We start from the raw sequence: 72,089 nt of genomic DNA, 5'->3' as shown, positions 1-72,089 counted from the left end.
CAGGTCTATTCATCTGCTTCTTATGATAAATGCAAGGAACGGATCTTCTTTGACATCTTCAATCACAAGACCTCTGTCTCAAAAGCACGATTATGTTCTCTGCTAAAGCTTTCTTTAGATGCCTCTGTCATCTCTCCCGATTTCACCACTACTACCCAGTTGTTCACTATGTTCTATGACATGGGATACACCAATGTCCTTACCACAGTGACAAGGTTCAAGAAATGTTGCTTGCCACCTCAATGGAATGGTCTTTTTACCCTTATCTTCAAGGGATTAACAGAAAGGGTTGTTGGGTCTGATGGTGCCAGCAAAGGCTTCATGACCATTATTTATGGTCTCTATCATGGCATCAATCTAAATCATGGCTCTCTTATTTGGGCTCAGCTGGTGCAGAGCCTCAATTCGTTGTCCAAACACTCTAAAATTTCGTTTGGACGCTTCTGGACAATAGTTACTCGAAGGGCCATTGAGCATTTTCAGATTCCCATCATGGTAGATGCGTTGCATTATTCAATCGCCATTTTCACACAACAAAAATCATTGTTTCTGATCCTACGAAGTTCATGTTCACTGGTTCAATTCCTGAATCGATGTCCAGGTGTGTCTCCAGCGAAAGCAATGTTATGGATGATTACAGAAAGCTGACACCTTTAAGACCAAAGCAACTCCTTCCTGAAATGAAAAGTGCCTTGGAGGTTGTTGATAAACCAGCCAAGAGGGGAAAGAAAACAAAGCAGAAGAAAAAGGAAGCCGAAGGTCAATCCTCCCAGGCAGCCTCTCCCAAAAAGTGAAAGGTAGAAAAAAAAAACCTTCGTCTGCCCACAAGAAGCGAAAGATCAAGAGGATGGCTAAGAAACTGAAAGCTGACTCTTATAGTGATTCAGATTATGTTACGTCTGACCACGATCACCATGAATGCAAAGATGTTCATCATGAAGGCTTCCCGATAGGAAATACGCCTCCTCGGTCCCCATCTCCTGAGGTACATATAACCAAATCTGCTCCCACTCCTCCTCAATATCCACCTCGTTCTACTGTGCCTATTTCGATTGCACCTCTTCCACCACCGGTTGTTTCTCAACCTATTTCCTCACCACCAACTACTTCAACTGTTCCTCTTCCACATCCTGTCATCACCCAAGCAACTATTACAACCACTAAAACTGAACCTCCAGTTATTGTCAACGTATCTGATACGGGGGAAACTACCAAAGGTCTCACCATCCCTGTCACTTCAAAGCCTTCATCTCCGCCTCACTCAACCAAATCTTTCACAGTTATTGGCGTTGCTGAAATGAAATTTGACTCTGTGTATTACAGCTCCTATCGAGTTCTAAGCAAAGAAGATGATGATGCTCCAATCACCCAGCGTTGTTTGAAGGATCTCAATACCAAGCTTGATCAGCTGCTTGCCTGTTCTGCTTCTCCATCCACTTCAGCATATTTTGATGCTGCTATAAAGGCTCTGATTGAAACTTTGATCAACCAGCATGCTTTATCTATTGTAAAGGCAACTCAAGCTATGGATGCCTCCACTTTCTCTTGCAACCAGGCTATAAGAGAAGTTAAATTGCTCATTTCTGAGTCAAATATTTTCATGGAATCATTTCAAACCACTGCAGACGGCAATACCACCAAAGTGAATGAAGCCATTGCCTCTCTTTCTTCTTCTCTTAAGGCTGAGCGAGAAAAGTTTGAGGTGATTCACCAGAGTTTACAGGCTGACAGAACTATTCTTCTTTCTTCTGTTAAAACAGGTCTCACCAAGTTAAAAACCAATCTTGCCATGGATAACAAGGTCAGGGAAGGTCTAGCTCTTTCACAAACCCAAGTTGCCACTCTTTCCTTGGAGCTTTCTCAAGCGAAAAACGAACTTGATTCACTCCAGGCCGAACGCACTCTCATCAAAGTTTGTGTGAACAATGTGCACTCTCTTCTTACGAATCTTTTAGAGGCACATGATTCTGTTCTAACTATCACTACTCGTTGTCACCTGGCTGGGAAATTGAGACCAGCTCTGGATATCCTTAGTCGGATTGTGGGTGTTTCGGAGTCTGGTGTCCATCCAAAACAAAGGGGAGATAAGGTTGTCCAACAGAAAGTCACAGCTGAATCGAAGGTTAATGTAGCTTCGGACAAACAAAAAAACAAAGTTGTTGATGATGTTATTATTAAAGATGTAATTGAAGGTGAAGCCATTGCCACTGAAAAACACAGTAGTCATGAAGACATTGAAAAAGAGAAAAAGGAACGCGATGCGTATGAGGCCCTGGAACGAAAGAAGTCCTTGTTTCCTTTGTGGTAAAAAGAAACTCTTCTGAAAGAAGCTATCGAATCCCCAATCACGCATTGGCTTGAGCCGGTTCAGTCATTCGGTCTTGAAAATTCCAAGGATGCTCAGTTCGACATGCCCATCACCCGAAAAGCATTCGTGTTTCATTGTTTTCATTCGACTGTTCCAATTCCCTCTCCTGATCCAAAGGTTGATCGAGACTTACTCGACTTTTATCTTTCTTTCTCTCAACCGCAATACCTCACTTGGAGCAATCAGACGATCACAACTGTGAAGGTATTGAAACCAACTTCGGCTAGGAAATTTATAAACGTCAAGTTCAAGGTGACACGAGGCTCAAGTAGCTCGGTTCATGAAATCTCCCTTGCTGATATGCCGAACTTAAATCCTTATGATTGGATTCTCTTGAACAACATTCTGCTGACCAATCAACAAGAATATGGGCCTATCATTGATCATATCAAGCTGATGCTGGTCTGCTATATTATTGAAGCGGCGAAAAAGGATCAGGAGGTCGCCTCTGCAATCAGGAAGAAGCCCATTATAAAGCCAATTGGGAAGGCAAGTGATATGACGGTGATGATTAAAGGAAAAAATTGATCCACAATCTTACACCATTTTGTTCACAAGGGGCGAAGGTCAAAGATGCTTGTTCGCTCTGGTTGATAAATATTTGTTCTCCACCGCGTGCTTAGAGCACATTCTTGAAATTATATATCGGTGTGACCAGAACAATGATGCAAATAAGAAGTTATTTACAGACATGCTTCGGTGGTATATTCACTTTCATCAAACTTTGCTTGAAATTATACCAAAGTTGTTCAAGACCGTGAAGTCATCTGCTCCACATCAACCAAAGTGATATCTCGCCTCAATTAGCGCAAAGGGGGAGATTGTTAAGTCTAAGGAGTTGCTTCATTAGGCCTTGATAGTTCGGTCCATTATGTACTCTCGGTTTGGGCCTGTCCAACCGTGTTTGTCTTTCTAGGGTTTAGTAAATAAGGTGCATGCATACATCCTTGTCATTAACACTTTTCATTAATTATCTTATTTATTGTACTATAAACCCTAGCACACCTCTACAGAGGAAGTTCTTAATCGAGCTCTTCTGAGGTGTGACTATATTTTAATCATTCGACATACGAATTGATTCATTGTGTGTTCTTGTTTTTGTCATTCTTATTTATTTACCTGTTAAAAATCTAATCGATCTAAAGAGTTTTTAACTCATCAACTTCCTTCATGGGAAGAATATGTGGGAACATATTCCTTTCTACTCGATTCTTGCTACAACCCACAATGCAATGAAGTCACATATTTTGCATATTGATCCTTTCGATGAGGAGATAGAGGCTTGCGACCCATCTGTTCCACCTGATCCTTCAGCTCATGACACACCCACTTATTCAGAGAGTTCTCAACTCATCCTACTCCTGAGTTTTCCCCTTTGACGATTGAGATTGAAGATCCACCTCCACCACCACCCCTCAAGAGGTCTACTCGTCATATCCAGTCCACCAAGCCTCCAGATTTTTGTTATTCTTCGTACTCAGGATTATTTGCTTCCTTTTATAGCCAACATCCACCATTTGTCTGAACTTGAATCGTATAAATAGGTTGTATTAAATCCTCTTTGGTAGAATGCTACGGCTGAAGAATTCATTCCTCTTCACCAGACTCATATATGGGATTTGGTTTCCCTTCCTCCGAGGAAACATACGATTAGTTGTCGTTGGGTTTACAAGATAAAAACAAAATCCGATGGGCCTGTTGAGCGGTACAATTCCAGACTTGTAGCAAAAGGGTATTCCCAACAATATGTGTTTGACTATGAGGAGACCTTTTCCCCAGTGGCAAAGATGACAACAGTCCGTACCATGATTGCAGTTGCACCCGTTCGACAGTGGAAGATCTTTCAAATGGATGTCAAGAATGCATTTTTGAATGGTGGCCTCCATGAGGAGGTTTATATGTCTCCTCCCCCGAAACTTCAGCATCAGCCGAGTGAGGTTTGTCGGCTTCAGAAATCTTTGTATGGTCTCAAGCAAGCACCTTGTGCTTGGTTTGATAAATTCTCCACAGTTATTACCTCTCTTGTATTTGTCTAGAGTAATCATGATTCGTCTTTGTTTATTAGATGCTCGAGTGCAAGAAAGATTCTTTTATCCTTATATGTGGATGACATGATTATTATTGGTGATGATCATAGCGGTATTGAGCCGTTGAAGCATGATCTAGCTCATCATTTTGCTATAAAGGATTTGGGCTTGCTGCATTATTTCTTGGGTACTGAGCTTGCTCAGTCTAAGAAATGGAATTTTCTTTCTCAGACTATATATATATATATATATATATATATATATATATATATATATATATATATATATATATATATATATATATATATACTCCTTTTGAAACCAATGCACGATACTCTCCTACTGATGGTTTTCCTTTGTCCAATCCAAATCTTTACCGGACTATTGTGGGAAGTTTGGTTTATCTCACAGTTACACATCTGGATATTACTCATGCTATTCATGTTATCAGTCAATATGTTACTACTCCCAACACTGTTTATTGGGGAGTTGTACTCCGTATTCAGAGATTTTTCGTGACACTCAATTTCAGACCCTCTTGTTTACCTTGGCGTCTTCTCCTGAGTTACGTGCCTATAGTAATGTTGATTGGGATAACAATAGTCATGATCGTAAATCCATTATCAGATTTTGTGTGTTTCTTGGAGATTCTCTCATTTCATTAAAGAGCAAGAAACAAGATGTTGTCTCTAAATCTTCCACGGAGACTGAGTATCGTGCTATGGTTGTCACGACATATGAGATTATCTAGTTATAGTGACTTCTTGCGGATATGGGGGTTCACATTTCTTCACCTACTTCCCTGCATTGTGATAACAAAAGTTCGATACAAATTGCAAAGAATTCAGTTTTCCATGAACGGACAAAGAACATTGAGATTGAGTGTCACGTCACACGTCATCACTTACGGCTCAGAACCATATCGTTTTTGTTTGTTTCATCAATCTTGCAACTTGCGGATATTTTTACGAAGGCTCTATCGTCATCTCTGTTTCACTTTTTGTGTGACAAACTTTCAATGCTTAATGTTGCAGTATTGTGAGTTTAAAGTCGGGGGGGGGGGGGGGGAGGGGGGTATTAACTCATATATATCAAGCCTTTAGCCCATTAGGGTTTGGTCTTAGCTAGTATTTATTCTTTTTTTTGTAGCTCTTATGTTTTTCATTGAAAACTTTAGACCAGTGGGTATGGGTCGCCTCCACGACGTTATTGTCTGCGTGGAGGGCCCATAACGCCGTTACAAGTTATAACCCAAAGAACACCGCCCCCTTGCTCCTTATGGGGCTTCTCGTGGTAACGACCACCTACAACAACGATGTCTTCTTCTTCAGCGTCTTCTTCTTCTTCTTCTTTCTTCCTCCATTTCTTCTTCTTTTTTACCACCTTAACAGTCGTATAACATAGAACACCACCCCCTAATCTCGTTGTAGAGAGAAGATGGTGATGTGGCTATGTTATGGGTGGGTATGGGAGTTGTCCATACCCAATGGTCTTATAATTTTTCTCTTTTAATAATTTCAATAATCATATCACACTATTATCACTTGAAATGTCTCTTATGGTTGCTTTTAAAAAAAATTGAGTCAGACTAAAATAGATTTAACTTAATCGACAAACTAGGGAGAACCTCAGAAAAACCTAACATATTTTCATTAAATGCTTAAAATAACCAATATATTATTTTTTTTAGTGCACTAAAACTCTTACATTCTCGAAAATTCTTATTTAAAGTTTTCCGACCTCAGAAAAACCTAATATATTTTCAAAAAAGGATTAAAAAAACTATTATATTATTTTTTAGTGTATTCAAACCCTCATATTTTTTTTAATTTTTTTTTTAATTTAATGAATTGTAACAATCAAAACGTTAAGAATCGATTACCTAACATTGTCGGTTATCTAGGATATACCGAGTTCAATGCTTTAAATGATACATTTAAAAAAAAAAATATAAAAGTTTTAACATACAAATAAATAATATAGTATTTTTTAATACTTTAATGAAAATACGTGGAACTTTTATAAAATTTTGGGAAAAACTATTAAATAATATAATCTCTATTGGTGTAATGTTAACCTCATGTAATAGCCTCGTGGTTGTTTGCCTTTGCTAGCCTCTTGCTAGTGTAGGTGTTTTGATGCAAAGTAATGGATAATAGCCATAAAAGTATTTTAACGTGCAAATAAAGAAACAAATAATTGGACTTCAATAAATTTTTTGAAAATCTAAATCTAAAATAATTTATAAAATACATAAAACATTGCACATTAAGAAAAAAACCGACATTGCCCATTAAGATATCATTTGGTTGGAAGTTTGATCTTATTTTTTATTTTGAAACAAAAGTCTAACTAAAACAAATTTTTGAATTTTTCATATCAAAAAATCCGTGCATATTTTGATTTTTTCTAGTTTTTTTGTTCCCTTTGGTGGTTGTATAAAGCCATGTTCCAAACAGTATAAGATGGTCCTCCATGGCATTTCACATCGTCTTTTTCCCAGACCTCCACCCCTCCTTTGCTAGGGTTTCTTTAATAAGACATCTCTTCTCTTTCAAGATTCATTTATAGAGAGAGATACAGAGAGAGAGAGAGAGAGAGAGAGAGAGAGAGAGAGAGAGATGAGAGCAACGAAGAAACGGCAACTCGTGATAAAAAAGAGTATAGCTCCAAGTGTATCGGTAATTCGAACTGTTCATTACGGGCAGTGCTTGAAGAACCACGCGGCTAATATTGGTCTGTACGCTGTGGACGGCTGCAGAGAGTTCATGGCAAGTGGAGATGACGGTACACGAGGTGCTCTAACGTGCGCCGCCTGTGGCTGCCACCGGAATTTCCACCGGAGAGATGTAGACGAGATTGCTTGTGAGTGCTCCTCCACTTCTGATGATTAATGCGTTGGCTGGAAACGCCAACAAATTCATATAATATCTCTGTGATATTGTGAATATATATTTAATTAAATTGGTATTAGGAAACCATTTCTAGAATTTACGGTATTTATTCTTCATTTCTCTCTATTATTTGATACTGTAGATCATGTCAGGCATTTTTTACGGAAAAAACTTTGTTAAATTTACATTTGGTTTGATTTATATATATTGGGTTTTAAATGCCATAATGGTATTGTGGATCTTGTCAGGCATCTTTTACGGAAAAAACTTTGTTAAATTTACATATAGTTTGATTTATATACTGGGTTTTAGATGCCATAATGGTATATATTTTTATCAATTAATTCTGCACAACGGCTTTTGATTGTAAATTTTACCGGTCACATGTTTCATCGGTTGAAGCATGGTTTCATAGTTTGCTTAAAACATTGTTGAATCAGTTGATAAAAATGAGTAAAATATTGTTATAGAAGTAAATATTTAACTGATGGCACTTAAGAAAACCAATTCTAAGGTAAAATGTTCCAAATTTGGGTTCTAAATACGTAGTTATATATATCTAGAAAAAACCCGCTTTACAGCATTAATTAAAACACGTTGTACAAGTGCGCATGTGAGGTGCAGTTATGTTAGTCGTTAACGTCTCCTGTCAATTTCAAAAACTAAATCATTAATGTTTAGTTAGCTAAACATGAATATCAATACATATTAAAGCCATTATTATGAATATAATCACTACAATATATCTTACTTTCACAAACCGACGTCTCCGCCGTTAATCACTGTTTGAAGTATTTAGCGACAGATTAACAATAGACGGAAGCTTGCTTATCGCCGTTAATCTGATATACTATAAACAACCAAATTACACAAATTTATCACAGATTGGAGATGGAATTTGTCTACGAATTGCGACGGATATTCATCGGAACAATGCAATGACAGATTTGCAACGGGTACGCTAGCTGGTTTTGGGTTTACGACGCATTCCCGCTGGACTTTTTGGCAACACAAACTTTACATAAGTTTTTTCAAAGTTCATTCATAATTATATTTATATTCATAATAATAGCGACATACCTTTTTTTTTAATTCATGATAGCAAAGTATTTAACTGTTTTTACGAATACAGGCAATATAGTCTATTTTTTCTGTACATAATAGCAATATATTTACAATTTTTTTATCCAAAACAACAACGTACTTTTATATATATATATATATATATATATATATATATATATATATATATATATATATATATATATATAATCAATGACTAAAACTACCAATATATTTTATCCATAATATATATAATTACATTTCTATCTATAAGAGCATCTCTAATGATAAATCAATTCTATCATTTAATAGTTTTGTTAGCTCATTATTCCAATACTTTTAACCCCTATTTAAATGAGTCCTTCAATAATTAAATTTTTTTCAATAACTTTTTTAGGAATTTAACTTATAGATCCTCATATACCTAAAATATTCATAAAACTTCTTCATTTGATTAGTCGTCTTTACACATATTATACTTTAATATTAAATATTTAAGTGAAGGTTATCCTCAAGCCTATGTGGGTTTTATCCTCAAGCCTATGTACGATGGATAACCCTATGAACGAAATTCCCTTTATCTTGACAGATTTTTCATCCACCAACCTTCTTTCTAGGGTTCTGGAATATTCTTGATTAATCAACTATTGATTAATTGATATTCAACCCTTCTAGTAATTAAACTTTTAATTAATTCCTAAATTATTTTCTAATTAGTTTCTAATTAATTATTAAACCATAATAATTAATAAACTAATTTTGTAACATCTCAAAAATACAGATAAAATTTTGTTTTTAAATTTCATTCGAAACATATGATAATCATATCAAAACAGTCGAAAGTGTATCATAACAACATTTTATCAGAGTACAAAATTCCCAAAATCACATAATGCGGAAAATCATAGGTGGATGCAATGCAATCAAGTCGAGCCCTTCCCCTTCAAGCTGGAAGTACCTAAAGCATAAACTAAAAACCATAAACACAAAACTTAATGACTTCCTCCAAAATACCCAATACCATATAAACATATAGTCAAGCATATATGGGTGCTTGCAGTCACCTTCGGTCTACTTCAACTGGATAAAGTCAAGCATATATGGGTGCTTGTAATCCCCTTCGGTCTATTTCATCCGGATACAGTCAAGCATATTTGGGTGCTTGCAATCCTCTTCGGTCTATTTTAACCGGATATCAAGTCTATTTCACCTTCTACCACTACCACATAATTTCATAACAAAAGAATCACAGAGACATCAAATAAATACAGCCATAACATACAATTATCACGAAAACAATTATCATACTACAAGCATAAACTAGTGGGTCAACATTGGTACCTTCGACCCAAAGATACAGTGAAGGAAACTCACCTCAGGCTGAAGGTATCAAATCACACTCGAGCAGCTGACTCCCAAAATCCTCCCTCTAAGGCACAAGTATAAAGCCCTAATTAGAAATTAGATCAGTAATCTAACCAGAGAGTCCAAACCCTAATTCTTGACTTAAAGCAAAAAGGGTTTCTTCACCATTGCTTTATTGGACCTCCCCCACCAAGGCCCAAATCCAAACTAGCCCACAACAGCATTCTAAGCCTAACTAGAAGGCCATAAGGCCTAATTTGGCCCAAGAGCTCCTAAAATGGCGTAAAGAACATAAATGTCCTACTACTACACTTAGGCCTGACGCCCAAACCTTAACAAGTCAAAAAGCCCAATAAAACTCAAGCCCAAAAATCTCTTAAGCCCACAGACTGCGTATGCACAACGTACATGGCTCACACACCCGACATAAGCTGATGATCCCGAATCGGGGTATTGGCCCAGTACATGTAGCATACTCAAAAGTAGGCCCGACGTACTGGTCAGTCAGCCCAAAAATGCTCCAATGTCTTAACCCCGTTAAGCTTTAACATCCAAAACATAGATCCAAAATCATAAAAAGTATCTTAAGCCATAAAGTTACAAACTTTATGCTCTTGCATGCCTTAATGGGACTCAAGCCGTGAATTAAGCCTTCTATCTCTCTTAAGTGGTCACCAACTCGTGCATGGTTAAGTCTTATCATTCAATATATGATTTTTATGACTTCATGCACCTCTAAGAGTCAAAAAGGATAGCTTAGTGGCGAAGACAGTATAGGGGCTTGAGGGTGTTCAGCCCCTGCCAACTTGTGTACAGTCCATTATAGCTCATACCATATAAAACATTTTATACCCATTTCCATATGAAAAAGAAAGGGGACGATGATAATTTTCAAGCATAACACCAGAAAAATAGGAACTAAATAGGAAAAATAGGAACTAAATAGGAAGTGATGCATTTTATTTGAAGAATCTGTTAGAAAAAATCAAATCAAATCTATTATAAACTCTTAAATATATCACATTCGAAATCCTATCCAACAAGTCTAAAAAGTCCACAAAATATTTGAAGGCATTCAATCATAATACACCACATCTTGATAGATCTATTAAAAAAATAGCTGACAGAAAACTACCACAAATCGTGTTTGATCATCGTCACTATGGTTCACGTCTCCGGTCTCATCGTCTCAGACTGAGGTTCTTGGAATCTCTTCATCCCCTTAGCCATTTAAAGATCTTTGCGTTTGTGGATATTTTCCTTAACTCTTTCTCTCGCCGGCCTCGATTCTCTGTAGCTGTCATTGGCCTCCAGCGACATCAATTGTGGAGCTTATTCTCTCGCAGCATCTGTGAATTTCTCTCTCACTCTTCATCCATGGTAGTAACTAGTAATAATGCCAATATGGCATTTATTTATCCTCTTATAAACTATTATTTTTTATATTTGTTTTTTATTGTAAATTTTCTACACACCTAAATGATAGCCATCATGTGGTTCTCTCTGATGACTTTTGAATTGATATACTTTATTGATATTGATTTGTCATTTATGTGTTAATCGTTAATTCTTTTTACTTGTGTATTTGTTTTTTTATATATAAAAAATTTGTCTCGTTCATGTTTAATGGCTTGTCTATTTATAAATGTTTTGTTTAGTTCATTTATATGTTAGTTGTTTAAATTTTTGTTACTTTTATGTAAGATTACGAACAAACATTTATTGAATAGATTTAAAAATAAAAATAAAGATTTGTAAAGAACAATATAAAACATCAATCACCTCCATAAATTTGGACACGAGTGAATTCTAATTTTTTATTTACCAACGGATGCATATCACCTAAAGTCTATCATTCCCAATCTATAACATATAATATAAGATTGTTAAAATCAAACCTAATTTATACCGTAATTAATCAAACCATTGTTTCTCCTAACCCAAAATTAAGAAGCCTGTTGTGCCTCCCCCCCCCCCCCCCCCCAAATCAAATTTTCTGGCTCCGCCCCTGGGATAGCTTAAATGGTATGGAGTAGCCCATACTCCAAAAGACCAAGTTATGGGACCAAAAGATGCTAATTTCTTACCTAAACCTAGATCTAAGCTTAGAATGAACAAGTTTCAGACTTTATATCTCCAATGAGCTAGAAATGATGCATAAACTCTAGATCTACAAGCTTCTTCTTCTCTTTTAATTCTCCTCAAGCTTCTTTCTTCTTCAAAACCATAAAAGAACACCCAAATACTCTTTGTAAGCTCAAAAATGAACTAAAGATGGCTAGGGATTCGAGATTAGCACTAAAAGGAAATAAGGGCTAAAAAGGTGGTAAACTTGAAGGACTTAATAATCTTAAATAGGGTGCAAACCCTAAAAATTAGTGTTCGCCTCTGGCTTGAGTACACCCAGGGTACACATGGGTACGCCCAAAGTACGCAAGGTTCACCCTAATGCACGCATGCAAGGAGTACATCGTGCATACCTAGTGTACACCCAATGTACTCATGGACCCTTCATGAATTTTAATTGATTAATAGATTAATTACATACATGGCGACTCAACGTTACAATTTTTCTCTACTTGAATCAGACTTCGTCCTCGAATTCCGTTTCCGGAAATAACTCTGGTCAATGCTCCCTCATCTTGTCCTCCGTATCCCACGTCCATTCTGAACCCTTGCGGTGTTGCCACTGCAACTAACTCAACAATCTTGTTCCTCAAGGTTTTTATCTTCCTGTCAAGGATCGCTACCGGTCTCTCAATGTAGTTCAAGTAGTCATCCATTTGAATATCCTCCAACAGAACTATTGTGGAATGATCAACCAAACACTTCCATAGTTGATAGACATGAAAATTATTGTGAATTTGACTCAGTTCCTCCATAAGATCCAACTGATAAGCTACCCTGCCCACCCGGACTACAACCCTGAAAGGACCGATATACCTGGGGCCCGGTTTTCCCCTCTTCCTGAATCGGATGACACCTTTCCAAGGTGAAACCTTTATGAGAACCATATCCCCAACCTGAAACTCTAGGTCTGATCGGTGCTTGTCGACATAGCTCTTTTTCCGATTCTGAGTCGTCTGAAGTCTACTCCACACCTGTTGAATCAACTCGGCAGTCTTTAGTACTACTTCGGTACTCCCCATAACTCGCTGACCGACTTCACCCCAGCATAGCAGGATCCTGGATTTCTCCCATTGAGCATCTCAAAAGGATGTCGATTAATGCTGGTGTGATGTTTATTGTTATATGAAAACTCCGACAGAGGGAGATACATATGCCAGCTCTCACTGAAGTACAATACACATACCCGAAGCATATCCTCCAAGGTTTGGATAGTTTGCTCACTCTGTCCGTCAGTTTGTGGGTGGAAAGTCGTTCTGAAGTGTAGACGAGTACCCAACTCCTCATGAAACCTCTTCCAAAACCTAGAAGTAAATAAGACATCCCTGTCTGAAACCACTGAAACTGGCACTCCATATTGTACCACAACCTCCCTGATATAAATGTCAGCCAACTTCTCTGCAAAGATACTCTCCTAAATTGGAATAAAATGCACGCTCTTGGTCAATCAATCCACAATGACCCAAATCAAATCCACTATATGTGCTTTCCGAGGCAACTTCGTAATGAAATCCATGGTAATCTCTTCCTGTTTCCAAACGGGAATGTCTAACGGTTGCATCTTGTTGTGAGGCCACTGATGTTCGGACTTGACTTTCCTGCAAGTCAACACCTCTTCATGTACCAAGCTACATCCTGCTTCATACAGGGCAACTAATAATCAGGAAGGGGATCTCTATACATCTTCATCGCCCCAGGATGAATGGAGAATCTCGATTTGTGCGCCTCCATCATCAAAACCTGTCACACACCACCCCATTAAGGAACCCACACCCTCTAATGGAGGGTCAATAACCCCTGACTATCATAATCAAAGGAAGCCACCTGACCCATTATGCACTCACTCTTCCGATGCTCTTCCTTCATAGCCTCAACTTGAGCATCTCAAATATGCTCCAAGAATGGAGTAATCATAGTCATCCTCATACATATATCAATAATCAGAGCCGCGACCGCCTTGCAGCTGAGAGAATCAGCCACCACATTGGCCTTCCACGGATGGTGAAGGATCTCACAATCATAATCATTCACCACATTCAAGCACCGGCACTGCCTCATGTTTAGATTCGGATGATCCATCAACTACCTCAGGCTCTTGTGATCCGTGTAAATAGTACATCGCACCGCATAGATGCAACGTCACCAAATCTTGAGGGTGAAAACCATAGCTCCCAACTCTAATCATGTGTTAGATAATTCACCTCATGAGGCTTTAGCTTCCTTAAAGCGTAAGCAATAACACGATTCCTTTGCATCAGAACCGCACCCAAACCCGTGATTGACGCATCACAATAAACCACGAAATCCTCAACACCCTCCAACAAGGTCAAAATCGATGCCTCACACAAACTAGATGCACCTTGAAGTTGGTCAAACAAATCATCAATCCTCGAGAGTGGATAACATTTCTTCACCATTAGCTTATTTAGCTCCCAATAATCAATACACATCCGATGTGACCCATCTTTCTTCTTCACAAACAGGATCGGCGCTCCCCATGGAGAACTACTCAGTCAAATGAACCCCTTGTCTAATTGCTCATGTAACTATGTAGACAACTCCTGCATCTCTGGAGGAGCTAACCGATATGGTTCTTTGGCTAATGGAGCCGCACCAGGAACCAAGTCAATCTGAAACTCCTCTTGCTTCTCCGGAGGCACTCCAGGAAAATCCTCCGGAAACACATTCGAGTACTCATGTACAATCGGCATATCATCTACAATCGCCTTACCCTTCTCCCAAGTATCCATAACATATTTGACATAACCGGAACAACCCTGATGGAGATAGCGTCGGGCCCAAGCTGTTGAGCATATAATTGGCCCTCATTGAGCTCTCTCTCCCTGAGCCACTAACTCTCCCCTACTTGGGGTCCGAGTGCATACCATATGATGCTCACAATCAATCACTGCCCCATTGGGGCTTAACCAGTCCATCCCTACGGTAACTTTATTCCCGCACAAAGGAATAATAACCAAATCAATCGGATACTACTCGCTAAACAATTCTAGAACACAATCCCGATGAACCCTCAATACCCGGATAGATCGGTCATCCGTAACCTCAACCTATTATGGGCAATCCAACTCCAGGGCCGGTCCTGACGGTGGGCGACCGCCCTGGGCCTATGACTCAAGGGGGCCCAAAAATTCTAGAGTATATAGTGTGTATATATATAACTTTAATTTATCTATATATTTCCTTAGGGCCCAAAATTAGTCAAATGTCCAGTCCAAAATCACATTGACCCAAGTCCCTAAAAAAATAATACGGCCCAAACAAATTCATAAGGCTGCTAAGCGCCTAAGCCGCTTGATCTTTATGTCGCTGAAGTTGAACGTGATTTTGATTTCCATGAATAATGAATTATCAAATAGGAAATTAGGAACCATACCAAGGAAGGTAGCGGGGAATGTGGGAAATCGAGATTAGGGTGCCAGGTAATTGAATCGACGCGACAACGCCTCACGTCCTTGATACTGAATCGTCCCATCGATTTCTCTCACAAATCACAGTCTTTAATCTCTAACGGCTAATTGTCTCAACTCTAGATATATTTGGTTGCCGGTTTCTCAATTCTTAAATCTCAATTCTCACTCTGTCTCTCACAGTCTCACAAAGGCACGCAGCCGACAGTTCTCTGTTGAAATCTCGTTTCCGGTTTTGTTTCTCAATTCTAAAATCATCGACACAGCCACACAGGGACAAGCCAAAAAGGACACCAGGTCACCAATCACCATTAGGTAATCGACTAATCTTTCTAGTTTCTAAACTCTAATCCATTTCAGTTTCTCTATTGATCAATTCTCATTCAATTGGTTTCATTAGATTCAATTAAAGAGGAATTTAAGAATTAGGGAAAGCATAAGGTTGATGTTTGTTTCACTAATTTAGAAAAATTTTGTTTCTGCTTAGTAATTCAGTTTCAATTCTCAAGTCGATTACTTGGTGTTGGCATGTTGCTTACTTAGAAAAGTTTTGTTTCTACTTAGAAAAAATTTTAGTTGTTTATCTTTTTTGTTTTACTTTTTGGCTTAGTAACTAATGATAAAAGTTAACAACTTAACATACTGTTGGCCTGTTGCTTACTTAATTAGTAAATACATTGTTTGATAAAAAAGTAATATTGTCATAACTGATGCAAATCATGCAATGTGTTTTACTGTTTTGGTAATTAGTGTCAATATTACGTTTTATTCTTAAATTTTCCATATAATTAATTTGTTGATAGTTTATCAATTGTTCATCGTTTGTGTTTTACATTGGTTTTTTGGAGTTGCGTTTATAACTTGGTAATTGATTTTTTATAACATTGTAATATGATGTTTTTTGTTATTGATTTTTACAGCTTGCTTTGATATTAGGCTCCAATCGTTCAACATATTTCACAAAGAAATCAAAGAAATCAGGTGTATTCTTTTCTTAAAGTAGTTTTTACTTTATTGTCAATTGTCAATCATAAAATGTTTTCTAAAAAACACTTATCCGGCAGTGAAAAACGAAAAAAACGGAAAATTGTTGAGGCTTCTTTACAAAAAGAGAAAGGGTCTATGGTTAAATTTTTAAAACCAATGAATTCTAATGAAGAAAATATTAATTTGAATGAACATGATACTAACTTAAATGAAAATGTTGCTAGTGTTAATGAAGAAAACATTAATTTAAATGAACATGATAATAATTTGAATGAAGAAAATATTAATTTTAATGAACATGATACTAATATAAATGAAGAAAATACTAATTTAAATGAATCTATATATATTTTTGACCCTAGAAATTGGGATTCTCTTGATATTAAATCAAGAGATATTTTAATTGAAAAAGGGCCAATAAGAGAAATGAATCTTGTGTTTCCTAAAGATAAATTTTCTAGACATTTTTCTTATGCATTTTATACTAGAAAGTTAAATAATGGTTTGTCACGTGATCGAAAATGGTTAGTATACAATAAAAATTTAGATAAAGTTTTTTATTTTTGTTGTAAAATATTTAAATGTACTAATCAAAAAAGCTTTTTAACAAATGAATGATATAATGATTGGAAACATCTTAGTGAGAGACTTAAAGAACATGAAAATAGTAATGAACATTTTGTTTGTATGAGTAATTGGAATGAGGCAAAACTAAGATTAGATAAAAACCTTACAATTGATAACGAATTACAACAAGAAATAATAAAAGAAAAAGCACGTTGGAGACAAGTATTAAGAAGAATAATAGCGGCTGTGAAATTCTTATCTAAATATAATTTGGCTTTTCGAGGGTCTAATGAAAAACTTTTTCAAGATAACAATGGTAACTTTTTAGGAGTAATCCAAATGATGGTTGAATATGATGGTATAATGCAAGATCATATAAGAAGAATTGAAAATAATGAAACTCATTATCATTATCTTGGCTATAAAATTCAAAATGAACTAATTTCTCTTTTAGGTGACACGGTTAAAAATTCTATCATTAAAATAGTTAAAGAGGCAAAATATTTTTTTATAATTCTTGATTGTACTCCCGATGTGAGTCATCAAGAGCAAATGACTTTGATTGTACGATGTGTAAATTTTTCTTCTAAAAAAATACAAGTTGTTGAATATTTTTTAGAATTTTTAAAAGTAGATGATACTTTTGGTTTGGGACTTTTGAATGAATTGTTAGATGCATTAAAATTGTTAGATCTTAATGTGAATGATATAAGGGGTCAAGGTTATGATAATGGGTCTAATATGAAAGGAAAACACCAAGGGGTTCAACAAAGAATGCTTGAAATTAATCCTAGAGCTTTATATATGCCTTGTGCTTGTCATAGTCTTAACCTTACGGTTAGTGATATGGCACTTTCTTGTGAAAAAGCTGCTTCATTTTTTGGAATCGTGCAACGCCTTTATACATTATTTTCTAGTTCTACTAAAAGATGGAAAATATTGTTAGATAATGTTCCAACTTTAACCTTAAAATCATTATCTAATACTCGTTGGGAAAGTAGGATTAAAAGTATAAAAGCAATTAGATTTCAAGCTCCTCAAATAAAAGTTGCTTTGCTAAAATTATGTAAAGCATGTGATGACCCAAAGTCAAAAAGTGAAGCTAAAAGCTTACTTAAATCTTTTGGGAAATTTGAATTTTTAGTTGGTATGGTTATTTGGTATGAAGTTTTATTTGCTATAAATATTGTAAGTAAAAAGTTGCAATCTAAATCTATTTGTATTGACACTACTATTAACCAAATAGAAAATATTATGAAGTTTTTTGAAAAATATAGAAATGAAGGTTTTACATCAAGTATGAATATTGCTAAAACTATTGCACTAGATATGGGTGTAGAGCCAATATTTCCATCAAAACGTCGTATTGTTAGAAAAAAGCAATTTGATGAAAGTGATCATGAAGAAGAAACACAATCGGTTGAAGAGTATTTAAAAGTTAATTATTTTTTGGTTATTGTAGATATGGCAATTGTTTCATTAAAAAATAGATTTTAACAATTAAAAAACTTTGAAAGTATTTTTGGGTTTTTAAATGATTCAAAGAAATTAAAGTCATTAAGTGAAAGTGAACTTAAAGAAAGTTGTATAAAGTTTGCTACTACTTTTTCTAAAGATAATGTTTCTGATGTGGATTCAAGTGAACTTTTTTCAGAATTGAAAGTGTTGAAAATGACTTTACCTAATGATATAATTTCTGCTGTTGAAATTTTGGATTATGTTAAAGCTGTTGATTGTTACCCAAATACTTTTATTGCATATAACATTTTGTTAACCATTCCTATTACTGTTGCATCTGCAGAGAGAAGTTTTTCAAAGTTAAAGTTATTGAAAAATTATCTAAGATCGTCGATGTCGCAAGAAAGGTTGAACGGATTGGCAATGTTATGTATAGAGAAAGACATGTTAGATAAAATTGATTTGGATAACATTATTAATGATTTTGCATCTAGAAAGGCTAGGAGAAATATTTTCCTATAAATTAGTTGTTTTTGTAATGTTGTGACCATATTTGTTTTTTTTATATTAATAGTGAATTTTGTGAATTTTATAGCATTCTATTTCGAATTACTTTTTATTATATTTATGACTTGGGGGGGGGGCATTTTTTATTTTTGCCCTGGGCCCACAATATCTTTGGACCGGCCCTGTCCAACTCCCCGTTCTCTTTTATTAAAATCCTTAATTAAAATGTTTCTTTTTATGAAAAATCTACCAAATCCTCGATTTGAGTTCAGGCATACCTGAGAATATACCCAAATCCCTCAAACCAAGGCTCTGATACCAACTTGTAACGTCTCAAACCAAGGTTTTATTGTATTTACAACAATTGTTGTTTTTAAGAAAAAGTTTTGTTACTGATGTTGATGTAATAAAACTAATGTTTTTTATGTCAGGTGCGTGTCGTAGTGAAAAGTTTTGTTGTTGATGTTGATGATGATGCTATCACAAAACTTTTGATTTTGTGTTGAATAAATGTTGTTACGACACTTTTAAATAAGTGTTGCTTAATATGATTTAATGCAAATGTCAAAAGTGTTGTTTTAATTTTCTATGGACCCGGTAACATATTGTCTCTATTAGACTTATGTTTGTGATGTTTTGGTTGTTGTTTGGCTTTTGTAATTATTTTGAGCAGATATCATATAATGTAATTTTCATTTATACTTATTTGTATGATGCAATAAAAGTGATAGGAAAAGTGTATTAGCAAAAATAAATTGTAAATTAGAAGACCGCAGGCAACCAAACAGAATGCATGACGATTGAAAGTCTTGGAAGACATCAATCAGAGTATCACATCGATGATGGTGATGTCGACGGGAGTCGGCAAATCACTTTATAGTTGATTTTTTTATAGAATGTCCATGTTTTTTTCCGTGTTATGGCTCGCCGGAAAAACACATAGAAATATGGCAATCATTACAATAATTTTCATGCATGGTTGTGTGTTTTTTAATGATTTGTCTATATTTTGCATGTTAAAAATGTAACATGTATAAAAATTACGCTATCATTTTATCATATGTTATCTCTAAATATTATTAAAAGAGAAACCTTATAAAATCATCTAAAACAATCTGGATCGTTGATTGTGTTTTCTTTATAGGTTTTACATCCTTAGATCAATTTGCTTACGTCACATTGATCAAACAAGAAGTCAATCCGTTATATTAGGAAATTAAATGTAGGAATTGAATGAAAATGATACTTGAATTCTTTCCAAACTTACAACTACAAAATTAGTTCCTTATTAATGTAAACCTTAAATTTATGCTCTATTTCCATTCAAAATTGCTTTCCAAATTATATTATATGTTGAAATCTTAGAAACTGTTAATTTCAAATTTCAAAAGTTTCAGATATTTTTATGAACCAATACACCTTCAAGCATGATATCTTCTATTTTAAGTTTAAATGAGATTTCAATTGATTACCTGTTAATTTTCATCATATTGACTTGTATATATATTTCAAACCTTTTTAATAATCAATTTACACAAACATTATGTCATAATTCCCACGTAGAAAACAAATCTCTAAATATTATTAAAAGATAAACCTTATGACATCATCTAAAACAATCTGGATCGTTGATTGTGTTTTCTTTATATGTTTTACACCCTTAGATCAATTTGCTTACGTCACCTTGATCAAACAAGAAGTCAATCCGTTACATTAGGAAATTAAATGTAGGAATTGAATGAAAATGATACTTGAATTCTTTCCAAACTTACAACTACAAAATTGGTTCCTTATTAATGTAAACATTAAATTTAGGCTCTATTTCCATTAAAAATTTCTTTCCAAATACATTATATGTTGAAATGTCGGAAACTATTAATTTCAAATTTCAAAGGTTTCGGATATTTTTATGAACCAATACACTTTCAAGCATGATATCTTCTATTTTAAGTTTAAGATTTCAATTGATTACTTGCTAATTTTCATCATATTGACTTGTATATATATTTCAAACCTTTTTAATAATCGATTTACACAAACATTATGTCATAATTCCCACGTAGAAAACAAATGCAAAAAAACTTCAACCTTCCTATTAGTCTGGTTAGTCGAACAAATGTATGTATTTCTTCCTTAAATCATTTTAATCTGTAAGTTTGATAGTGTTTTCAAAATTATATGTTTTTACCGATTCGTATGGTTCTTTGTTGAATACTTATAATTTGGATGTATAATGTTGTTTTTGAATTTTTTTTGATGTTGTGTTCGGTTCTTGGTTCCATCTTTTTAATCAGTAACAATGATCCTACTTTCGAAAACAATAAACTCAATGTTAAAATTGGATGTTATATATAATGAAATTATGATGTTACATGTGTGTGTATACCTTTGTAAAAAATTAATAGACAAGACAAGAGATGACATGACATAATATAACAGACGGGTTGTACAAAAGACATGAATGTCCTCATTAGAAAGTTTTTTTATGTCTCCGGTAGTAAGAAAATAAGAATAAGAAATATACCTTCTCAACAATTGATGTGAGCTTTAAAGTTAAATATAAGCATGTTGTGAAAGATGAAAATAGGCTCTCGTATTATTTTTTCAAAAAGAATCGGTACCATACATGGGCAGGTAAGAATGCACGGTATAATAGAAGTGTGCACTCAACTAGAGTCAGCATTTGACCCTGAAATACTAAAAACGCCCCTCAGAATCTTCTGAAAAAAAAAATCAGGTATACTCAAGGACCAAAAATGTAATCAACTATAAACTTAAGTAAAAAAAAAAAGAAAAAAAAAAGAAAAAAATATATATATAAATTTTGTTGTTATGCTATATGTTTTTTTAGTTTTGGTTCAAAGGCAAAATGGTGATTTAAAAAAAAAAAAAAAAAAAAAAAAAAAAAAAAAAAAAAAAAAAAAAAAACTAATAGCTAGGCTGTTAAGTTAGGCAATCATAAAAGTTTTATGAAACAGTGAAACAAGGTCCACAAAAACTACAACCTGATTCTTGTAGGGACCAAAACAAAAAACACTCAACTAAACACAGGGACCAAATATGTAAATCACTAAAAATAAATGAAAAAACTTTTGTTTATACTGATCCCCCCCCCCCCCTATTTTTGAGGTCATGGTGGTAGATTGAGCTTCATCACTTCTGCCCCTAATTTACTTTTTGCTTTATAGTAAGGAATGTTCTTTACAACCACTGGATCATTTCTTGCACGTTCAGGATCCATTGATATAATCTCTGCTGTATTTCAAATTCAATAACAAAATTGTAATTAATTAATTTCTCATTGAAGTTAATAAATTATAAATTTATCTCACTTCCTGCTCATCCAAGTTTTCTCATTGCTATAGCATCACGAAGTTGATCATATCGCATATTTTTCTAAATAAGAAACACTAATATCAACAAAAGAAGCTATTTAATTTCGTAATAAGGTTGAATTAAAAAATAAGTAAATAAATAAATAAGAAATATAAGAACCTTGTATTACCATCATATTTTATGTTTGGCCTCATTACCATATTTAAATCCTCCCATAATTTGAGGCATTGTGATTAACCAAAATGCAACAATGCTTGGATCTTTCATGCTATCAATAATATGCTGAAACACAAAAGTAGATGTTTTGAAGTGAGATAATTGTTACAAGAGGAAAAAGGGTAGAATCGTAATTGGCATTTACCTCATCAGGGTTTTTTGTTTTTTTCATTATGTTGTAAGCTTTGCATGGAGGCTCGATAATTTGCAAAGTAAATAAAACTAAAGGGGTGTTTCTTTTTTCCTTTACTAAACTCTATAGTGAATGACTATATGGATAAAGTGTTCTATACATAAAGATTTCATATAAAGATGGAAAATAAAACGCAATGGATTATGAGAAATCACAAAAAATAAGAACCAAACCTAGGAACCAACATCGAACAAAAACCCCCCATTTTCTTTGCTTCAAAAAAAATCAACATACCTGCACATACTCAAAACCGTAGAAAGAATTTCACAAAAAAAATGTTATTTCATAAAAAAAGGAGCCTGAAAAAAAAAGATGGTGGTAAACCGAAGAAGGCATATCAAAATCAACAAAAAAAAAACAAAGATATAAACATAAATGATGGACCTGATAAATGATTTCTGTCATATTATCCCTAAAATAAAAAAGAAGCCATCAATGAATCTTAATATTGTCGATAATAGTGACAACAACTTAGATTAAGGAAAAAAAGATCTGATATTAGAGATGAAGTGGAGGGAGATGATTAGCTTCGTTGCAGATTTATTGGTTATAGTTTCTTTATATTTAATATGGTGGGGGGTTTTATGTGGTTCATTTTGAAGGAACATAAATAAGTTGCTATTTTTTGAAATAAACAGTTATATTTCGCAATATAGCCATAAAATAACAATGCATTTTGAAAGTACATTGTTAAATGTTGGATTATATTTGTGTAGACCCATTTTCACGCATGGTTGGCTATATATAGTTGTTTTCCGTGTCACAAGTAAAAAATGTTTGAAGGTACTTATATGTGACAAACAAGGTCATTGAACTAATAAAACAAAAAATGTTGTCTATATAATTATTTTGTAATATCTATATAAATTTGCATTTTATTTATGTGTTCTCCACGTTTAACGCAGGTCATAATCTAGTTATGAAACAAATAACGATTGGGTTTGCTGTTATATATATATATATATATATATATATATATATATATATATATATATATATATATATATATATATATATATATATATATATATATATATAGTTAGGTTATTTTGTTTTCACTATCTATTGTATGCATGTATGATTGATTATGGACCAATCATTTTAGTTATTTTAAGAAAGTAATTAATGCATATTACATGTTGAAGATATAATGGATATTAATTACATCTTCAACATTTAATATGCATTAATTAATTTCTTAAAATAACTAAAATGATTGGTGCAGAATCAATCATACATGCACACAATAGATAGTGAAAACATTTGAACCTAATTATATATATATATATATATATATATATATATATATATATATATATATATATATATACATATACACTTAAAATAGTATTTGTTAAATTTCAAGGTCAAGTCAAATGCTTGACCCTATATATTGTGCTTTTACCAAAAGCTTATTGGATTTCTAATTATATTACCAAGGAACTTGACTCATTTCGGAATCTACCCTAATAAATAAAAATGTTATTGTCATTTGTTATTCTCTCATTTATTTGGTCACATGTCATTTTGTCATAATTTTGAAATATTTTTTTTTCCACTTGTCAATTACTTCATTATTCATTTCCACTATATCATTAGTTTAGTTTCCATAAATTAAACCTACTATAATAACTATTAATTTCAAATTTCAAATTTCAAATTTCAAATTTCAATTTCAATTTCAAATAAATTTACACTTTAAACATTTGTATTTAACATTTTATTATAATAAATCGTTTAGTACACGGGTCTAACAATTAAACACATAATTTTAATTAATTTATTTTTAGCATGTTTTTTTTTTTCATAATTTTCACTTATTTCATATTTCAAATTCAAATAAACTCTTCATTTAATCGTTCCTGTTTAACATTATGTTTTAATTAACCCGTATAATATACGGGTTTCACAACTAGTTAATATCATAAAGACTTTATATTGAGTTTCTTTCTTTCTTTCTTTTTTCGTATTTAACATCAACTTTATTTTATTTTGTCTGAAATGACATTGCATTTTTTTTTCTGAAAAAATTTTCAATTTTTTTTTCCAAAAATGAACCTAAACGTTATAATTCTTTCCAAAAAATCCCTCTAACTTTTTTATTTGAAAAAACTCACATTTAACAAGTTTTTTCAGAAAAAAAAAACCATTAAAATGGCCAATTCAAAAATAAATAAATAAATAAAATCTTTTAAAAAAAATAAATTTAATTCTAAGAAACATAATATATAAGATTTCTATTTATGATATTCACTTTACTTTCTTATCAATATCATACGCTGAACAGATGATTTCAAGTTTTTAATTTCATTTTTATTAACGGAATAGTTTCTGTGGGATCTTCGCACTTGCTGCTTGTGTGCTGTGTAGTGTCTTTTTTCTAGCAGGTATATCAGAACCCAAGAAAAGTTACTAAAATTTCAACCCTTGTTAATGAGTTCTAATTTTCATTTGGGTACAGCATGGGCTCCTTATTTGGGCTGAGAGAATTTGTTGGGCCTATCATCTTGCAACCTGGTGGGTTGCGCTCCTTTCGTATAGGTGCACAAAGTGAATTGGTTTATAAAACCTATAACAAAAAAAACAAACCGGTTATTTTAAAAAGCAGATATTTGTTTTTTTTCCTTCTTATATTTTTAAACCAAACCGAACCAAATATAACTGAAACCGAATTTTAAAAACCCATTTTTTTACCGTATTTTTTCACTTTTATCCAGCTGATCCGTACACAACAATTTTTTTTCCATATACAACAATTGATGCTTTAAATTGTTGTATTGTACAACTTGCATGAATTGTTGTGTATGAAAAAAAAACTGTTGTGTACGAATCACTTCCCTTGTACGAATCACTTCCCTTGTACTAACAGTAGCAACAAGTCAACCATTAATAATACAGTTTTATAGCCTTTGACTATTAAATGTTAAGCGTTGAGTTTAACATACAATCAAATAAACTTAATCCCATGATGATTGTGCATACATACAATTATTGACTAGAACTCCCACACGATAATCAGCCTTTAAGATCGTTTTTGTACAGTGACATCATGTCTCATTTGAGTTTTAGATCGTACTGAAATTACACAAGCTTGATATAATTAAAAATGTCAAATTACAAATAAACCTTGATATAATTAAAAATATCAAATTACACAAAAATACTAAAATTGCAACCAGGTTATTCACACACCTGGGTTTATATTTTATTATTTTTTGTTTAAAATTAATTATTATATGACAAAAATGAAGCACTAAACACATTTAACCTTTCTTATCCCGAACAATAATAATAATAATAATAATAATAAATAATAATAATAAATGACAAAAACAATTTTTAGGAACAACCTTGACAACATATATTAGATTGATCAAGCACAAAAATATTTTGATACATAAGTCATAGTTAGAGGTGGCAAAAATTGACACGACACGAAACCCGACACGAAATAAACGGGTTTGGGTAAGATATTTCAACCCGTTTAAATAAACGGGTTGATACGATACGACACGAAAATTAAATGGGTAAGGTTAAGCTTGAGAATTTCAACTCGAATATAACTCAAAAATGACATGTTTATTTATATGCAAGTATTTTGAATTATTTAAATAAACTAGAGAGAGACAAAATCAAAACCATAAGTAAAAGAAAGCCTTCAAATTAAATTGTTTATAATGTTGAAATGACTTAACCATCTAGATCAAGACTTCATTTCAATTTTTCATTCTCTCACAAACTACCCAGTCTCTTTCACCACTCTCGCATCCTTATGACCTTTGTCATCCGCCTCCCTAACTCCCACTCTTTTAATTTTGTCATCTGAAATTGTTATGACTTCAACTATTCTGCCTCCAAAGTATTAGCTTTTCCTTTCTGTCTACCTAACTCCTACTGTTTCAACATGCTCAATCTTTTAACCTCACATGACACAACATATTTCGAGCTATAGCCATAACCCGAAACCCGACACGAACTCGATACGAAAATAAACGGGTTGACACGACATGACACGTTAATTAAATGGGTCGGGTTATGGTCAAACACTTTCAACCCGTTTAGTGTTTCGACACGACACGAGCCCGACATGACACGACACGATTGCCACCTCTAGTCATAGCCATATTTTTAAAAACCTTAAGAACACAATTATCATTTGTTGTGCATCAAAACAACCCCTTCCCAAACCCACCTCAATATACGTTTAGGAAAAACAAAGACACAAAGGCATATGTGTACTTACGAAATATATCTTTTTTACTCAATAGAATTATGAAGGCAAAGGTTATTCTCAAAGAGAAATTAAATATTCTCCTACAATTTACTTCTACTTATCTTTCTACTCATATAAAATGATGACAATTGGATAAAAATAGTATTAAGGAAAGTTAAATATGACATATGTCACCATTTGACATGGATAAGAGTATGGTAGAAAGAAATTGTCCGATAATATTTAATTTCTCATTCTCAAAATAATAAATTTCAAAAGAAGAAAGATATGGTCGTGAAAATCGTCATTTTTTCACAATTTGTTTCTAAAAATACCTTCATAACCATCTAACCCGACTTCTTGTAGCTTGCTCCCACTCAATGAATCATATATCGGTTCACCGTTCTCCTAAGATTCGTATCATGGTCTTGTATTACTTTTTTAGCGGCCATTTTTTTGTTTTTGTTTGGCATACTTTGCTTGCTTTTTGTTTAGCTATTTTTTTAATTTATGCATTCTCTCTCTCTCTCTCTCTCTCTCTCAAACATTTTCTTTATGGGTTATACAAGATATCCTCAGTTAGTAGGAAGAGTGATATGTATGGAAAAGGATTTAAGGATGAACGTGTTAAGTGAATTCAATACGTGATTCTCCAACCTGAATTCGCGGTCAATGACTTATTTCATAAAGTAGGGTTCTTAGTGTGGAAATTGGAAGACATGATTTTTAAGAACTCGATTGTTTTCATTCTCTTCGTATTTCAATATATATATTTTTTTGCTAAACCGTTTAAACAACAACGAACATCAATACCCCTCTTTTATTTTTTAAATACCAATTATATAATTGAAATCCTAATTCTCGCATCTTTCATTCCTATCATCTTTTATCTTTATAAATCACATTCGAAAACAAACGAGAAAGACCAAATTGAGATCTTTGTAGAAAATAATGGCATATTCTAGATTAAAGCATATAATTGATGTATCCTAATGCTTCATAAAGACTCGAATATCTCCTGATAGATCACATTTTAAAAATAAATGAAAATAAATCCAGAGTGTGACAACCCATCTTTTAACATCGAGAATTAGCATAAAAATCAAGACATTAGTTTCACAATGTCGTGACCAATAGGACTACTCAACGACAACTATTGTTCTATTAATCTTTCCACTAATGTTTGATTAAATCTAATCATGAGTCATCTGAATTCTTAAAAAAATCTTCATGTCTAGAGTTATGTCAACTCTTATCTACTTTATTTTCATAGAACATGTAACACCTGAATCATAGTATGAATTTGTATCTTGAATAGTAAGTCAAAGAGTTGGATTTGGTCCTTTAGCCCCAACCACGACATGGTGATAGGCTTACCATGACGTGGTAATTGCCTTGTCAGCACGACGTGGCATCTATTGGTGCCACAACGTCACGCCGTCGTGAGCCTAAGACCTTAGAGCTCAGTTTTTTAGCTCTGTTTAAGGAATGATGGTTTAATGCCCAAGTTTTCACACCAGGTACACCCCAATAATTTCTTTTATTAATAACTTTATAAAACATTTCAAAGTACACTAGCATATTGGAATACAAGAAGTTATTACCATGAATCATATTGGCATCAAGTACAAGATCTGAGTCGGGCGCTACAACGATCAAGCATGCAACACAACAATAACAAACATCGTAAGTCATAAAGCTTATTGAATAACAACTATAATAACATAACAACACGTAACATCTTTTAATAATTTAACTTATCAACCAACATATACATCACAATCGATATGCTAATTAAATTTATACTAATTAGCTATTTTTTTCATTAACTATAAAAGTAATCACATAACAATACTATGAAACTATCTAATGTTTAACCACTTTCATAACCACATCTTTGGGGATTCTTTGTCCAAAGTAAGTGTCCCACGTTCACTTTTTGTTCTATAAACCAACTATCACCTGAATTCATTTCATCAAACTACAACATTTTGTCACTTCAATAATACATAATATAACAATATCACATTATATTAAATTTCTATATTCATGTATTAATACACATAAATAAACATTTGGTAACCATTTGTTACCAAACTAATCAAACTTCCAATTATAATCGCTTCACAACTTAACCTTGTAAGTTGTTAGAACAGTCGACAATTCTCGGTGAATTATGGTATATAACCCTTGCCGCTCAATTTGAACATTTAACTAATCATTGGGTTCGTAATAGAACCATATCATGAAATCCCATAACACATACTCGAGTCTAACAACCCTATACAAACTATCAAATAAATGTATTTATGTAAAAATAGGATAAAAGATACCTCCACAAAATCCCATAATTCAACCCTTGTATCCCCATAAACAAGTACAGTTCTACGATTATAAGTCTTCTGGAACACCTCCCAAGCCGTTCACCCAATTTCACGTGCCAAAAACCCTTAAAACGAAACAAATGACTCATATTTATACCATTGGACTTGTCATGCCGTGGTAAATAAGAGTTCTCTGGTTTTGACATGTGTCATTTCTCCGCCATGTGTCATTTCTCCGCCATGTGTCATTCTCAGTCTGAAACGTGTCTTCGTGACTCAGTTCTTCTTCACGTCGTGGTGAGTATTACGTCGCGCCATGGCAAGCTGCCATGGATCTATATATTTAATGGTACATGCGAAAATTATCTTAACACTTAAGGGTACATGCAGCCTAAAATGGATCTATATATTTTTCACATCTAATAGCAACATACTTATGAAGAACATAAACTAGAACCATATGAATGAAATGCATGGTTAAGAACTCATACATTTTGTAGATCCAAACAAGCTAATCAAAATCTTCTTGTCTCCTTGGAAAACCTAGCTCCAATAGTATGCGGGCCTTTAATGGTTCACACCCAATATACAAGAAACCTTGGGATTAAAGGAGAGAAAGGAGATGAGGGGGAGAATTTTGTTCTCCACCTTTAGGTATGAAAAATCCACAAAATTAAGATGCACAACGGTCCTATTTATAGTTTAGGTAACTTGCAGACTAAGTGATATTTGAATAATTAAACAATAAATTTAATCTCAATTCAAATCCTTTCTTTATCCGCAACCATAAGCCTTCCAGAAACCCCTGGGGACATTAATCTAACAGTCTCCCACTTTGATCATTCCAAGTCATTTCCTGGTTATGAAGGCAACCCAAAAAGGACTTTACTTTTATCATCAACATTATATCAATTTAGTTAGGGCATCAAAGACATTAATCCAACATTCTCCCACTTTGATAAGTCACTAACTACAATTGCAAGTATAAATTCGAATAACCAGTAATGAGTGCTTTCCAAAGACACTGCCAAACTCTGATTGGACATTGGTCCTAAGATAAGTGACCGGTCATCCCTTCGTTCTTAAATGTAGTGGAATTTCCTTCTTCTATGCATTGACATTCTGTGATCTAAAGCATCCTTAGTTAATATTACTAAAATTTTGCAAAATGTTTCTAATGGAAATTTGTTACTTAAAACAAATCTAAGGGCAATTATGAAGTTTTACAGTCCATGTACGTTCCTTGGATACTTCACTTGCTTTAATGTCGTCTTACCAACATTGTCGAAACTACCACCATCTCCTACATGAAAACTTTCATGATACAACTCAAAATGAATATCTATTTAGACTATGACTGAAAGTCATCTCTAAAATTCATTTCACTATAACTCTTCTCAATAATGTTCCCTACTGTTTACAAGCAACCATCCCTTGGTATCTTTCATTAACTCAAAATGTTCTTGATAATTGTCTATCGATTTAGTCGAACAAATTTATGATACAATCTCACAATGCTCAAAGCATTTGAGACATCAGAATAAGCACATGTCATTGCATTCATGATCGATCCTATATCCAAAGCATATGGGACTCGACTCATCTTATCATTTTCATGAATAGTATAAAGGACCTTTGAGACTTACTCAACTCTTTGCTATGAATTATATAAACAACCCCTTTGGGACTTTCATGTTGAAACCTTCCAACACATTGTTATTTGATTGAATCCTATTAAAATTTCAATCTATACTTTTAGATCCGAAGACCAAGTAGCAGTGTCGCTTCCCTATTTCCATCATAGAGAAATAATTCCTAAGCATTTACACCTTGCAACTTAGAGACAATGTTTCCTATGAGCAATATTGTCATCCACATGCAATATCAGGAAGAAAACAACACTCCTACTAGCTTTAACATGTACTCAAGACTCATTTGGAATTCTCGAAAGACAACAATCTTTGACTTTCTCATGGAAGAACAAATTCCTGCTATGCAATGCTTGTCTAAATCCATGAATAGATTTCTCAAGACCGCACACCTTATTTGGATACTTTGTATTTTTAAATCCTTTCAGAATATATGATATATCCTTTGAAAATTTCATATTGAGGAAAGACTTTTAAACATCCACTTTACATTATCTATAATCAAAGAAGGGAACAATGGTAACAAATAACCAAATATATCTTTCTCAACTACTGGTGAGAATGTTTCATCATAATCAATTTCTTGAGTTCTAAGCGAAATGCATTTCTACCATACTAGCTTTAAATATGTGTACATTCCTATCCATGTTAGTCTTCACATTAAAGAAATAATTGCAACCCACTGTCATAAAGACCAAGTTTAGGATCAACCAATTTCAAGATTAGTCATCCTTCATGGATTGAATTTTGCTATCCTTAGAATCTTCTAATGGCATCCATAGGGCCCACCGTTTCTTTCTAGTAGCTATTAGGCTTATCCAAATTGACCAATATTTGATCACTAATTAACTTGTCTCCTTACACAGTTAGATGAAACTTGTAAAACTTGGGAGGTGTTGTAACTCTACTATATCTTGTGAAGAGGTAAGGAAATCACATTTAACTCAACTGGTTTATCAACCTCGGGGTGAGAGCTCGTGTCAACTATAGGTTCATTGTCGCTCATATCTCGAATTTCTTCTAGATCAATATGAATCCCACTGACTTCTTGATATCTATATGTTATTTCTTTCAAGGAACATTCATTTTGAGCTATAAGCACAAATATCAAAAGTCGTTAGTGAATAAGCGACAATGTACCACTTCATAATTCTCGATTCAAATTGGTCATTGGTTTCTCGTCTAACGAAAGACCTCACAACACCAAATCCGAACGTGAATGAACTTTCCAACTCCACATTTCATGAGGTGTTTTCAAAACCTACTTAGTTGGATACAAGGTTCAAGAATGTTCTACTATTTCTAGTTTATATTCCTAACAACTTATGAATTGTAGTGAAGGACTAATCTTCATAGATCGAACCATATATCATTAAATTCTCCTTTCAGTAACATCATTACATTATGGTGTCCATGGAGAAACCATTTATGGAAACCATTCCACATTCTCTAAGGTCATCGTAGAACCCCATACTAAGGCATTCTCCTTTCCTTTCAGATCGGAGATCCTTTATTTTCTTGGCACTTGATTCCCTACTTTTTTTGGTACTCTTGAAACTTTTCCTAGTGTCAGAATTATTCTCAATCATATAAACATAACCACATCTATTGAAACTATCAATAAATATGATGTAGTAGTATATGTCGTCCCTTGTAGTGGATCTGATGGGTCCACACATATTCATGTGTATACAAGACCAAACAATCCTTTATCATTATTACATGTCCATGTGAATGGTGACCAATTCATATTTCCAACATACAAGACACGCATACATCATCCAACTCAACGTCGAATGATTCCAAGCCCGATTCAGTTAGAGCTTGGTGATGCGATTCTTACTTATGTGGCCAAGGCGATCATTCCACAAGCACGATCATATCTAAACTATTAGAGGAATCAATAATCAAGTCATCTATTCTATTAACACAAACTATAATTTCATGAATGCTAGTTGCAAGATGAAGTTTTAAACATAAAACAATCATCTCTATAAATTAGAACTGTCACCTTTCCATTATGAAATGAAAATTAGAATTCATATTTATACACATATGATGACATTTGGTTTGTAGACATATCCGAAGATTAATAGCAAGCAACTAGATTTATCCTAACTCCATTACTAAGCATCAGCTAGAAATCCTTAATCATTGAGACATGTGACATTCATCCATTCCAATGATTATGTTTAGATTTTGATGCTTAAACTTCCTTCCTTCCTATAGATCCTACAATGCCATCCAAATGTGATTTCCACATTATGCATTAAAGAACCACAAATTTGATGTATTTGGATTTTGATTATTCAAGTACATGATGTAGAGTCAAATATTTAACTTTACCATCTCAAAATACTTAGGGTAATCTTTGTTTCTTATGATCCGTGTCATTGCATTAATTGCAACTTGCCTATTTTGAATCATGGTTAGATGGAATAAAAGAGACACCAATTCCATTCCTTCATAATGGTAAGTTCCAGCCAAAACTGTTCCTTTCCATTTAGGATTCGATTGTTTCCTATTCAAAAGTGATAACTAGAATTGGATAAGAAATCTAATTCCTTTCGAATTTCTCAGCTTAGAGAAGGTTTAAGAATCTCATCAATGTTTTCCTCCATACTATTCATATGATAAATCAATTCTAACTTATCATAAGAACTAATGAAATATCCAAGCATAAGACCTATTGCAAGACTCTTGTCATGGGCAACATTGTGATTCTCGATTTTGTCTATGTAACTCTCATTTATCAAAACTTTTTTCTTCAATGTGAATTTCATTAGGAGCTTTTTGATGATTTTTAAATCACTCTTGTATTTCCTTTTGGCGAAACATTTCACTCAAATGCAAATTCATTTCATATGTTTACATGTCCACAAAAGGTCATTCTGGAACATCGAGGACATAGACATAATAATTCAAGATAACTTATTTGATAAATCTACATTTTACCGGAATAACAACTTATCTAAAGTTGATGAATTATTAATTGAAGAGATATGCTTGTTATAGACATCTTTCCAATATCAAAATCGAGGAAGATCCCATAGCATATTAGCTGTAACGCCCGTAGATCCAGTCTAGTCAATTTAGAGATAATAGGGGTCGAAAACGACTTTTCGACAAAAGATTATTTATAATGAATAATCTTAACCAAGTTGTAGTATATGTTACAGAGTTTCCATACATATAAAGAACGCCGAAATCCGAGTTATAACGAAGAAGTTATGACCCGTCGAAGTTTTACGGTAAAATCGGTACGGCACCAGGAGACGTAAATAGTAAATTTACGATGGAGGACTTTTTAGCCTTAGTAATCTAATCAAAAGTTGTAGAATATGTTAAACTGAGAGTGTCCATAAAAAGAATGCCCAAATCTGACTTCGTATGAGGAAATTATGAATTTTCTAAGATTTAGCATAGCACTGCACAGCCCGAAAATTCGAATTTTAGATCGGTCGATTTTCATCCAAAATAATCTAAACGAGAAATGAAGATATCGTTAAAAGGAGTTAAACGATAAAAAGACAGTAAAAAACGGAGCTTGTATGCGAAAGTTATGGACGAAGCTTAGTCTCTACTTTTCGAGCGCGGCAAATTCGATACAGTTTTGTAAATCCGAGATAAAACGAGAATTAGCGAACGAGGTCTAAATGAAAGTTGTAGTACTCGTAAATACCAACGTTTTGATATAAATATCGACAAAAACGGAGATCGTTAGCGAAAGTTATGGACGAAGCTTAGTCTCTACTTTTCGAGCGCGGCGAATTCGATACAGTTTTTGTAAATATAAGATAGAAGGAGAATTAACCGACGGGGTCTAAATGAAAGTTGTAGTACTTGTAAATACCAACGCGTGGATATAAATAACGTAGAAAATAGAGCTCGTACGCGGAAGATACGGACGAAGCTTGGAGACTACTTTACTATACAATTCCTATAAATAAGAGAAGAACTCTTCATAATTTCCTCACACCTTCAAACCTTTATTTCTCTCTCTAACTTCTCTCTAACCTCCCTAACCCCTCCCAAGTCTAGGGAACCTCCCTATCACGAGAAGAAAGCCCTGGAGCGCCCGACGGCTCCAAGAAGAAAAGCTTTCGGCTCGGAAATGCTGCTCCAGCGAAGCCCAGTTTTTAATAAAAACCCGCTGTAAGAGAGTTACGCTTATACTATATTTAATATAGCTTTTATTTAATTATAGTAACATTATTAGGACCTTAAAATAATTATTTGGGCTACTATTATGAATTATATTGAGTGTTATTTAACGCTTATATAATAGTAATAATAACTAGACTATTAATTAGTCGCGATTAACGTTAAAACTAAACTCTAGTGGTATTAATACTAGGTTTTGGTCAAGGAAAAATTGTTTTGAGATAACAAAGTGCTGTTCAAGTACCGAGTCACCACCTAATCAAGTGAGTGCATAGTTACTTTCAGCTTACACATAGATATGAAGTATTTTATATCAATTACGTGCTATGTGTGCATATTATCTGAATACTTGCTATCTATGCTGGATGAACATTTTATACATGTTTTCAATGATTTAAACTGTATATGTATTTTATATCTACAAAATGTGTTGGATAAAACATGGGTAGATGTAATAGTTGCTGTGTGACAAAATAAAATAATGAGAGGCCTCGTTATAGATGTTATTGCTGATCCAGTCATCTAGCGGAGTATAGATGACGACCACGGACTATTCTAGACAGTCCAGTGGAACACTAGCAGGCTCGCAACCTGTAGGTGTTTATTCGAACTGTGTGTTTATTCGAACTGGGTGTTTACTTGAATTGTGTGCTCACCAGGTGTACTCCATCTCCCACACGGTTGCCTTTAGGATATTTATTGTTGAGGAATCCCCCTATCAGTAGTGTCCATCCCGATGATAGTCCTTAGACTAGGTCCCTTGTGTTAGATGTTTTAGGGACGTAATGTGAGGATAACGTGAATGGGTAATTGGGTTGATTGTTTGATGTTTAAACATAATAGTTATATTATTGTGGGTTGAAAACCCTATGTGCTCACCAGGTTTCCCAACCTGACCCACTCAGTTTATCTATATCACAGGTGTTGATATGAAGTCACATTACACTGAGAGATTAAAGAGATGTAGATCACTAGTGTAAATATATGTAAGTTCTGTTTATGCTTATGTTTCTGTATTGACGATGACATCCCAAACGTTTTGAAATAAATAAAATACGTTCCTTCGAAAATGTTTTAATAACGTATTTATCATGTTTTTCTGGGAACAAATTCCGCAACATTTTATGAAAAGAGGTACTCTGATTTTTATAAAGCATAAACAAAAATCGGTGTTTTCTGGCCGTGAAATTTGGGGATGTCACATTAGCCATTCCCGAGGGAGAACAAAGAGAGGCTAGAATTAGAAAGTAAGCGAGGAGGTGGCAGAGGATTTCCATCTAACCTTAGAGACAAGGTTTAACGAACTTGATTTAATCCTTAATTATGAACCGAATTTTAAATTAAGGCTAGGATCCATAAATACGATTTGTAATATGAAGATGGATCTCGTAGTCATATCACGAACCTATTTTAGGTAGGTAAAACATTTTACCTATTTCAATAAAAATGAAACTCTAGATCTTTTGAGATTTATTGAACAATCAATGACGTATTAATCACTATGCTCTTCGATTTGTGACTGAGATGTTGAGGATCACAAATAAGATATGAATAACCATTTAAACCCGTGTGACACCCTCAATATCATTTATGATCTCACATTAACATGGTGGTTAACCAAACACGCTCCATCAACAATCATAATTTTTTAGAATGTGCCATCATTTCATCTTTGTAGTCCCACATTAGTGTGTCGGTTACACATACATGCTACACTAACAACTCACAAAGAAATAATGTCCGTTTTCATGGATTAACATACAATTTCACATAATCCTAAAGTAACTAGAGTGAGATTTTATAGAAGGTTCTAGTACTTTATACATTATACTTTTAATGTGATTAGTGTCCTACCAAACCTGTTCGGCTAACAACCCTCTACCACAGAAAGAAGCGGTGGGTGAAAAGGACACCTATTCATCGGTCATTTTATAGGTTGTTTCCTTAAACCTCTCTTATAGTGTGGCTTCATGAATGAGGCCTACTATTGATTCGATTGCATTTAAATGATACATATAGTAATAGACATTTTTATACAAATGTATAAGGTGTATTTTAAAACATTTTGAAAATACAAGGTTAAAAACATATTAATTCAAATAATATTTAATAATTAATATTTGAATTAAATAGGATTTAAGAATTATCTTTTAATTAAACTTTTAATTAATTTTCCTAAGTCTTATTAGGATAATTATATATCTTATAATTGGTAATTATCTTATTTAATCTTCCTTTCATAATCGAATTAGGATGCTTAATTATCTAGTTAATATATTTAGATTTTCGATATTTAAAATAATATGTATTGACTAATAATGATCCTATCTTTTAAATAAGGCTAGAAAATCTCGTAATTCGGATTCCAGACTGATCTCACGTCGTGACAGAAGACTTGTCACATGGTAACATAACAGACTGTTAATTTTTTTGTTTGTTTTGGTTTCATCTATTATGTACTATTAATGTGAAAATGAAGGCTTTGATACCACTCATGAGATTTATAGGTTACAAAACAAATGTACATGCATAAATTCTCTTAACACTTAAGGTTACTTGCAACCTAAAATTGATCTATGTCTTTTTCACATCTAATAGCAACATACTTATGAAGAGCATACACCAGAACCCTATGAATGAAATTCAAATAGTGTAAGGGCCTCTAATGGTGCACACCCAAAACAGAAGAAACCTTGGGATTAAAAGAGAAATGGGAGATGAGGAGGAGAAATTCGTTTTTCTCCTTTAGGTATGAGAAAGCCATGGAATTAAGATGCCCAAGGGTCCTATTTATAGTTTATGTTACTTGCAAACAAAGCCAAATTTGAATAATTAAATAATAGATTTAATCTCAACTCAAAACCTTTCCTTATCAGTAACTAGGATCCTTCCAGAAACCCTTGGAAAACCTCCAAAACCATCCATACCATGGACGGTTCTAGAGTCGCTTCTTTTGTTCAACTATTGAACAATTACAATTCATCATTTGTATATTCAATTAATTCCAATTAAACCCATATTAAATCCAAATTAATTCTGATTAATAGTTAACCAATTTTGACTATCTTTAATTAATTCATATCAAGTATTAACTATTTTTATTAATTTATTAATCACATAATAAAGTAACAAATCATTTATCTCTCTCTCTCTCTCTCTCTCTCTCTCTCTCTCTCTCCTTTGATCAATCCAAGCCATTTTATGGATATCAGGGCAACCCAAAAAGGACTGTAATTTTATTCATCAACATTATACCAATTTAGTTAGGACCTTAGGCACCTTAATCCAACACATCTATCATACTTTTTATCATTCTTTCCAGAAGAACGTTATCAATCTACAATATCTACAACTAAGTAGAGTAAATTCCTAATATAATCAACTTTAATTTAGGACATAACCATGTCCAAATCACACGCGGTACAATAAATTTTCTCTTTCAATTATTATAATATAATCTATCTCACATATCACATATCTATCACTCCGTTTCCACATTGCAAGTTCTTCTCACATGCGCTTCTAACATATCCATCAATATCCAAACTTTGGTTATTAAAGACCATTCCATAAATGAAGAGCATATTGATTACTAAAGCAATTGTTGAGGCCTTACAATTCTGTCTCAAAATAGCATGTTTACTTCAACTTCCAATTCTCTTACCGTATTTCTTCCTCAAACACAATTCAAAGACACTACGAGAGTCATCTATAAAATTATGCATACTACTCCCAATTGAGGGCTTTAAATTTCCTTTCCGTCTCTAACCCACGTTGATTAATGGTATTGCATTCACTAAGACTACTATGATCAACAGTCTCCAATATAATGGTATTTCGATTACCACTCTTCATTATAGTTCATAACATGTATCTATTGTTGGGATTCACATATTTTCTAGGTTGTATTTGAGTTCAGGTGTGAAATATATTTCAGATTTATTTGTATAATCTTCACTTGTATATAGGAACAAATTAGTCTGTGTTCGTATTTTTTTTGTATACTTAGGTTTTGCAGTTTGTGTTAACTTATTTTGACAGCTGTGTTAGCCTAGGTGTCCTGACCTCATTGGTCAGAACCTAACTAAATCCTTTGTACTTATTATATAAGGGTAGTTAGTTGGTAGTAGAGAGTATCTTTTGAGAGGTATCTTACTTCATTGTAATCGTATTCCTTTTACTCTCCAAATGAAAAACTATATCTTATTTACATATATGTGTTCATTCAGTTACATCATATCTTTGTTGATTTCATCTTTATAGAATCTATCAATCAAATTCACATCCCAACAATCATACTTAGGTTATATTATCAATTAGGACCAATCTAACTTGTAACAATAAATTATTTCAACCCATAGTGGTTATTCCATTTACGACTTATACCTAGCCACAATAATAACACATACAACTCGTACTTGAACTAACTTAGTATTAATAATCAATCTTTTCTTAATATACTCAATCGGAATGTAACATCCTAATTTCCATAACAATTGTTTTTTTCATTTGTATTTGGTAGTTTTTCATTTAAATTAGAGTATAATTAAAATATGCGGAAGACATAATATGCGTGTGTAATCAAGCCTTGACCTTTTCATGATCCGAAGAAGTACCCGAAATCATTTGTAATCAACTAGGTAAGCACAAAGCTTAGTGAGTTCCCTAAAATACCATATACCACAATACATATATAATTCATACACATAATGACCTTCAGCACAATGTTGGCCTGCCTCTTTTTTGCCTTCAGCATAAAGCTGGCCCGTTGCGTTAGCGTTCAACATAAAGTTGGTCCGCCCGAGTCTATTGGCCTTCATCATGAATCTGTTCCATCTTCAACTCGCCACATAACATAACAATGCATATATAGTAGACAGACAAACAAACAATCCAACTGGTAATTAACTAAATTAGTTTATTTACCAAATAGCATACCACAATGCACCTATATCCTGACATAAAGAAGATACATACTATTGTATAAAGTATAGTGAGAAAATCACCTTGGAAATTAATCAGATGATTAACATCTATCTGGGCGATCCAACTGGTGAGCAACGTGCCTAACAAGTATTAATATTATAACTTAATAATCTCTATGGCAATCTCATAATGAAAGCTAGATCTTTCACTAATCCTAATGAATACTTCAAGTTCTATCAAATAAGGAATAAACATTAAGATCATATCAGAGATATGATCTGTTTGGTATACAGAGTATACTGTTTGCAAAATCCACTTTAAACACCTCACTAAATCTAGCCTAAACATCATTCACATAAGTAGATCAATCAATATTATGACTAGAATCACTGATAAATCTTTTTTATAGGTTCATAAAAATGATAATTAACTTAAACACAAGTTACACTTAAATCGTAATAAGTGTAGCTTAGCTTACATAGTTTCTAGCAAAAATTGGGAAGTCGTAGGCAGAACCTCATTACCAAATACTTCTATTTTTTCAAGCATAAAGTGCAATTTAACTTGATAGAAAAAGGTTAATTGTGATTGAAATCAAGCAAAATCATCATCTGTTTATAGGGGTTGAAGGGGGCGTGTTAGGTGCATAAAGTGCACATTTTTTACATGCTCTTTTCATGTTTAATTCAAGTATTGCATAACATTTAGTTTAACTATACATGCATTTTGCATTTTTCGGGACATTTTTGAGGATCAATATACTTTTCACCGTTTTTGAGGATGTTTTAGGGACGTTTGAGGATTGGAGCATGCTTAAGATGTTCGAGGAAGGATCTACACAAAGTTTCAGAATTATGGGAGCAATATTGAAGAAAATGAGAAATATAGAAATGGACATCTAATCACGAGATTCCAAGGTATTGGAATGATTATAATGTCCATTCCATGGTTGTGGAATAGGGCTCTCAACATTACATTTTACCATTCTGAGGGCATGAAATCGAGTCTGACAATTTTTTGTGATTTTCAACTTCCAATTAAAAAAGGCTCCTTGGCCATTTTAAAGAGAACTTTGACCAAGACTTTACAACATGTGATTTTCATACATATTATCATCACTTACCACTTTGTAAACATTTAGATTTCGAATTTGTAAGTTTGTATGAAGATTAAACTTGTTGAATTTGTAATCTAATTTAGCCATGTGTGGCTAACTTTTCCTTCCATTTTCGGTTCTAGATTCATAATTACTTGTTATTTAGATTGTGTTATGTACTAGATTCTATGGTTCTCTCTAGTAATATTTGATTTTGTTTTCATTATATATTTAATTTGCACTCTTTTCACTTGATCAACGAAATAGAGTTCATATAATTCTTGTTAGTCAAATTATGAAAATTGTATATGTTTTGTGATTTGGAGTAAGTGACAAACACTTAATTGGTTTCAATTAAATAAAAATGAGTGTAATAAAAGATTAGATGTTTTTACACTCCCGAGCATATGAGGAGTATCGAACATTGTTGTTATTAATTTCTTGAAATTAATGTCATTTATTGATTTAATCTAAGAGCTTGTTTGTATTGAATCAACTAGGTGAAGTATTATTTGAAGATCATGTTTTAAGTAAAATATACTTGGCAATTTTGAGAGATTATAGCTTATTAATATCTTAATTACCAACCTAGATTAAACATGATTTTATGTCATACTACATCTAACGACATGGTACTTAAATAAGATTTGGAATCATAAATGTCTTTTAATTCTAATTTTAGTCTTTAATTTGCTTATTTATGAAGTTTAATTTAATCTCAACAAAAATCCCCCTTTTTAACAACTGGTGATATTATGTTATGTGAAAATATGGCTAAACATTAAGTCTCATATCTCAGTGGTTCGACCCTGCTTATTCTATACTAAATCTTTAATATATTTATGTCTTATTATTATTATTATTATTATTATTATTATTATTATTATTATTATTATTATTATTATTATTATTATTATTATTTTTATGATTGTGATTGTGATTGTGATTGTGATTGAGATTGTGATTGTGATTGTTATTGTTATTGTTATTATTATTATTATTATTATTATTATTATTATTATTATTATTATTATTATTATTATTATCCCTTTATTTGTTGGTTTGACACACCAAACAAATTGGAGCCGTTTCTGGGGATAAGGTAGTACTAATTGTTTATGCAAAGATATTTTCACACATGTATATCATTACCAGTTGACTTGTAGATTAAGAAATCTATAAAGCAAAAACGAAACAAGCTAGAGTTTTAAAGAAACAACAACAATCTGGAGCTTCTTCATCAAATCTTTCAACCACATCCTCAAATACACCAACATCCAGAGAATCCACACCACCACTTTCACTTACTCATTTACCCAAGCCTGAAACTTCCATCCCTACTCCTACCATAGGAGACAACCAAGGCAATCAAGGTCCCCCGTTCTACCTCCTAAACAAATCTTTCAACAATAGTCTACCTAATATGTTACCCAACAAACATTATGTATTAATTATCTCGCAGCAATAAACTTTGAACTCAAATTCGGACTAATTCACTTGTTGCCTTCATTTCGCGGTCTTGAGAATGAAGACCCAAACAAATTACTTAAGGAATTTCATGTTGTTTGTGTGGGAATGAACCCACATGAAGTCACTGAAGATAAAATCAAGTTAAGGGCATGCCCTTTTGCTTTACAAGATTCAGCCAAAGAATGGTTGTATGACTTACCACCAGAGTCGGTGACAACATGGAATAAGCTTGCACGGATGTTTTTGGACAAGTATTTTCCATAAATAAGAGCTTCAACTTTACATAGGAAATCATTGGTATCAAGAAATAGAAAAGAGAAGCATTGTACACTTACTAGGAACGACTCAAGAAATTATGTTCAAGATGTCCAAAGCTTGGGATTTCAGAGTATCAGTTATTGCAATATTTTTGTGAAGGAATGTCACTTTGGAAGAGAAGATTACTTAATGAATCTAGTGAAGGATCAATAGATGACAAGAATCCTACATAAATAAGAGTTCTTATCAAGAATATGGCTGAAGAATCCAAGCATATAACTCAAGAAGAGGAATGGTACACTCATACACCAAGAGGTGTTAAAGAAATGTCCACATCGAAGATCAAGAATCAATTTTCCAAGTTGAATAAAGTTGTGAGGATGCTTGTGTTGAATCTATATATCCAAGAATCACTATTGAGTGACATTGCTAATAATATATGATCCTATAGGGTCATACCTTTATCAAGTTGGCACATTTTTTATATTTATTATTAATATGATTATTAATAAATAATATCAATTCTTGTATTTTAATTAGGGAATAATTATTTTTTTGTGAAAATATTAATTGTAACAGAGTATACCTAGTTATTATTTCATATAGTATGAATTAATAAGTCATGCACAACCTTTTGGACTAGTTGGATTCTTTTGCTTTTACCTAAAGACAAAGTTTATATTTTATAAACTTAGAGTTTATAAAAATTAAAGAATCCTCCTCTTTACAAGAGGCATGGCCGAAAATCTTATATAAAGAATGGAGGTTGTTTGTCAACCTCCATACCATGTCTCCCATGCTTCTAAAGGCTACCATAACTTTAGAGTATTTTAATGGAAAGCCCTTACTATGCATAGGATATAAAATGAGAGCTTTATACATGAAAATTGGCTAGTTTTTTGCTTCTTCCTCGATATAGCCGAAACCTCTCTATATCTTCCTCCTATCTCTCTTTTGAAGTTAGTTTGGTGGTTTAAAAGCTTCCTTGAGTTGTCTCCTTTAGTGCTTATTTGAGTTAAGCACTTAAAGGCTTAATACACTCAAGAATACAAGAAGGAAATAACATTCCAAGTGTCTTACTCTTGATGGTGGATACACATAGAGAAATCATATTCTTTGATTTTTGCTATCTTCCTCAACACCCCAAAACCAAGTGGGTCCAAAGGCTTCAAAGGTTGTCATTCTAAACACTATTTGGTTGTGTTTTTATTACATTCTAACCTCTATATATAAATGGATCCTTGATGGTTTGGTTTTGTTATAAACTAAAAAATAAACTTGTTAATTTTTTAAAGTCTTCCATTGCAGTTCTTGTGAAAAACAAACTTATATTTTGTATCAAAACCTATCAGTAGTATCAATGTTAGAATGATTTTTTTATGTTTGATAATCTTTGGTTTTTGGAAAACAAGCATGAATTTCATTTGGTTAAGAAAAATCCATATTTGTCTTCTTTGACAATTTCTTGGTTAAAATTGTTTATTTTTATATATAACGTTTTTTTCATGGATTTTGGTTATATAAAAGTTGTCTTAGAAAAAACAAAGAGTTGTTTGTTATACTATTTGATATGTTGTTGTGTATAAACAAGTCATTTGTACATTTGTGTTGTGTTTAGTTGATATTTATTTATTTATAAGAAGTAATAGGTAAATATGTATTTTTTTTCATTTGTTGATTTTTTATAATAAATTAGTTAGACTAGTTGTATTTCTTTTTAAACGTAACAAGATGAAGAAATGACCACCTTGAAGATGACTTGACCGTTTAAGACCATAATCCCAACCATAAGCTTCTACTTTAGGTTTTGGGCTTATTTATACTCTTAATGGTTTAATTGATTCAAATTTCACAACATGAAGATTTGCAGTCCTTTTGCAAGCAAGAGTTGACTTGGAAAGTGGGAGCTTGAATACTTTTTGAAGTGTCCTTTAATTCCTTTAGGAAAGACTTAATAAGTTTTATGATGGATCACAAAAATTATTACTAGACATGGCTTGGTTTATACACATTATAATGCATGCATGTGATGTTTATTTTTATGTCATTGTATGTTATGTTTGATGTATGAAAATGGTTTTTACAAACTAAACAACATTTTAACATATGATAATATCACTTGGAGTTTTAGTAAAAAATATTTAAAAGGTAACATAAGATGTTTATAAATGGATATTTAGAAAAACGTTTTTACCTGTTAAAAATCGATTTTTTTGTTGAAAATAGTTTTATCATAAAACTTATAAATACCCAAATTTAAAATATTTAAAATGGTTTAAAAGATTTTTAAACATTATATTTTAACATACCCCTCTTGCACATATCACAATATTGTCCACTTTGGGCTCCCAGCACAAAAACTTCCCAGGATCACCCATCCCTGGATTGCTCTCGCCCGGTCACGCTTAACTATAGAGTTCTTATGGGATCTGTTGCCCTCACGGATTTAAAACGCATTGTGACAAGGAAGGTATCCACAACCCTTATAAGGAAATGTTTCGTTCTCCTTCCAAGCATCATGTGCAACCCACCTTAAAGGCAGGCAGGTTAGTTGCACCTGATCCCACATCGGCTGGAAAGGAGAACTAAGCATTCTATAAAAGGGGTATGGATACCTTCTCTGTCACAACATGATTTAAAGTCGTGAGGGCAGCAAATCCCATAAGAACTCTACAGTTAAGCATTCCCGGGCAAGAGCAATTCAGGTATGGGTGACCCTGTAGGAAGTTTTCGGGATTTCGAGTTTGGAGAGAGAGGTAGTTATTGCAGTCGGGTGTTGCAAGTGACCGAGTTAATTGTTGGAATCAGTTGGGTTTCGGATGGTCTCTAGAGTTAAATATGGATGTGTTTATTATATGGAGAGGTTGGAGGGAACATTTGTGCAATGTTAGTACAGTTTTTAGAAAATTCTAACTGAGTCGGATTTCGAGGACAAAATCCAGTTTAAGTGGGGAAGAATTGTAACACCTGGTTTTAAAATGTTTCTAATTTTAGAATAGCGAGGCGTAAAGAGATAAAGCAAAGGTTTTGGGCTTCAAGGGCATATAGTTTATACCCTATCGGATTTTGATAATTTTGGTTAAGTGATTAAAGCCTTTGATTTGTGCTTTGAAGAAAAAGGGTAAAATGGGAAATGTAATATTCCAAGCTTATTACATGGACTATAGTTTTATTTCGCCATGTATTAAGTGAAAAGAAATCATATAGGGTTGTGGGGCTCGTCAATACCTTTTCGTGCATATAAAGATCGCCGAAAACGGAGTTGAAACGGAGAAGTTATGACTCTTTGAAGTTGGAATGGAATTGGGTGAAAACCCATTGTCACGAGGTGAGAGGCACATTCTCACAATGTGGGGAGCTTATTCTCACGACTTGACAAGAATGTTGTCACGAGGTGAGAACGGGGCAACCCAAGTCCATGAAATTTAGGGTTTTGTATGTATTTAATGGGTGGTTCTGTGTTTTTGGGGTATTTTTCCACCCTCCTTCACACCTAAAGTTGTTTAAGAGATACCTTAGCCTCCCTTTAACCACTTTGAGCCTCCCCTCTCCTCTCTCATCCACTTTTGGAGTTCTTGGTGGATTTTGGAATGAATCTCTTTCAAGAAGGAGTTTTGGAGCCTTGCATAAGAAGATCTCAGCTTCCAGCTATCTTTTGGACCTTGAGAATGATTCAAGTTTCCACCTTTATGCTTATAAGTTGCTAAACCTAGGCTCATTTTCCCAATTTCTCCATGTTTTTGAAGCTTTGAGTGACAATGTTCCATAAATTTGGCAACTTTATCGATCCTCGAGATCCCATTTAGGTTGTATGTTCCAGATCTATGTGCTTTTGATGATTTTGAATCTCTAATGCAATTTTGGGTCTATTTCTTCCATGAGTATGGCCTAGAGTGAAAGGGACATGCATTAAACATGCTTGTACACAAAACACCGATTTTTATGTTATATTTGGGGTAGGAAAGCCACTGGGAAAGTATGAATGAATCGCTGGAACGATTACGGACTTAATGCAATTAGGAAGCCAGATTAGTTCTCACGACGTGAACGGTTGGGTGTCCCAACTGTTTTGTTTGACGATTCTCACAATGTGATAAAAGCTCTATCACGATGTGAATGTTGATTTGAGGATAATCGAGTTGAATCGGGACCGAGTTAGTAATCGGGATGGACTCGCCTTCTCATGATGTGACCAAGGATTGGTCATAACGTAAGGGTCAGTCAATGGGAGAGATGACTGTTGACTTTGAGCATTGACTTTTGACCAAGGTTGAGTTTTGGTAAATTTAGAGGTTTTAGGGTGTAGACTGAGTGGGTACTTCTTTATTACTATTTAATTGTTTTCTAGTACCAATCTTCACCGTATGAGAGTTGTTGTGTTTTACCTGCTACCTGCAAGGTGAATCTTTTCACTATACTTGCATGTATGGTAATATATGCATATCGACTAAATAGGTCTTATTTTTTGATTTCTATTATATGTGAAATGAGTTGTTGATAACTTTTGGAATGTTGTAAGTCCATATGACTGCTAATACCCCCACCCCCCCCCCCCCCCCCCCCGGTTGCTGGTAACCGTTGAGGTGTGTTGTTAAGCCACGGGGCATGCTGTTAGCCCATTGGGACCGCTGATAGTAACCAAAGTTTGCTGATAAACTTAGTTGATTATTATGTTGTGTTGTATGTGGTCTTTTGAGGATCTCAGTAAGCTTTATGCTTGTAATTGTTGATTAAATATTTTGTAGGTACTTATCAGATTGTGAAGGCGAGACTGTATATATAAATCAACAAATTTATGATTTGAGATTTTGTATTGTCTTCCTATTAACTCTGATTCCTGAATAATGGATTATGAACAAATTGGTTGCTCTGGATGTAATTTTGTTGAAATTGATGTTTTATTTACTTTAAAAATGAAAATTTTAATCATGGTTTTTTGGATGTTACAAAGACAATCGTCTTTCTTCCTACAATCCTCATTTCTTCATGTGGTTTTCTACGACAAGCAAATAAGAAACCAAAAACAATGAATTGTGAGAAATTTTTTGGAAATACGATTGTTATCTTAACTTTCTTATTTCAAACCTTAACAAATGCACAAGAGTCATTTATGTGCTTGAACCATACATTTGTTAAATACTACCTCAAGCAAACCCTAAGACCTTGCACGTCGGTTTTTGCAAAGAAAAATTGCAATTCCATGTAGGCCTCTAGTCATTATTCGTTCAATTTTTTATGAGATACTACTATTTGGTTATTAAAAAAATCATCATTTATTATTTTTTATTTACAGATTAGATTTATTATTTAGCAATAATATTTTCTTAATTTATATTAGATATATGTTCAAAAAAATATAAATTAAATGTTTGATGTAGCAGTGAAAACTACTTTTAAAAGATAAGTGATATTGAATTGATATAAAAGCTCATGTAACACATTTGAAAAATAATTAATATGATATTGTATTGATGTGAATAGCCTAACAATTAAATTATTATGGGGTCATTTGATTAAAGTCCGGAAAAAATGCTTTCAAAATGATATATCAAAGTTTCTAAGATGATATTTTAGTGAATAACTCTAATATTTAATTTAGCTAGTAATTAAATGTTTTGAAATATGTTTCAATAAAAACAAAGTGTTTCATTTTTAGGACGAAGAAAAATATAGATTTTGGCTGGCGAGATTTCCATTACTGGTAACCATTTTATTGTCTTAAAATAAATATAAAACTAGAATTCATACATGTGTAATTTAATAAAATATAATAATTTTCATTAGATATTATAAATGTATTTAATAGTAAAGAAATAAGCATAATTTGTCGACCAAATTAAATGAAATTGAAAAGTAAGATATTAATATAAGATTAAGAACCATAAAAGTCATTTTTTACTTCCTGTTCTATACATAGAATTGACTCCTAAACTATTCTATTACTTACCACTGGAAACTTGCACTTTCTAAAAGCTAACTGTAGAGTCTAGTCTTAAAGCTAACCCAAGTTAGAATAAGCTATCACTTTCTTCTAATGACATATCCATAAAGCCTTCATGTCCTTGTGCAGCATCATCAAACAGACACTTCTCCAAGAAAGTAAGAGACGGTATTTGATATTCCATGATGTTTGGTTTACTTTCAGCTTGGAACAAGCTTGTTGTCTCTGAAACTTCGGAATTGCCATAGTTTTTTAACCCTTCACTTGTTGGAGGACTTGGGAACTGCTGGTTAAAAGTACCGATGCTTTCAGAGCTTGTTTGTGAAGATTTTCCGCTTTTCTTCAGCCAGTTTGGGAGCAACCTAGCAATGTTTTCGGAACTCAATGCATAACTGGAGGCGTTAAATATTACCGGAGGTGGAGGTGGTAACTCTGGTTGGTGATCGATAGGAGCAGTAGGGGTTGGCGGCTGCTGCCATGAAGTGGTGGGTTTGGTGTGGAGTGATAGGGCATCAGAAAGAGCTTGTTTGGCCATGTGGATATCAGTTTGGAGCTTTCTTTCCCATTGACCTTTGGCAGTGGTGATGGTTTCTGAGGACGATGATGATGTAGACGCACCCTGTTGATGATGATGGTTTTCTTGGTCGGAATTGGAACGGTAGTTATGGAGCCTCTTTTTAAGATGGGTGTTCCAGTAATTCTTGATATCGTTATCTGTTCTTTGCGGAAGATATGAAGCTATTGCTGCCCATCTGCCACATCAAATCAATAATTAGTCCCCATTAAAAACAACATTAAATGTAACCATACATTTACAATCAAATGCCTTCATATATAGATCCAGTTATATAAACCACTTTTAAATTTCACACTTACAAGCACATATTAACTTGTTTTAGTCGTTGATGACCGACTAAAAGCATATATATATATATATATATATATATATATATATATATATATATATATATATATATATATATATATATATATATATATATATATATATATATATATATAAAGTTTTTTTTTTTTGAAAAATTAAAGTTTTTGGGGAACTTGATAAACTTTCTTTCCCGATGATTTTTCAAACAAAACACTAGCTATCAGTCGTTTGCGTTTGAACGTACCGATTGCCAAGAAGGGCTTGTAGATGGATGATCATCTTGTCTTCTTGCTCGGTGAAATTCCCACGCTTTATACCAGGGCGAAGATAATTGGTCCATCTAAGTCTGCAACTTTTACTGCATCTCAGCAAACCTGAACAAGAAGATATATATATATATATATATATATATATATATATATATATATATATATATATATATATATATATTAATTAATAATAACAATAAAACAAAACACATGATACATACCCTAATTAAAGTTACGGAAAACCCCACCAAAAGAAAAGAACTTTTCGAAAAATCCAAACTTTTAATCCGTTTATCAAGCACCCATTAAAATTCAATGGTCGATACTGAAATCTGAATTCAACATTTTAGGGTTATGTTGCTTTGGAAGAAGAAAAGAATATATGTATCTATATATAATGGTTATACCAGTGCTAGTAGGAACAGATCTCCAATTGCCAGGACCATGCTGTTGAATATAGGAGACGAGAATTATATCCTCTTCAGGTGTCCATGGCCCTTTCTTCACTCCGATGCTATCACAGCATGGTGGTCTTCCCATTTTCACCTTCTCCAAGCTCTCTTTTTGGCGGATGTACTGTGTATATATATTTTCACACTATGTGTGTGTGTGTGGTTCTTAGAACTTGAAAGAAACGGCAAGAGAAGTCTTTAAGAAGTAGGATAGACATTGTACCAACATCTACTATATATAGACATATATTGATATATATGAGAGAGAGATATGCATGTGGTGGCGGTGGTGCTAATTTTAGAGGTTGACCGAAGAAATTGAAGGGGTTGAAAAATAGTCAAAAAGATGACGGGAAACATCATTTACTGTCCATGGCTCATAAAAAAAAAGTCAACTGAATGATTCATGCCGTTTAAAATTTGTAATTTATTTGAAACAATTAATTAATAAAATTTGTTATTTTAATTCTCTTTTGCATATATTTTGTATATAGTTACTATTATTTCAAAAAAGAATATATATATATATATATATATATATATATATATATATATATATATAATGTTGTGGTATTCTATGATACATCCATCACCGGTTTGGAGGTAGTCCTCATGATCTGGAGTTGGGGACGGTGATGTTCGCCCTCAAGATTTGGAGGCACTATCTATATGGGGTTCGTTGTAGTGTCTACACGGATCACAAGAGTTTGAGGCATATTATGGATCAACCAAACCTGAACATGAGGTAGCGCAGGTGGATAGATGTACTAAAGAGAACATGGTAGCGGATGCTTTGAGCCGCAAGTCGGCGGGGTCTTCAAATAAGGTGGCGTGTATGAGGAAATCGGTTGATTCTCCGCTTTTGGGCTTGATCATGGAGGCTCAGGTCGAGGGAGTTTGGAAAGAGACTGGAAGAAACGGAGGATCAGATGCGAGATTGACAGATTTGTCACAGATAGTTGAGGGTTATTGAACCGGCGTGGACGGGTGTGGGTCCCAGCTTCTGGTGGGATCAGGCAGATTGTGCTGGAGGAGGCTCAAAATGTATCGGGATTTGAGATTGAGCTATTGATATCCGTGTATAAAGAGGGAGATAGCCCGGTATGTTGAGAGATGCATAACCTAAAGGATGGTCAAGGCTAAGCATCAGAGGCCGCATTGCAAGCTACAGCCTTTGGAGGTTCCCATGTGGAAATGGGAGCAGATTTTGATGGATTTTATCACCAAGTTGCCAAAGACGGCAAAGGGTTTTGATGCTATCTGGGTCATTGTGGATCAATTGACCAATAGTGCTAACTTTTTTACTATCCGGGAGAGTTCTTTGACCGAGAAGTTGGCCGATGTGTATGTTAGCAAGATCGTTGCTCTCCATGGAGTTTTGGGCTCCATTCTTTTAGATCGTGATGTTCGGTCCACCTCCCGTTTTTGGCAGAAGTTCCATGAGGAATTGGGAATGAGTCTACACTTCAGCATTGCTTATCATCCACAGACCGACGACTAGAGTGAGTGGACGATACAAACCCTTGAGGATATGTTGCGGGCATGTGTTATCGATTTTGGTAGGAGTTGGGATTCCTACCTACCTCTTGCGGAGTTCTCCTATACAACAATAATTATCACTCCAGCATTGGTGTTCCGCCTCATTTCTCTTCTCATTTCCAGCCTTCATCAACATATTCGTGTTCTCTTGCAAACCTTAGCCACATTTGAGCTCTTGGAAGGTTTAATGTCAGTTTTTGTGTGTTCCAAAGGAAGAAGAAGGTGGTAGTGAAGCATGAAAGCTTGAAGCAAGCTTGGATCTAGGAGTTTTGCATCCTTCTCCATCATTAGAAGGTATAAAGTTCATACCTTGATGACTTATTTGCTAGATCTCATTCTTGGGTGTTTTATGTTACTTTTTGGTCACAAAAGTCTCATCTTGTGCATGGTTTGTTCTTGTCGATCTGAGTTGTCCTTTCAGACCCTAGGAGGGGTCCTAAGCCATGAAAATGAGGTCCCATTTGTTAGATTTGCTCCATGCAACTTGTAGAGGATCTTAATGGATTAAGACCTTGTGTTAAGCACTTTTTGCACTAGTAAAGTCATAAAGCTGGAAACTTTATGACTCTAGAGTGCATTTGGACCTTAGATCTAAAATATGGACTTAAGTGCTTAAGACATTAAGCACTTAATGGAGTTTGGAGGGTGCAACAGTACGCCTCGCGTACTCGGTCAACCACCCCAATGGGTGGTCAATTGCGAGGCTTCGTGTACGCCATGCGTATCTCTAGAGTACACCCCGCGTACTCGCACTGGTCAGCCTTGTTGAGTTAATTCGGTTGAGTTGACTCGACTGGGTTGACTCAGTTGATTTAGTGGGCTTGACGAGTTTACTTTGACCAAGTTTGACCTTGAGGGTATTTTCAGTATTTTGAGATTTTTATAGAATTGGTCACTTAGAGGAAATAGGTATCGGTTACAGAGCTGAGATTCGGAGTCGGACCTCATCAATTTTGTTTAGTTTGCGAGGTGAGTTTTCCTCACTATACTTTTGGGTCAAAGGCACCAAGGCCGTCCCTATGGATTGTTATCTTGGTTTATCGCATGATTGTATGTTATAGTGATCTGTTAGATCTGTATCCTGGTATATAGGATGATGCTATGCTTAGTGATATGTTAGATCTGTATGACTGTCTGTATATGCTAACTAGGGTTTGATATGATATATGTTGATATGTGATGGTATGTTGGGTTGAGGCGGTCCTGCTTTGTGTTAAAGGCCGAGAACCAGGGCATCCCAGATAGACTGCAGGCCAGAGGGGCGTACCAGTCTGGCCGAAGGCCGGAAGAGCGTTCCAGATAGGTTGAAGGCCCAGTGAGGCATACCAGTCATTAGGGTTGTTCACTATTCGGATAAAACCGAATTATCCAATTGGACAATTTGGATTGGACTATTTGGTTCGGATATTCAGATTTTTGGATTGGTTTTCAACAAAACCGAATTAGTATTTTGGATTTCGGATTGGTTTTGGTTTATAAAATAAGAACCGAATATTCCAAAAAAACCGAATAAACATTTCTTATTTATCTATTTATAATATATATATATATATATATATATATATATATATATATATATATATACACACACACACACACACACACATATATATATATATATATAAATTTATTTATTAATTTTGTAATTTATTTTTTCAAATAGGTTCAAAATGTTTTACCTGATAAAAAAACATTAATATTCATTTTCTCTCGAAAGTTTTGTATCTATAAAATATTTAACTATAATATATCTTCTTATTAGTTGTTTATAAATTTCAAATCACAACTAAATGATTTTTTTTGCTTCTTGTGTAAATTTGGGTAATATTATAATTATATGTCATTTTAAAATGTTTCGGTTTTTGAGAACCGAATTATAAAAACCGATCCAGCCGAATTGTAATTGGATCGGATCGGATTGGATTTGAATTTAGTTTGGACAATTCGGATCCATGTTTTGAAAACCGAAATCAATTTAGATTTACTTGATTGGATCGGATCAAACCAATCCATCCAAACGAACACCCCTACCAGTCATGCTGAAGGTTCTGTGAGCGTAGCAGATAGACTACAGGCCAGTGGGGCATTCCAGTCAGACTTAAGGCTCTGTATTCATGCTGTTTGTTGTTGTTATTATGATTATGTGTTGTGTTGGTACTTTGGGGAAACTCACTAAGCGTTGGCTTATAGTTTTGGGTACTTCATAGGATCACGGGAAGGCGAAGGTGTGACCGTACACATCCTCATGTTTTGGACTTATAATTTTGGGAAACTCTGATATAGAACATGTTTTGAAAACTATGTTGTAAACAATTTTTGATTTTGGGTTGGTTTTTGAAAGTTTAATTTTTTTCATGATTTTTATGGATGTTACAATATAAATACAAACAAATAACATAAAACGGTTAAATTAGTTCACAAAACATTAAACACTTATCATGATGTTAGGGCAAATTATAAGCCTTCTGTAAGGGTTTAAATCGGTACATGATGTCTTAGTCTTCACTTTAAATCCACCCACCACTGTTTATATCCCAAAATGTTTACTAATTCTTTGATTTGATGACAACGAAACCTTCAAAAGTTGTGATCTTGATATTGGATACGAGACATGAAAACTAAGAGTGGTATTTTAACCTTAAATGAAGAAGGATTAATGAGATCTTTATGTTATACTGTACTTGAGGCAAAATGATCGTGTTTAAATTTGGTCATGTATCTTTTCTGCCACATCAGATCCGATGTGGCAAGTCGAAAATAGGCAATCCAGATATAGCAATTTCCAATGACTAGCTAAATCGTGACAAACTCAAAATATCAATGTTTAATTTAACATGTTCTGATGTTTATGGACTAAATTGTAACATTAGAAAACTTTCATTGTATCAATTCGAATTTTTCCATCTAAATATTTTGGGGATCTATCAGATTTTTCTATAAAAATGTTATATTATGTATTTAAAAAACATTTTACATCCTAGGATATTATTGGGTTTACAATAAATCATAACCATAATTTAAAGCAACAATGAAATACCAAAAATAAATTAACTTCTAGTCCAAGTCCTTGTGCTCCTATCTCCACTCGTATAATGGCTACTACTTGAACCTGCAATGCATGAAAAATCTACAAAATAAGACCATATGACTGGTGAGTTATATCATACTCTGTTTTCATGTATTATACTCTACTTCTCTTCTTTCTTTTTAACCTTTACGATTGTTTTCTTTTCTTTTGAAACTCTTTCACTCAAATATCATATTCTCATACTCTATTCTTTTGTTATCCTATTTCCATACTCTTCTACTGTATTCTAATATCATCCTGTCTCATCTACTCTTTTCTCATCACTTCTCATCCCATATGCTCTTTTCTAAGCACTTCTCATACTCTTACTCTATCTCATCTCATGCCCTTAACCTCTTTTCAGGCTCTTCTCATCTCATCTCTTTACTTTTCTCACACTCTTCTATCTCTTACTCTTTCCTTCTTTCTTCTCAACTCATTCTCTTCTCATTCGTTATTCCCATCTTTTATCATCTCATTTGCTATCTCTTCTCACCTTCTATCCCTCTATCCTTCACTTCTAATGTTTTTCCATTCTATTCTGACTTAGACCCAAGCAGTCTAATCACATATGATACTTCATCTATCAGGGACAAACATTGTTCTAACTTACCGGTGTATAGACATCCGTACTTAGTCCCCTCACTTTTGAATTTGGGATTATCTATAGTTTAATTTATAGTATTAATCTGTTTAAAACTAGATAATTGAACTAGAAAGATAAATATGTCTAACTGGTTTGAAATTAGTAATTATCGATTTAAAAATTAATTAATTAAAAGTTGATTAAAGATAACGTGATTAAATCATAAATATTTTTAAAATGTTTAAAATACACCATTATATATATATATATATATATATATATATATATATATATATATATATATATATATATATATAATAGGTTATATATTATATATAATATGATTAAATGACATGTGTCCTCACATGTTTAATTAATGATCATTAATCGAATCAAGATTTGGCCTGTTAGATGCATTTTTATGTATCTTGTAGCACGTTTTTCTTGGTATTTTTCTATAAAAGAGTTAACTATCTCCTAATGTTATTATAAATTATGTGTTTCTTATTAGATTTGTAGAATGCCCGAACTACTCACTTTTGATATGATTTTTACGGTAAACTAGAGCACAGTGACACATATGACATCTCGGGATACGTTCTAGGTAGCATTGGAGCTTGAATGGAAATGGAATTAAGGAAAGATGCTGAGGAATGATCAGGAATAACTTGAAATGAAGAATTACGACCGAAAAGAGGCAGGAATGAGGAAATACGATCGCATTTTCCATATATGCGATCACAGATTATGCTCGCACACTTGCTTCGAGGTTTCTATGTGCCAAAATTCGATCTGGATGAACAAGTTCAAAACTGCAATCGCATTTCCCATATACACGATCACATTTTTTACTCGAAATCCTGAAAAGCTCCAAAACGGTGTCGTATTGCATTAAATCACTTCGGGACGCATTTTCATGAAAAAGGCGATTGCAGAATCAATATATGTGATCATATATTTTCTCGCTTTTTGACTGGACGTATGAAAGGTTTCAAAAAACACCTCAGTGACGTATTTCGTGATTCCAGAAGACTGGGAGGTGATTTCCAATTGTTTTCGAGTGCCAAACATGGATTTGAAGAACACAATTCGATTTTTATTTTCATTTAGTAAGATTCATCAATTAGGTTTCGTTTTTACTTCTTGTAATTTGTTTCAACCATGTCAGACTAAAAATCTAATATTTTAGTTTCACAAATGACTCAACTTTTTTGGAAGTGATCATTAGGCACGATTTTTACTATGTTTACTGTTTAGTTGGATCACTTTATGCTTAATTGAACGTTTGAATTTATTCAATTTTTGTTGGCCACTTTAATTGTTAATAAATCATTCCGGTTATCTGATTCGTTTAAATCCGTAATTGTCATTATTAATCAGTAAAAGTAACAAATATTAGATTAACTCAATGTTAGTGTTAACTCTAATATAAACTGATCAAACAAGTCTTTACGCTTCCGAGCTTGTGAGAAGTATTGGAATTTACTGGGAATTTTTACAATGTGTCTAATACTACTTTTCTAAATTAAATAAGAGTTTGTTTCGTTAATTCAGTAAAAAGTAAAGTTTAATTCAAATAGCTTGTTATGGTTAAACATTTTAGTAAAAGAAAATTGTTAGAGCTTATTATGACTTTCAGTACCAGTTTAAACAATACATAGTTCAATAATTGTGTTGAAGGTTATTTGCATGATTAGGAGAGTCACCGTGAAACTAAAATTACTTTTAGTTTATGAATTTTATTATAGAGTTTAAATTGCGTTTTTCTTTTATAAATTTATGTCTAAGTTAGTTTTAATAGTCAGTAAATCCCCCCATTTTAATTTTTGTTAATTTAGTGAGTGCCTTACGCAAGAAAGGCATACACCTTAGGACTTGTCCCTGTGGATTCGACCTTGCTTTCCTGTATTACCTCTTAGTGCATTAGAGTAGTATTTTTATTTATATTATTTGTTTGTTAGGCATTGCAACAAGATGTTAACAAATTGGCACCGTTGTCGGGAACACGACAAACACTAATCGTTCTATGCCAAGCTCTACACGTACAGGTACTCCACAACAATTTGATCCGGAGATAAAGAAGACAACAAGAAAACTCAGAAAAGAAGCACTTCAGCAGAAAAAGTTAAAGGGTCAACATCTTCTCCAGCTTCAGAGAAAACAAATCCACAAGTCACTCCCTTATGGAACGAGCCTGAAATGACTTTCTCATCTTTTCCCAAAGCAACCCCATCCTCACCTTCCCACACTCCATTTAAAAATTACTCACCCACATCTTCCATCAAATACGAAACACCTGAACTCTCTGATTCAGATCTTAAAATAGAACCAACTATGAGAGAACATGGAGATGATCCTAAAAAGACTCTTTGAGAGTGGGTGACATAAGATGTTACACAACAGCCTTTGTATATCACCTTTCTAGAAGCTTAGAACTTTGAGCTGAAGTCTGATTTGATTTATATGCTTCCGACTTTCTGGGGCCTTGAGAATGAAGATCTGCATAAGTTTCTTAAGGAGTTTCATGTAGTATGTTCTCGGATGAAGCCACACACTACAATCAAGGGACAAATCAAGTTAAGGGCATTCCCCTTTTCTGTCCAAGACGTAGCAAAATAGTGATTGTATGATCTCCCTTCTAGATCAATCACTACATGGAACGAGTTAGCTAAAAGTTTTCTGGAAATATATTTTCCAGAAGCGAAAGTATCCAATCTCCGCAGAGAAATCCTTGACATAAAGTAAGGAAAAAGAGAAGCCCTTCATACTTATTGGGAGCATTTCAAGAAGTTGTTGGTCTGGTGCCCACAACACGGTAGGGGAGTTGTTTGGGTAATTTTTTTGGGTTTCAGGTAATTCAGGTTTTTCATGTTAATAAAAATACCCATCACCCGACCCGAATTAAATTCGGGTTTGGTTAATTCGGGTAGTGGGTCGGGTTTGGGTAATTCAGGTATTACCAAAAAAATAAATGTAATGAAATAAATATGTCGTGCTCTGTTAGTCTTATTTATATAAACAAACAAGACAATAATGAAGTTACTCAAACTTTGAACATTGAGATTTTTTAGTCAATAATACTTGAGATATCAAGTAATCTTTCACAAAAATAATACCATTTACAAGAAACCAAAATGAAAGAAGCCAATACCCTATTTCCAAAATCATTTACAAGAAAATCACTTACTTTGAAGTTTGAAGTCTAAATCGGTGAGTGTTGGTGACAACTTGATGACTGGTGACGACGAGTTGAGTTAAGTTTGAAGTCTACAAGTGATGTCTCTTTGTCTTAGTAGGGTTCAATACTTCGATGGATGACTCAAGAAATAGACAAGGTTTTTTTTTAAATTAATTATCAATGAGGGTAAATTTGTAAACAACATATGGATACGTGTGGATATTACCCAAAGGGCACTTTATTTTTTAAATAAATCGGGTATTTCGGGTATATCCAAAACCCTATACATATACCCTATACCCGGTCTAAAAAAATCGGATAACCCGATTACCCGAAAATATATACCCGATTTACCCGAATTCAAAATGGGTCGGGTCGGGTAATTGGGTATCGGGTATTTTCAACAGGCCTACAACATAGGATAAGTGACTATCAGCTATATCAATGTTTTTTTGAAGGCCTGAATCCAATGGAAAGGTGACTGATCAACACTTCGAGTCGTGGTTTCACTTGTAGATATGACACCAACTGAGATCCGAGCATTAATAGAGAAGCTGGAAATCAAATCAAAACACTCAGCAAATGAAAAAGAATGGTATCCACATCAGCCGCGAGGAGTGAAGGAGATCAACAATTCCCACCTTGAGTCCCAGATTTCATAATTGACAAAAGTTGTTCTTTTACTGACAAAAGAAAAAGGTGTTGAACCAAAGATCAGAACTTATGGGATAAGCACGAAGACTGGGCACCCAATAGACATGTGCCCAATATTACATGAAGATACTGAAGCTATACATGCCATGGGAGGTTATCAAGCACAACAAAGACAATTCGATCAAACGTGCAACAAACAAGCTTAGGGAGGCTTCCAGAACAACTTTCAGCCAAGACCCCAACTGAATTTTCAGCAGAGGAATCAGTACCAACCTCCGCCTGTCTTTCAAGAATCTTTTTAGCAAAATCAGCATCAAACCAATTTTCAAAAACCACCTATTCAACAAGCTAGTAGTCCCAGCATATCTCTGGAAGACCTTCTTAAAAGTCTTACTAAGAGTACCCAAGCTTTTCAGAATGAGACCATGTCTATTATCAAAAATATAAATTAGTAGGTGTCACAACTCGCAAACTCTATGAGCAAGCTGGAGGCATAAGCACAACGAAAGTTCCTATCTCAAACTGAGAAAACCCTAAAGCACAATTCTTGTGCTATTACTCTCAGAAGTGGGAAAAACTACAAGGGACCAGATCAACAAGAAGATGATGTAGAAGAAATCATAGTTGAGAAAGAATTTGAGGCGAGTAAAGATGTGCAGAAAAAGGACAAACTTGCTAAAGCTGAGGTAAAAATTACTCCTCCTCTTTTTACCTCAAGACTGAAAAAACGAAGAATAGAAGGAGGACAAAGAGATTATGGACTTCTTCAGAAAAGTTGAGGGAAATATTCCACTTTTTGATGCTATAAAACAACTACCCCGATATGCAAAATTTCTGAAAGAACTATGTACTTCAAAAATAAAATTTGAAGGTAATGAAACAGTTAAGGTTAGTGAAAATGTTTTAGCTGTTTTACAAAAAAGGCTACCCTTAAAATGAAAGGACCCATGAGTATTCATTGTTCCTTGCAAGTTGGAGAACCTTTTAGTACCACGTGCCATGTTGGACTTAGGAGCCTCAATAAATGTTTTATCATATTCACTTTTTAAACTATCGGGGTAGGGCCACTAAAAGGAACAGGTGTTATCATTCAATTGGTTGATCGTTCACTAGTACACCCAAAAGGTGTGCTAGATGACGTCTTGGTCCAAGTGAATGAGCTGATATTCCCAACTGATTTTTACGTCTTAGATATGAAAGATGACGACTCACCGAATTCTAGTTCTATTCTTTTGGGGACACCATTTTTGAAAACTGCCAGAACAAAAATAGATGTTTAGGATGGTACCCTTTCTATTGAATTCTATGGTAAAATTATCAACTTTAATATTTATGATGCTATGTGTTATCCAGACGATGTCTCAGCTCTTAATTTTATTGAAGCAATCGAACCATTAACTACTGAATACTTTGAGATTACTAATAGAGAGTCACTAGCTTTAGTGCTCCATAAAAATTTGTCTATTAATGCAGCCCATGTTTTATTGGACGAATGCGGAATATCAAGAACAATCAAAAATCAATCACCAACATATGCAAGTAATCTGATAAAGGTTTTTCTTGTATTGATTATGAGATGAAAGTATAGAGAAAACCCTAGTCTGGTAAAAAGCCTTATACAAAAAGCTAACCTAATGATTATTTATTGGGAACAATAAATATATACCATAAATATAAAATCTATGCCTAATATAAAATCAATGCCTTATAAGAGCTCGATTAAGAACTTCTACTATAAAGGCACTGTAGGGAATCATAAAATGATTAACCCTAAAAAGGCTTCCCTAAATCACCAAATATGCCAAATCAGTTTCAATATCTCAAATACGCAACAAGTTGGTATGTCTTAACCGAGTAAACCATAACCATAACATATTGATATAAACATTATCATAATAATCAGCAACACAGATAGTCCAACACATCTACCAGTCTAAACACAAAACCAGTAAACACATATCTTGGCATAACAACATATAACAAAACAGGATATCTAATCCAATGGGACAGCCTTGGAGCCTTCAACCCATAAGTACAGTGGGGAAAACTCACCTCTCAGTCCAAAAACAATTTGAATGAATCTCTGCTCTGACAACCGGCTCTACCCGACTCCTAATAATCAAAACATTTCCTAATCTAAATTAATATCAATTTACCAAAATACCCTGGGTTAAAATCGGTCAAAAGCATCTGAGTCAACTCAGCCCTCGACGCGGAACATACTTCGGATGTACGCGGGGCGTACTCACTGTCCGAGGATTTGGGGCTTGAATTGCGTACGTGCAGCGTACCAAATAGTACGCCCATCGTACGTAACTAGACTTCTTCTTAATGACTTAAGAGCTTAATACATAAGTTATAACAACCAAATTGTAGATCCAAGTCCCAAATATCACCCTTGACCATAAAGTTTCCAAGTTTATGGTAAGTTTCCATCTTTATGGTCTTGCATGGCCAATATGTGCTAAATGCTAAAAACTCCATGCTCTTAACCTTTTAAAACAATCAAACACATGCATGGAAAAGGATTAAGAGCCAAGACCCTATTTTTATGCTTCTAAACCCCTCAAAACATTTAAAAGGACAACTAGAATGGACTAGAGTATGTCATACTCCAAAAAGGTCAAGACTTAGGAAAAGATGCTCATGAATCAAGGACTTAGCAAGATCTAATGAAATACAAGTCAAGTTTGCAACTTTATACCTCTTGGAGGTTGTTAGAGAGGTGAAGATCCAAGATCCAAGGCTCCTTCAAGCTTCCAAGGTGGTTCTACTTCCTTTTCTTACTCCTTCAATATTACCAAACACACACACAAGGGTCAAGAATTCTGAAACAAGTGGCTATGTTTTGCTATAATCGATTGAAGGTGTTGGAGGCTAATGAGAGATGAGGTTGGTGGCCATAATGATGTTTAAATAGGATCCAAACCCTAAAATTAAGATTTGAGGATCTCTCACGTATACCCTTCGTACTCAGTGTACCCCCAACATACTTAGACCCACGAATGTACGCTCTGCGTACACAACGTACGCCCAACATACTAAGCCTCAACTTGGAATTTAAAAAAATGCCACGATGGGCCATTTTGTGAACTCTCTCATACACAAGGGCTAAATACTATAAGTCTTTATACTTAAGGGTTAAATTTGAAAATAAATCAACGTTGGGATGTTACAATTCTCCCTTACTTGAACTAGACTTCGTCTGCAAAGTCTGTTACTGCGAACAACTAGGGGTAATGCTCCCGCATCTCCGACTCGGGTTCCCATGTCCCTTCGGAACCCTTTTGATGCTGTCACTGAACCTTGACCAAAGATACAACCTTGTTATGCAAGGCCTTCATCTACCGATCTAAAATCACCACCGATCTCTTAATGTAATTCAGGCAATCATCAACCTGAACATCATCCAAAGGAATAACCGTTGAATCATCCGACACACACTTCGACAACTGCAAAACATGGAAGGTGTTGTGAATCTAACCGAGATCCTTGGGTACATCCAACCTATACGCTACCATTTCAACCTTGGAAATCACTAGAAATGGCCTGATATACCGCCCAAGTTTGCCCCTCTTCCTGAAGCGTATTACACCCTTCAAGGGTGATACCTTCAGCAAAACCATATCACCGACCTGAAACTCCAACTCAGATCGACGCTTGTCGTCATAAATTTGTTGTTGACTCTAAGTTGTCTGCAACCTCTGTCTAATATGTTGAATGAGCTCTGACATCTAAAGGACTTCATCCCATAAAGAAGCTCAAAAGGCAGTGCACCGGTACAAGGGTGATAGATGTTGTTGTAAGAAAACTCAACTAAGGGAAGGTAGGACTCCCAGCTCCCACCAAAATCTATAACACATGCCCTCAGTATGTTCTCAAGTGTCTGAATGGTCCGCTCACTCTGACCGTCAGTCTGTGGATGATATACAGTGTTAACATGCAACCTTGTACCCAGTTCCTCCTGGAACTTCTGCCAAAAACGAGACGTGAAGCGAACATCTCAATAAAATACAATGGATACTGGAATACCATGCTAAACAACAATCTCACGTATATACAAATCGGACAATTTCTCGGCCGAAGAACTCTCTTGGATGGCAAGAAAGTAGGCGCTCTTGGTCAGACGGTCCACAATGTAACGTCACAAAAATTTCAAAAAATTTAAACTTTTCAAAACAACCCATTTATTAACAAAAGTGTTTAAAAAGCATTGTCTCCCAAACATGATTTAAAATCACTCTCCTAAGATCTGATCTGCTGTAAACCTGAGGATGTGTACGGTCATGCCTTCACCTTGCCATGAATCATCTAAAGAACCTGAAACCATAAACAAACTGTAAGCAAGAAGCTTAGTGAGTTCCCCCAAAATACCAATGCACAAGTAGATAACATATACAAATAACAACATACTATGAGTCAAATCAACCATCGAGTTGGAATACCCCATGCCCTCAGCCACCGGGTTGGAATGCCAACTACTATGCATCCAATAAACCATCGGGTTGGAAAACCCCAGACCCTCAACCATATGGTTTGAATGTCAACATACTATGGGTCTAATCATCCTCGAGATGGAATACCCTAGGCCTACTGACTAATGCAAAAAGCTGTCCAATCTCACCACATGTCATACAATCATATCGGGTCTATTCAACTATCGAGTTAGAATACCCCAGGCCCAATTGCCGATCAGGTTAGAATACCCCCGGTCTGTTGGCTCATACACATACTAGTAAAACCTCAACCATTAATCAACATATAACCAGTCAAAAGACAATTGGGTAGATCTACATATCACTAAGAATTTCGATATCCTATCTACCAGGATACCGATCTAACAGATCATAACAACATAAATCACATGCATAACAGGATATCAATCCAATGGGCTGGCATTGGTGCCTTTGACCCGAAAGTATAGTGAGGAGAACTCACCTCACACTACCGAATCATACAGACGATCCCTGGCTGCTAGCTGATAGATTCCCGAACCACCAACATCAAGACAACACCCCCACCAGCAGTTGATCCCATAAATAATCTCTTACTGTAGATCCGTAAATACACGTGCTATCAAATCCACAATGACAACCCATCAACATCCAGCCCCTGAATCACATTATGGGTTCAAGTTAGGTGAAAATATCTTTTTACCCTTCCACAAGCTTGATCCAAAGCCAAGCCCAACTAGATGAATAGAGGCCCAAAATAAAAAAAACATCTAAGGCCCAAATATGGCCCAATTTTCCAAATTGGGCCCAATTCCTTTCTTGAGCCATTACCCAAGAAAGTACAACAAAACAAAAGCACAAACCATAAAATCCAAGTGGCCCAACATGGCCCAAGACAATCCAAGCCCAAAACCGAAGCCCAAAACAAAGAGGCCCAAAACTGTTACGTACACGGGGCATTCTTTGGATGTACACTCAGCATACACGAGGATGTGCAGAATCCATCATCGGGATGGCAGGTTGGGTCCACGGGGCGTACTGCAAGACTCAATTTCTTCATAAGTGCTTAATGGCTCTAGCACTTGAGCTCATACTTCAGATCCAAGGTCCAAAGGATTACTAGGGTCATAAAGCTCCAAACTTTATGACTTTCCACATCCAAAAAGTCCTTAATGCAAGGTCTTTATCCATTAAGATCTTCTACAAGAAGTATGGAGCCAAACTAGCTAAAGGGACCTCATTTTTATTGCTTAGAACCCCTCTTAGGTTCTAAAAGGACAGCCCAAAATTCTCAAAACCATACATGCATAACAATGGGATTTTGGGGACAAAAAGAAAATCATAAAGCTACCAAAATGAGATCTAAGCAAACCAAACATAAAAGGTAGCAAATTTTTACCTTTTGGGCTTCCCAAGAAGGTGATGATCCAAGATCCACAAGCTTGCTTCAACTACTAATCTCCTTGATGCAACTCCTTCTTTATTTAGCACACAAAGAACACAATTTTAGCTTAAGACACTCTCTTACGGGGTTAAGGTTTGCCAATAACGACTCAAGGGCTTGGAGGCTGAAAAGATTAGGCTACATGATCCATAAAGGTGCTTAAATACCCCCATAAACCCTAAAACTTAGGGTTTCTTTCGGATAAGAGTACGCCCAACGTACATATGTGTACGCCCAATGTACTAGGGCACACCCTAGTACGCTTAGCGTACTCACATGTACGCTTAGCGTACAACTCGTTCTCAAAAAATTACGATTTTGCCACTAGCACTTCTTGCAACTACTTCCTCCAAAACAAGGACCAAAATGACATACTTTAAAACCAATAGATGAATTTGAAACTGCCTGAAAACCAGGGTGTTACCAACTCTCCCTCACTTAAATTCGATTTCGTCCTCGAAATCATTCCTTATCATCCCCGACAAGCCCAAAATCTTGAGGGGCACAACCACAACCTTGATCAAACAATTACATTCCCAAGACAACTGAACCCAACAAAATTTCCATTCGAATAAGGCAATTCCACAATCCTTTGAAGAAACCCAATCTACTTATCTGAAGCATCAAGTCTGGACTATTGCTCACCTACGATCCCTACTAGAAAACAGAATCGCAGACCAATTGTTGTTGCCGATAACCCTCCGCTCGACCAGAAGGGATTAGATATTCCTTCAAGAGAATCTCACCCTGAAGATAACAATTTCCATGAACACAATATGCTACAAAATACTAATTTCCTTAATTGACGAACCGACATGTTGCTTCTAAAGATATTGGAACCTCATCACTTGCCCGACCTGTACACAGGTAGAACCATCCCTGAGCACAGACACATAAACTAAATCCTGAACCCTCCAGTTGAGGTCTTTGACATGCAAATTTCTAGATCCACATCTTTCTGAGCACAGACCTTGCATGGATACACTTGCGAATCCCAATGCGAGTTTTCACCAAAAACCCATTCGAATATGCCACTCATATTCTTCTTGAAGACCTTTCCCTACATCTGATGAGCATCCAATTATGAGTCTGCCTCCAGTCCCTGGTTGGAGACACTAACAGAAACATGCATAACTGATCCTCAAAACATACCGACTGCGATCTTCACCCAAAACCAAACCATATGATGTACCAAAACCTTAATAATCCTTGACTCTCTGATATGCCATCACCAACCACTGCTTTGCCGAGCAAAGAAGATTAATTCAAGAATTTTCGCGTTACATCCAACCCCCTTATAGACTCAGGTGTACCCGCACATGCACAACCACTCGAGACAATCATAAAGAACTTTATGACCTACGACTTCCCAACCAGTTCCGAACTTTAAAACCAACATCCTAGCAACAGCTCGTGGACAACCGGAAATATAATGCGTACCTTCCACAAAGACCTTCTGATTCCCGATCGATACTCCCCATAACCCTTACTGCTTCCTTATCCAACCAACATATTTGCGACTTACTTGACTCTCATCAGTGCGTCGACACTGAAGACACCACAAACAAAAGAAATAAACAACCATGTTCACTACGCCCACAGCCTATGATTGGAATGCTCCTGATATTGCACCGATCTTGTCATCATTGCATCATTCTCCCAACGCTCGGGGCCTAAAGATACTTACCTCATTCCATTGTCCTTAAGGGACCTAATCAGCCCCCTCACAACGCGAGCTGAGCACAACCATGTTGTTACCAAAGCAAAACCTTACGAAAACATGGTCGTACGCCACCCGAGAATAGGATAACAGCTGCACTCTTGGTCCAATTCGATGGCTATAACCCAAAAGAACCATCCACAATAATTCAAACTAAGGGCTCCAATTCTATCTTGCCCATCTTCACATGAAAAACCACCAAACACATTGTAACGCCTGTAGATTAGGGCTAGTCAATTTAGAGACGATAAGCGTCAAAAACGACTTTTTGATAGAAGATTATTTAGAATGAATAATATTAACTAAGTTGTATTATATGTCACAAGGTTTTCGTGCATATAAAGAACGCCGAAATTCGAGTTATAACGAAGGAGTTATGACTTGTCGAAGTTTCGCGACAGAATCGGCACGACGTTGAATTTACGTTAGATTGATATTTAGCCTTAGCGATCTAAAAAAAGTCATAGATTTTGTTAAAACATGAGTGTGAATAAAAAGAACGTCTGAATCTGACTTCGTGTGAGGAAGTTATGGTTTTTCTAAGTTTCGACTTAGCGGTATGCAGCCCGAATACTCGATTTGAGATCGAGCGGTTTTTAGCCGAAACAATCTAAACGAGAATCGAAGATCTTGTTGATAGTATTCCAACGGTAAAAAGACAGACGAAAACGGACGTCAGATGAAGAAGTTGTGAATTTATAACGGAGTTTTCCTGTCCCGGCCTACTAAAAATAATATAATAAAAATAAAGTCAAAATTAGCCAACGAAGTCTAAATGAAAGTTGTAGAGCATAATCTCACCTACGTGTGGATATAAATAATGTCGAAAACGGAGCTCGTATGCTAAATTTATGGATTTTTGAAGATCATGGCACGCATACCAAAGCTTGTCCAAAGCGTACGCCCAGCGTACTTGGAAATTACGCCCAGCGTAATCCCAGACCCAGCAGCCTATAATTAGAAACCGAGATCAGCCATTTTCTTTGCTCATTTTCTTTCTTCTCTCTAAGTTTTTGTCTCGATTTGCGTGCCAATTATATCCCGAAGAACCGGTATCATTCCCGAGCCCCGAAGCAAGTTCCGAAGTCCCGAAGATCCCGAGAAGTGAGATTCCCGAGCCGAAGCCCTGCCCACAAGGAGCCCGGTATTTTTGTGAAGATCTTCCAGATCTACCCAATAATACTACTTCTACAAGTCGTAGTGCTGTCCGATCATCTTCTGATCAGGTGAGTGTATAGTCCCTTTCATAACACGATTTTAATACAAGTATTGTTTGAATGTATTAAGTATATGTTTTGTGTGAGTATGTAGTCACTTTCTTCTAACACATAAATATAAACTATTTGTTATGAAATACGTATTATGTGTTTATATTGACGTTTATTTGAGATGAGTGTGGAATGGATTTTTTATATAATTTTAAATGAGTTAAACTGTATATGTATTTTATATCTACAAATATGTTGGGTAGGACATGGGTAGATGAGATAGTTGGTGTGTGATAAAAGGATGAGTTGGATAATGAGCTAAGAGGTGATATAGATCTTGAGATGAGGGTAACAAGTGGAAAATGAGTGAAACCTTTACCCAAACGATGGCCCCCGTCATTCAGCAGAGTAGGGATGACAACCACAGACTATTCTAGACATGATTCAGTGAAACACTAGCAAGCTCGCAACTTGTAGGTGTTTGTGAACGATGTGTTCACCGGTGTACTCTAAAAACCCATTGACATGTATTGCGAGAGGAATCTTGAGAATGATACTGTCAATAAACAAGATAAACTTGTTATTAGATCCGGGAGTATGGATCAGGTGAAGAGATTAGTTTTAAATCTGTGAGTAGGGATCAGGTAAAGAGGAAAATTTTAGATACGAGAGTTAGATCGTGTCGTTGTGGGGATCGATGGGGTAGGATAAGAATTGTTTTTATATGGTGAAGTTATATAAGTTTGTGAGTTCTATATGTATATATATGATATAACATTGTCGGTTGAAAAATGCCTACCAGGCTCCCAAGCCTGACCCACTCAGTTTTCTTTATATCACAGGTATCAATACGAAGACATATTTCACTGAGAGATTAAAGGAGATGTAAATCATTAGTGTAAATAAATGTAAGTTCTGTTTATGCTTATGTGTCTATATCGGAACATGACATCCCGAGATTTTGTTATATAATGAAAATACTTTTCTTTAAGAAATGCTTTGATAAATTCTTATCATATTTTGTTTTGGGACAAATTCCGCAACAATTTTCTTTAAACGATTACTCTGATTTTAAAAACAAAGCATAAACAAATCGGTCTTTCTGGCCGTGAAATTGGGGATGTCACACACATCCTTAGGGAACACATAATCTCATCAAAAGAGAGAAGAATTACCAGGGATAATCGAAACAACACTCCAATCAATAACAGAAAACATCCTCACGATCAGTTGAAACAAGATCCCAAACTTGATTGAGATTGAACGGATTTCGTTACTATGCAATTAGGTCGAGAAGACATCCAGGATGATCCCAAAGGTTACCAAAACCTGATTCGGCTATAAACCTAGTTCCTTCTCCACCATTGAGGGTAACCATACCCGAAGACCCAAGGAACATTGAACATACTGAACTTGATGATAGATTGGCTCGACCATTAAATTTCGGCTGTCACAATTAGACTTTTGAGATAACCTTTGATGAATGATAAATTCAACAACCAATGGCATGGGACTCATTAAAACTGAATCCAGAGAACCAAAAACTATCCGGAATTGAACATACCCATTTCTGTAAATAATTCACCACTCAATGTCTGCCCATCTAATCTGAACTGCAATCCAAACAGCTAACCGACAATCCCTCAAGGACTAATGCTCAATCCGAGCACCCCAGTTCTCCCCCACTTAGAGCTCAATCCACAATCCATGGGTGCTAAAACCAAATCATAACTCAATCGGCTCAACTAGATATGACCATACTTGACCCTGGAATGAATAATAGATGCATAATGATGCTACAAGTACGGATCAAATGAATTCCATGAAAATCCTGAATTTCAACTGAAAACCTATGAAATCCCCAATCATAACTTCTTAAAATAAGGGGGGGGGGGGGAGTCACACAAAAGCGTAACCAACTACCGACTTACGATCCAAACATATACTACTTGCCTGCAACCTCAATGACAATCCGGCACCCGACCTTCTTATATCCAAAGAATATTGATCCTTGCTCACATCACCAAATACGTCAATAACAATCTGGCACCTGGCCTTCTAAAATATTGTTGCCAACCACCGTGACCAGTAGACCCCAACCTGAGTATACATCCCAACTCTAAAAGTCACCAGCCTGATCACTCCTCCGAATTCGGAAACTAGAAGGGAAAAATCTCCGCTAAAGATAGCGACATTCCAATCCATCAATTAACCATTCAATTCTAGCAGCAGAACCAAAACCAATCATAATCATCGCCCCCTTCTTGAGTCCCGTGACACGAGTACCCGGCCTCAAGCAAAACCTACAAGACCTAAAAACCAAAGCTCACTAGGTCTGCACCAACAACCTAAATCAATAATGTCGCCAGGGCTTAGAACACTTACCAGGTCCATTTGTATGTCTAAGCAGACACAACCAAAAGATCGACATGAACAGAAACACTACCACGAATAATGGTAACCAACCATGCTAACTTCCCTGACCAACACCCTAGAATCCCTGAAACCTTCCTTGATTCGAGTATGAATCCTGTGCTTCTAGTAGTACGGGCCCAATACTACTTTCCACACCTATCCATACTTTCCTCAAGAATTATTGCGGGTATTCTAAGTCCTAGTCACAAAATACTCCTGAAACCTACTCCTCGGCAAAACAACCGCACTAAATACTCCCTAGGCTATCCTAGGACTCACCCACACCCCCTCTACCATTAGCTGCTAAAGAACCCCTACCAACGCCAACTAACCACTTCACGAATACAATTACATGCAATCAAGCTTAAATAATCCTTCGACTAAAGGAATCATCTCTACAACGGTTAGACTCAAAGGAGAGTTGCGCAATAGGTCTGAGTCCTTCATTCTAATATTATTTAACCTTCATAGAATGTAATTTATTGTATTCATTTGATGGTTAACTCTCATCACCATGGGTCCCACAAAGCACAAAGCAAACAGTATTCGAGCAGAGAAGCCGACTGGCAATAAAATGCAATAAAATCCGACAGATCCTCATACAAAATCCTCGATCTTCAACTCCCTGCACTATGGGTGCACCTTCACCCTAATCTCCCTCTCCCCAAAGTGGCTAATCATTCCTCGCGCTGACCTGCTATACATTGCACCCACTCATGAAATTTCCATACATAACACTAGATCCTATATACAATCGAACACCTGATCCTACTCTAAGCCCTTCATCAAACAAGAACGGGAAATAAGGCCGAACCAAACATTCTCAGTTTATAGAATCTTAGTTATGTACGACTATGATGCATACACTAAGCAACTACAGTAATGATGTCAATTTCATATAAGGAAGAACCTTACGCTATCAGGTATCATATAATCAGGAAATTCTATCATGCAGTTCCTGAAGATCCTTAACCTATCACTAGCATGATGTTCTATCATATCACAATATCAAAGAACAATGTGGTAATTTGTGGTTGACTTATTGACTCCGGCTAATCGTACACATCGCATCCTCTTTCGGTTACTTTGAAATCAACTTTGAAAGTTATTTTTAAAACCTTTACTTTGAAAATTATTTTTAAAACCCTTTTTCCTTAGTTTAAAACTGGATTCACATTAGTGTTCCACCAATTCACTCAAACCATGGCTCTGATACCAACTTGTAATGTCATAAAAATTTCAACAAATTTAAACTTTTCAAAACAACCCATTTATTAACATAAGTGTTTACAAAAGCATTGTCTCCCAAACATGATTTAAAATAAGAGTCTCCCAAGATCTGATCCGTTGTAAAACTAAGGATGTGTACGGTCACGTCTTCGCCTTGCCACGAATCATCTAAAGAACCTAAAACCATAAATAAACTGTAAGCACAAAGCTTAGTGAGTTCCCCAAAATACCAACACAAAAAGAGATAACATATACAAATAACAACATACTATGGGTTCAATCAACCATCGGGTTAGAATACCCCAGGCCCTTAACCACTGGGTTGGAATGCCAACATACTATGGGTCCAATCAACCATCAGGTTGGAATACACCATGCCCTTAACCATCAGGTTGGAATGCTAACATACTA

The 72,089-nt window shown here is 34.7% G+C and overlaps 2 protein-coding genes and 1 pseudogene across 2 annotated transcripts; 2 read left to right on the top strand and 1 right to left on the bottom strand.

Annotated features, from left to right (window-relative positions):
- Positions 1 to 6,766: 6,766 nt before the first annotated feature.
- Positions 6,767 to 7,474, top strand: LOC145067638 (mini zinc finger protein 2 pseudogene; annotated as a pseudogene).
- Positions 7,475 to 15,255: 7,781 nt separating this feature from the next.
- On the top strand, positions 15,256 to 18,805 carry LOC145051962 (uncharacterized). The gene is made up of 5 exons (XM_078999792.1): positions 15,256 to 15,283; positions 16,192 to 16,252; positions 16,336 to 16,782; positions 16,900 to 18,252; positions 18,343 to 18,805. The coding sequence occupies exons 1-5, from the start codon at positions 15,256 to 15,258 to the stop codon at positions 18,803 to 18,805; spliced, it is 2,352 nt and encodes a 783-aa protein (XP_078855918.1).
- Positions 18,806 to 48,476: 29,671 nt separating this feature from the next.
- On the bottom strand, positions 48,477 to 50,396 carry LOC145057323 (myb-related protein 306-like). Its single transcript, XM_079005165.1, has 3 exons — positions 50,139 to 50,396; positions 49,707 to 49,836; positions 48,477 to 49,328 (listed from the first exon to the last, which is right to left on the bottom strand). Exons 1-3 carry the CDS (start codon positions 50,269 to 50,271, stop codon positions 48,644 to 48,646), a joined length of 948 nt encoding a protein of 315 aa, XP_078861291.1. The 5' UTR covers positions 50,272 to 50,396; the 3' UTR covers positions 48,477 to 48,643.
- Positions 50,397 to 72,089: the final 21,693 nt, after the last annotated feature.

Source organism: Lactuca serriola, chromosome 1 (assembly GCF_051521515.1).
Source record: "Lactuca serriola cultivar US96UC23 chromosome 1, Lser_US96UC23_V15, whole genome shotgun sequence".
In the NCBI taxonomy this organism is placed as follows: Eukaryota; Viridiplantae; Streptophyta; class Magnoliopsida; order Asterales; family Asteraceae; genus Lactuca; species Lactuca serriola.
This window is presented reverse-complemented; position numbering and strand designations above follow the sequence as displayed.

What these genes read in the sequence shown, in the direction of transcription:
- LOC145051962 (XM_078999792.1), top strand. Translation starts at nt 15,256, where the DNA reads ATGTGGGAAATCGAGATTAGGGTGCCAG. An exon ending in AATCGAGATTAGGGTGCCAG is followed by an intron (nt 15,284 to 16,191) that starts GTAATTGAATCG and finishes TGATTTTTACAG; the next exon opens with CTTGCTTTGATATTAGGCTC. An exon ending in GAAACACAATCGGTTGAAGA is followed by an intron (nt 18,253 to 18,342) that starts GTATTTAAAAGT and finishes AAACTTTGAAAG; the next exon opens with TATTTTTGGGTTTTTAAATG.
- LOC145057323 (XM_079005165.1), bottom strand. Translation starts at nt 50,271, where the DNA reads ATGGGAAGACCACCATGCTGTGATAGCATCGGAGTGAAGAAAGGGCCA. An exon ending in ATCTGTTCCTACTAGCACTG is followed by an intron (nt 49,837 to 50,138) that starts GTATAACCATTA and finishes CTTCTTGTTCAG; the next exon opens with GTTTGCTGAGATGCAGTAAA. An exon ending in CAAGCCCTTCTTGGCAATCG is followed by an intron (nt 49,329 to 49,706) that starts GTACGTTCAAAC and finishes TTGATGTGGCAG; the next exon opens with ATGGGCAGCAATAGCTTCAT.